Source organism: Pelobates fuscus, chromosome 2 (genome assembly GCF_036172605.1).
Source record: "Pelobates fuscus isolate aPelFus1 chromosome 2, aPelFus1.pri, whole genome shotgun sequence".
Classification (NCBI taxonomy): Eukaryota; Metazoa; Chordata; class Amphibia; order Anura; family Pelobatidae; genus Pelobates; species Pelobates fuscus.
Window position 1 is genome coordinate 443,728,125 of NC_086318.1, and position 72,089 is coordinate 443,800,213.

Genomic DNA, 72,089 nt, shown 5'->3' on the forward strand with positions numbered 1-72,089 from the left:
GAGGATAGGGTTATAATGTTGGGGTACTGGGGAGGATAGGGTTATAATGTTGGGGTACTGGGGAGGATAGGGTTATAATGTTGGGGTACTGGGGAGGTTAGGGTTAATGTTGGGGTACAACGTTGGGGTACTGGGGAGGATAGGGTTATATTGTTGGGGTACTGGGGAGGTTAGGGTTATTGTTGGGGTACTGGGGAGGGTAGGGTTATAATGTTGGGGTACTGGGGAGGTTAGGGTTATAATGTTGGGGTACTGGGGAGGTTAGGGTTATAATGTTGGGGTACTGGGCAGGTTAGGGTTATAATGTTGGGGTACTGGTGAGGATAGGGTTATAATGTTGGGGTACTGGGGAGGTTAGGGTTATAATGTTGGGGTGCTGGGCAGGGTAGGGTTATAATGTTGGGGTGCTGGGCAGGGTAGGGTTATAATGTTGGGGTGCTGGGCAGGTTAGGGTTATAATGTTGGGGTACTGGGCAGGGTAGGGTTATAATGTTGGGGTGCTGGGCAGGGTAGGGTTATAATGTTGGGGTGCTGGGCAGGGTAGGGTTATAATGTTGGGGTGCTGGGCAGGTTAGGGTTATAATGTTGGGGTACTGGGCAGGGTAGGGTTATAATGTTGGGGTGCTGGGCAGGGTAGGGTTATAATGTTGGGCAGGGTAGGGTTATAATGTTGGGGTGCTGGGCAGGGTAGGGTTATAATGTTGGGGTGCTGGGCAGGGTAGGGTTATAATGTTGGGGTGCTGGGCAGGGTAGGGTTATAATGTTGGGGTAACAGATTTGGTCAGAGTGTTACACACTAGAGATAGCCCCGCCCATTGCTGAATGCTGTGTGTAACTCTCTGTCAGACAGCGTGGGCCCCGCCCCTTGTTTTTCTGTCGCCAAGGAGACACAGAATTCTTGGCCCTGCCCGGCTGCCGTAGGTCTTGTTGCAATGGAGACAAAAAGCACTTGGTTCCATTCGGCCGCCGTAGTGGTGGTTGCCATGGAGCCGGCTGTGACGCGTTGCTAGGCACTCGGTGTTCGGCTCAGGAAGTTTGCTGTCAGCAGGGAATCCGCTCACACCGCGGGGTATCCGGTTATCTCGGTACCAGCCCGGTAATCTCAGTCCCGGTCCGGTTATCTCGGTACCAGCCCGGTAATCTCAGTCCCGGTCCGGTTATCTCGGTACCAGCCCGGTAATCTCAGTCCCGGTCCGGTTATCTCGGTACCAGCCCGGTAATCTCAGTCCCGGTCCGGTTATCTCGGTACCAGCCCGGTATCGCTGCAATGGAGGCGGACAAGCTGCCGGTTTCCCTGGATCTGGTGTCCGGCTCCGGGCAGGGTCTGAGCCCCGAGCAGAGTGCGGCCCTGCACACCTCCCTCCTCCTCCTGCGGAGAGACATGCAGCTAGCCCGGGTCTACCTGTGGGGCAAGATCCAGGGGGTCCGGGGAGACTATTACATAGCCCAGGGCACGGAGCCCGGAGAGGAACTGCGAGCAAGGAGGACCTTCTACAGGTAATCATCATATATAATAATAATAATAATATAATAATAATAATAATAATTAATAATATGACATAGCCCAGGGCCCGGAGCCCGGAAAGGAACTGCGAGCAAGGAGGACCTTCTACAGGTAATCATCATATATAATAATAATAATAAAATAATAATAATAATAATTAATAATATGACATAGCCCAGGGCACGGAGCCCGGAGAGGAACTGCGAGCAAGGAGGACCTTCTACAGGTAATCATCATATATAATAATAATAATATAATATAATAATAATAATAATAAGACATAGCCCAGGGCCCGGAGCCCGGAGAGGAACTGCGAGCAAGGAGGACCTTCTACAGGTAATCATCATATATAATAATAATAATAATAATATAATAATAATAATATGACATAGCCCAGGGCCCGGAGCCCGGAGAGGAACTGCGAGCAAGGAGGACCTTCTACAAATAATAATCACATATAATAATAATAATACATAGCCCAGGGCACGGAGCCCGGAGAGGAACTGCGAGCAAGGAGGACCTTCTACAGGTAATCATCATATATAATAATAATAATAATACGGAGCCCGGAGAGGAACTGCGAGCCAGGAGGACCTTCTACAGGTAATAATAATCATCATATATAATAATAATAATAATAATAATAATAACATAGCCCAGGGCCCGGAGAGCAACTGCGAGCAAGGAGGACCTTCTACAGGTAATAATAATCATCATATATAATAATAATAATAATAACATAGCCCAGGGCCCGGAGCCCGGAGAGCAACTGCGAGCAAGGAGGACCTTCTACAGGTAATAATAATCATCATATATAATAATAATATAATATGACATGGCCCAGGGCACGGAGCCAGGAGAGGAACTGCGAGCCCAGAGGACCTTCTACAGGTAATAATAATCATAATATATAATATTAAATATTATAATATAATATAATATGACATAGCCCAGGGCATGGAGTTAGGAGGACCTTCTACAGGTAGTAGTAATAATAATAATAATAAAAAAAAAAAAAAAATGACATAGCCCAGGGCACCGAGCCAGGAGAGGAACTGCGAGCCAGGAGGACTTTGTACAGGTAATAATCATAATATATAATAATAATATTGTCACGGCTTTCCTTAGTTGGGAGTCCGGTAGGCAGAGATTTGTGCTCACCCTTGCAGATATACACAGTCCAAGGTGATAAGGTTAGAAACCACCAGAAATATGAATCTGTGCACGGGGGCTTTGCATGAAAGGTGTTTCCAATACACGGTACAGACAAGGGCAAATCCAGAAGAGTAGTCAGACACGGTTCCAAAAGTCAGGGCATGCAGCGAACAGGCAATAACGGATAATCCAAGAAGAAAGGGTCACAAGCCAAGTCAGTCTTAGGAAACAGGATACAATGAACTGACACTGCCCTCAGGGAGAGGCAGTGTTTAATACCTGGAGTAATGATCAATCTGATAGACAGGTAGGATCCACTGGTGAAGTCCGGCCCCCTAGTGCTGCAGACAATTCTAGAATAAACAAGTTCTGAAGTGTCTCAGAGGCAAGAAAGCCGGAACAGGACATATGAGGACCACAGTTCAAATCCCCTGTTGGGCGCTTCTGGAGCGACCATGTCTGGATGTCACGGTGAGAAATATAATAAGACATAGCACAGAAGCCAGGAGAGGAACTGCAGGCCAGGAAAACCTTCTACAGGTTATAATCATAATATATAATAATACATAGCGAACCAGGAGAGGAACTGCAGGCCAGGAGGAGCTTCTACAGGTTATAATCATAATATATAATAATACATAGCGAACCAGGAGAGGAACTGCAGGCCAGGAGGAGCTTCTACAGGTTATAATCATAATATATAATAATACATAGCGAACCAGGAGAGGAACTGCAGGCCAGGAGGAGCTTCTACAGGTTATAATCATAATATATAATAATACATAGCGAACCAGGAGAGGAACTGCAGGCCAGGAGGAGCTTCTACAGGTAATTATAGTAATATAATATGACATGGCTAGGAGGACCTTCTAAAGGTAATTTTAATAATAATATAATATGACATAGCACCAGGGGCAAGGAGAGGAACTACCTTCTACAGGTAATTATATAATAATAATGTTACATAGCCAGTAATTATATAATACCTACTAAGTTCCAATATCTTTCCATGGCAGCAATACAGATGGGTATAGCTTCTCTCACTTCAAAATTGGACCTCCTGATTAAATTATAAAAAGAGACTCCATCCCCTACCCCTCAGTCTTTTTTTCCCTGTCCTCTTCATTTGGATGCCGGATATTTTGCACCTCTTCCTTTTTTTTTTTTTTTTTTCGGCTTACTTGTTTCTATGGTACCCCTAGCCTAGGGGGAGTTCAGACACTCTCCCCATGGAAGCCTCAGGACAAGGCGCCTCACCAAAGCCAGATTCCATGGTTAAAGGGACACTATAGTCACCAGAACAACTACAGCTTATTCTATTTGTTCTTGTGAGTAGAATCATTCCCTTCAGGCTTTTTGCAGTAAACCATGTGTTATTCATAGAAGAGGCAGTTCTTACATTACAGCCTAGGAATACCTCCACTGGCCACTCATCAGATGGCTACTAGAGGTGCTTCCTGGGGCACTGCCATTCAGTATCTACACCCTCTGTATGGAGACACTGAACTTTCCTCGTACAGATGCATTGATTCAATGCATCTCTATGAGGAGATGCTGAGGGCTGTGTTTGGTTTGTGCTGGCTCTGCCCCTGATCTGCCTATTTGACGACCTTAGCCAATCCTATGCTTTCCTATGAGAAAGCATTGTGATTGGCTGAGAGAATCATTTCTGCTGATGTCAGCCAGGCAGATCAGGGGCAGAGCCAGCAACAGCAGCCTTAAAAACAAGTAAGACTTCATTATATTTAGAAGGGCAAGGGGGGCTAGATGGTGTTTTTGACACTAAAGGGTCAGGAATACTTTTTTGTTCCTGACCTTATAGTGTTCCTTTAACGTCGACAACGGATGCCTGTCAGACTGGTTGGGGAGCGCATCAGGGTTCACACCATATCCAAGATCTCTGGAGCCACAGATTAATTCACCAGTTCTTTAATGTTACGAAGCTTCAATCAGTTTTTTCAGGCCCTTCTCCACTTCCCATACCTGAAACATCTTTGGGTTAAATTGATAGTAGCCAACACTTTGGTGGTGTCCAATTTCAATCACCAAGGGGAAACAAAAAGCAGGAGTCTGAGGAAGATTATTTCCCTCTGATGTCTTGGAACAACCAGGTGGCAAGATTGTTTTTGCACTTCTTCGATCCTTTGGCAAAAGGCAGGGATGCTCTATAATGAGTGGAGATTCAATATGGGGTACATATTCCCTCCAGATCCTTTCATATTCCCTCTATAAAAAGGGATACTATCGTCACCAAATCAACTTTATCTTAATGAAGCAGTTTTGGTGTATAGATCATGCCCCTGCAGTCTCACTGCTCAATTCTCAGCCATGTAGGAGTTAAATCACTTTTATTCCATCCAAGCAGCACTAGTCCTAGCTTCATTAAACTAAAGTTGTTTTGGTGCCTATACTTTATGTAGCGGAGCTCCCTGTACCCCGGCTGGGTACCTCTGCCAAGGACTGCTTCCTAGCTGGAACAGGGGAGAACCTCAGCACTTCTGCCCCAGTCGATGTGGCTTGACCAAGTCAGGAACTGTACAAACTCTATTATCTCCCAGGTACAGAAAAGCATACAATTTAAAACACCCCAAAAGTACATTTTAATTACTTCAGAACCCCACGAAAGTAATATCACCGAATGGCTTGGATCTGAGCGCACACTTTGCCGAAATATCACTCAGATCCCTTCATTGGTTTCTTTCCCTCAAAGCTACTAAATGAGCGCAGTGAGTGGGACAGCAAAAGAAGAACAAGTGCCGATATGCAAGGTACTGCGTCTCTCATCTGGGGGAGGTGTCACGGCAAGGGTACACAATTCATTGTTACACTATAGTATATTGCCATTTAATGTAATTTGTGTTGTGCATATATGAACTTTCTGCCTGGTAGAGGTGATATTGTCAATTGCAAAAGGAGTTAATTTGATTGTGTATAGGAGGTCAGAGCTTACGACCTAAATTCCTCTTTGAAGCTGGGACCGCATAAGTGGCCTGGAAGTCTGGCTTCAGTATAAACTAACTCTCTCATTTGCCATATGTCTTGATTCCCTCTTAGATAAGGAGTCCTTTGATATGAACAAGCCTTGTGTTCCAATATCATATGCAGAAGAGACATTAATACCTACCCACAGATTAATACTCAAGCCTCATCTTTATCACATCTAGAATGGGCAAGCACAATCTTCCAATCAAGCCCAAACATGATTTGCAAATAAGGGGACCCCACAAACAATACATTACTAAACAGCCCTGACCTGAGCGCCCAAGTTCTCCAAATCGCGCTCATATCCATGCAGTGTAGTTAGGTCCTCTATCCGGCTACATATATAATAACTCCCAAACGGTGTCCATGGCATACGTACGTGGGAAGGAGCGTTTGTCACACTTTAATTCAGGAAGCAGATTGTGAATCATTAGGGAATGCATTCCCGAGTGATTCTTAAACTATTTGTTAATATTTTACAGCCTTTTGAGGCTGGTTTGAATGTACTTGAAGCTCGTTTGGATCTTTTCAAAGGCGTTTTACCTATTTACAAGGAAAATATGTGTGATGGTACCTATTTTTGTGTACTGACAAAGGACTGTCTGTGAAACTTATTGTCATTTGTAATTTTGATGGTAAATATTATTTTGACTCCAGTGGATATGTCTTTCGTGGCGCCTGGGTGACCGGGTGGTCTGTCACATCTGTAAAATAAGAACATTTGTCTTTGTGCCTTATCTTACAGTTTGAATTGCATGGACTGGTGCCTCCTACCTCCAGCCACTGAGGACCTCATTGCACAGACCCAGGTGGTGCGTGGCAGATTTATAGGAGATCCATCCCACGAGTATGAACATGTCACTCAGAGAAAGGTGGGGGAAGGCAATGCAGAGTACAGCGAGGAAGTAACGGTAAGTAACAGGAGTTATTTACTTTATATTGCATCATCTGGACTCAAGAACAGCAACTTTTACTCCAATAACCACTCAGACATATAATTATTCAGCAATAATGTTATTACAGGCCTATTTGATCATAGGAAATTTCAGATTTTACCCTAAACTTATGGTAAAACAATGGGGGCTTTGTGAAATGTGTAGATAGTATATTTATATATGTGCAATGTATTCTTAAGATGGTGATGCTCCCCCTTTTTTATTTTTATTATTATTATTATTGGTAGCACTTTGCAATATTATGAAAGGAGGGAAATTTTAACAATAAATGAGACAAGGTAGATGAGGGTCCTGCTCAAACGAGCTTACAGTCTAGAGGAGGTGGGGTATTAAAACACGATAGGAATGGCAGCAAGGGGATAGCAACAAAATAAGGTGGAAAAGTAGCAGAGCTGGAGGTAAGAGTGTAGTGTGGCTCTATAGGAGAGAGCAAGAGACAAATATGTGACATAGAAGTTACTCTGGGAGGCCATGAGCATTTCTGAACATATGCGTTTAAAGGGACTATTTAATTGATTGAAGACTAGGGGAGAGTCTGATGGGGTAAGCTTGAGCTAGCAGTAAGGGTGCGAGCAGCAGACAGGAGAAGGTCACCGGCAGAGCAGCGAGAAGGGGCGTACTTACAAATAAGTGAAGAAATGTAAGAGCTAAGGGTTAGTATTTCGAATTAACTCCTATAGATTACTGGAAGCTAGTGTAAGAATCGACAGAGGCGCCATGTTCTCTTTCCTATCTTTTTTCCTGTTTTGACTTCCTATTCATACACATTTCTGTATATATTGTAATAATCTGTCTCCTTGGTTATTGTTATCTCTTTCTAGAACACATTACAGTTTGGGTTCTTTGCATCCTCCACTGATAGCTCCACAATCTCCGTATTACTTCCTTCTCGCATGGCTCTATAACCCGCTGCCTCTATGTGTGCTCGGCCATGGCTGACATGACCTCTGATATGCCGCACTGTGATGTCATCCTACACTCTCATAGATCACCTGTGTCCTTTGTCTTGTGTACCTCCTCCACTTCCTAATGACCATCTATTCTCACAGTCCCAAGTATCTTTTTTTAATTAACTGCTTCCCTCCCACACTGAGCTCACTGTTAATTCTGCTGCGATCTCTAAAATAATTATTAATAATGTCTTCTCACTCTCCCATCCGTAAACCCCGTTTCTCCCTGTATCCTACGCTAGTTTTAGTTCCCAGTTAATGAAGATGAGGATTCTATCATCATCGACCTCCTGCCTCTCTATATACGCGCATCTATCCATGCAGGGGCCCCACTATAAGTGTCCTGAGAAGTATATAATTACTTTGCTTTAGTAGTGGGCAGGCATGATGTGGATATAAATAGGGTGAATGTTTCTCAGTATTTGTGTGTGCATCTGTGTCTTTCTTTAGACCCACATAAAGGAAGAGTCCCGTCTGGTTGCTACAATTGCATTGATAGACAAGGAGGCGGCTGTGGTGCCACGTGGAGCTTTCGTTAAGAACCCTCTTGGACAGGTCCAGATCAATTATTGCTTCAGAGGTGAGAAATCAGTTTGTTTTGGCATGAGGTTTCCCTCTCTGAGTAACTCTGGGTGGGCACTTTTTTATTTCACTGTATCCTGGGCTCTGGTGGTAATAGCTCTCCAGTCCACCCTGCCTAACCTAGGATTAATTGACCTACCTGTAAGCTTGTGTCTCAAAATGTTCAAAACGTTTTGCATCATCTGGCTTTTGCAATTGAAATACCGTATATACTCGAGTATAAGACGAGTTTTTCAGCACATTTTTTTGTGCTGAAAAAAACCCATTCGTCTTATACTCGAGTGAGTGTCTGTATTATGGCAACTTACATTACCATAATACAGACAAGGGCCTGTTGGGGGCTGGCAGCGAGCTGTAACTTACCTTTCCTGCAGCTCCTGTCAGCTCCCTTCTCTCACCTCCGGTAAGGTCAGCTCCCTCTGCAAGTCTCGCGACCCCGCAGCACTGACCTTGCGGCTCTCGCGAGACTTGCAGAGGGAGCTGACCGGAGGTGAGAGAAGGGAGTTGACAGGAGCTGCTGTGAAGGTAAGTTACAGCTCGCTGCCAGCCCCCCTCCACTGAACTGCCAATGCCACTGGACCACCAGGGAATGAGAGCCCCCCTCCCTGGCCAGCTAACAAGCAGGAAGGGGGGACAAAAAAATATAAATACAAATTTAAATAATAAAATAAAAATAATATAAAAATAAAATCTAATATATATATAAAAAAAAATATATATATATATATATATATATATAAAAAATGTTTAATATAATAATGTTATGGACAAAAAAATTATAAAAATGCCCACCCCCCACCAAGGCTCTGCATCACGCACACACACTGTGTGGAATTGAGTCATACGAGTAAAGACAAGTCTTTCTAGAAGCTTTGAGGAAAAATGAAGCAGGGATATGGGACCATAGTTGGAAGTGGAAGACGGATCTTGGAACGGCTTTTTTAGCCCATTAAGGACACATGACATGTGTGACAAGTCATGATTCCCTTGTATTCCAGAAGTTTGGTCCTTAAGGGGTTAAGGGGAGCAAGGACAACGCCAGATGAAAGAGCAGTTTAGGATGTGTGTTAAGGATATTACAAGACAAGGGGTGAGAGCTCTGATGAGGTGGGAAGGTACTGGATCAAGCGGACAGGTGGTGGGACGAAAGGAGAACCGCAGCCACCTCCTGTTCAGTAGTTGGAGGGTAGGGGTGATATGGTTCAAGTGAGGTTGAGACAGATAGGTGAGAAGGGGGGGGGGGGGGGGGGGAATTAATTCATTAACTGTTTAATCTTGTCAGTAATGTAACATGCAAAGCTATCAGCTTAAAGATTAGTTTGTGGGGTGCCCACAGCAGGGCGAAGAAGAGTGTTAAAAGTATTAAAGAGATGCCTAGAATTGTGGGTGCATGAACTAATGAGAAAAGAAAAGCTAGATTGTTTAGCAAGGGTGAGGGCTGTATGAGCCCAAGACAAATTTATAGTGTAGAAAGTCTGACAAAGCAGTGTTTAGCTGAACGGGAGCATCTCTGCAGGAAGCCGGTTGACTTAGTGTGCCTCGGTTGGATGCACGCCCTCCTTGAGGAGCATGCTTGGAGTGGGGCCGCAGCGTCTAGGGCAGAGGTGAGGGTAGCATTTTATGAGGAGATAGCCAGAGAGGGACAGTAGAAGGTATGGATGGATGAAAGTTTGCAATAGAGATCAGCTGACAGTTGATGATTGAGTAATATATAAGCACGCACAATATTTATTATGTGTTTATATATTACTCAATCACCCGGGGTGGCAAGACATAGCCTTACATATTATTGGTATATTTCTTTTTCCTATTCAAAATATTGGTCCTTTAGAGTGTGTGTGTGTGTCTCACTGGCTTGTAGAGCATCACCACCTAGCTCCAATCTCACTGGCTTGCAGAGCATCACCACCTAGCTCCAATCTCACTGGCTTGCAGAGCATCACCACCTAGCTCCAATCTCACTGGCTTGCAGAGCATCACCACCTAGCTCTAATCTCACTGGTTTGCAGAGCATCACCACTTAGCTCTAATCTCACTGGTTTGTAGAGCATCACCACTTAGCTCTAATCTCACTGGTTTGCAGAGCATCACCACTTAGCTTAAATCACATTGGCTTGCAGAGCATCACCACCAAGCTCCAGTGTTATTGGCTTGCAGATCATCACCACCTAGCTCCAGTCTTACTGGCTTGCAGATCATTACATCATTTGTTACTATCTATGAAAGAATTTGAGAATATTAATCTATGCCTCTATCCTGCTCCTTTTAATGCTTTTCTCTACTATAGACATTGACAATATTTGCCCACTGATGTTCAGTACCATCCCTATTTCTTTGCTTTGCATCCCTATTTCTTTGCTTTGTGCAAATTTAAAAATAACCTGGTGTTTACTTCTAATTCCCCCACTAGGCCTTACAGTGAGCGAAGCCAAAAAGCTCAGCTCTTTTTTCCACTTCACACCAACCCCGAATCCGAAGAAGAGATCTCTTCTGGAGAAGGCAGATCTGAACCCATCCTTAGATTTCTTAGACTCGCTGGAACACGATATCCCCAAAGGTGAGAAGTGTGAGATGTCCCGTACATTGCCTAAACGTTGACCATCCTAAGGGTCGTTATCCATATCGTACAATCATACGCTTCTATCCTTGTCACATCTATTGCTAGAGACAAAGGTAAACAACATGAAGAACCATCCTACGGATATGTCAATGAAGAGTACTTTCATAACGGGTTCTATTTATTCAGAGCAGCTCTGGCCTTATTCCTTCTACCCAATGGTTTGCAACTGCATGGGCGTCTGAAAACACTAAGTATATGAGCAGGAGAATAAAGAAATCTCACGGCAATAGGCAGAGGAAATGAGTGAGATAGCAACTGAGTACAACTCACTACACTATGCAGAGAAATTAGTAAGATAGCAACCGAGTGTGACTTACTACACTATGCAGGGAAATTAGTGAGATAGCTGTGCCTGCGTTTGACTTACTACACTATGCAGGGAAATTAGTGAGATAGCAACCGAGTGTGACTTACTACACTATGCAGGGAAATTAGTAAGATAGCAACAGAGTGTGACTTACTACACTATGCAGGGAAATTTGTGAGATAGCTGTGCCTGAGTGTGACTTATTGCACTATGCAGGGAAATTAGTGAGATAGCAACCGAGTGTGACTTACTACACTATGCAGGGAAATTAGTAAGATAGCAACAGAGTGTGACTTACTACACTATGCAGGGAAATTAGTGAGATAGCTGTGCCTGCGGTTGACTTACTGCACTATGCAGGGAAATTAGTGAGATAGCTGTGCCTGAGTGTGACTTACCACACTATGCAGGGAAATTAGTGAGATAGCAACCGAGTGTGACTTACTACACTATGCAGGGAAATTAGTGAGATAGCTGTGCCTGCGTTTGACTTACTGCACTATGCAGGGAAATTAGTGAGACAGCTGTGCCTGCGTTTGACTTACTGCACTATGAAGGAGAGAGAGGAGTGGACTAGCTGGGTCTGAGTTTGACTATGCACACCTAGGAGAGAGGCTGTGTGAGATGTAGAGGGGTCAAGGTGATATCGCATGGTGTTCAAGTCAAGAGCAGAATGAGAAACATTGAACAGTATCCACTGATCTGTCATTTTTTTCAATTTTGGTTATTTTTTTCTAGAGAAGATGGAATGTCCTGGTTAATCCCCAGAGTTCCCGATTTATGAGGGTAAAACTGTTAGCTTCCCCCATCCCAGAGTAGGGAGTGAGGCAAGAATTGAATGAAAGCCATTCTCAACCATCTCAGTGAGTAGCAATCAGTATGTTTTAGCATCAAACTGGAGCGTAAGAAGCACTATTTAACCCATAATGATTACAATCTTAAAGTTATATACAATTAAAATAAATAACTAGTTTGTTGTTTGTCCTGGAGTGATGTGTTGGCCTGGCTATTGAAACGGCTAGAACTAGCTATTTGAGATATTTTATCTATTTTACAACTTTAAAATGAACTGCTTTCTGCTGTTTTCTAAAACAATCTTCACAGCGATTGAATAAGGAGGCCATCTGATAATACTCTGTAAACGCTGCTCTGGAAATGATTTCTCAGAGTACGCGTTTAATGGGAATAAAGGACATACTGTCCTCATCTAAGGAGAGTCTGTTTTACGATGTGAAAATCTGTCTGAAAGCTGCCATGGTTGGATATGAAAGTTGACTGTACTAGTGGAGAGCAGGTTCTGAGTGAGACTTTCATGATATGCAAAGAGAGGAGTGATACGGCAGAGTTAGGGAGAGACTGCACCAAATATAGACATATTGGGGGAAATCCCAGCGTCATGTCTGGTATATATAGACAGGTTAATGAACTGAGACAGGAATAACGGCCACTATGGACAAAAGCTCCTATCATGTTGCTGCCAATAGACAGACGCTGGTCGACGCGTTTTGTGCTATCGCAGCACTTTCTCAAGACCCCCAAAAATTTGTATCCGGCTATGCATAGAGATCCCCGCTGTGGGTCAGTATAAAACTGCCAACTCGGACAGACCTGGAAGGTAACACTCAAAGCCCGGTGCCAAAACATTGGACAGCTGATCCTTACACCTAATCGGATCGGTGTACTTTGCATATAAGTAGAGGCGCAACTGCTAAATGTTTATATGAACAGAGAAAACCAAAGAAAATAAACATATGAACATATAACTCATACCGTACAGAAATTGCGGTTTCAGTTTATTACTATATCCGTGACTACATGGAACACAGGTGCTGAAAATTGCATTTAACCCCTTAAGGACCAAACTTCTGGAATAAAAGGGAATCACGACATGTCACACATGTCATGTGTCCTTAAGGGGTTAAGGCCGTTAAGCAGCGCATTAGTTTAAATGTGAGTAACTAAACTTGTCACAAGTCAGTGGATTTGACATGTTAATGGCTGAGGTTGGGCCAATCGTGACGTCTGATTGATCACAATCCCACCATCCTGACACTTTAACCATTATCTCATTGCTGAAAGAGGCTCGAGAATTTAAGTTGAAAACTAATTTAGGTAATTATAACTCTGCAAAAGAACCATCAATAAAGTCAACAATGCAAAAGAAAGAACTTGTAAACAATTAACCAGCACCCGGAGATATTTCTTAGCAGCTTATTTACTAAACTCAAAAAGTTATAACTCTGGCTGAATGGAAGAATTTTTACATCAAGTATTTTTGCCTCACTTTTCCCATTTGGATTAAATTTACAGAATTATATTGAATAATGTCCAGGACTAGGGATGGGTCCTGATCTTTCTCCTCGAAATTATTTTGTGTCAAGACAAATAGGCAAATAGGCTACTACTTTAATCTTTTGGACTAGTAGTTTTGTTGTTGTTTTTATTTCCACATCCTTTCTCTAGTTTCTCTTGAGATGGGGAGATAAAGGAGAGTACAGCTAGTGTTTCTTTGAATAGACAGAGAGTGTTGCGATCAGTTAGATTTTATTGGACAGAGAAATAAAGAGACAGAATGCAAAAGAAGTGATGGTGCGCAATAATGAATAAAAAAACCTCACTGTGGGTGTCTTTAAAGGATAATACCTCTATTCAATATATAATACAGTCAGCAATTTAGCATCCGTGTCACAAACCTAGGTATTATGAATACACCTAGTATGCACCTAGATTATATATTGAATAGAGGTTTTATCCTTAAAGACACCCACAGTGAGGTTTTTATTCATTATTGCGCACCATCACTTCTTTTGTATTACTGTATCCAAGTTTCATTACCAGGATTTGTTTGTTGGTTGCTGCATTTATTAGATCTACTGTATTCAGCGCCACCCTATTTATATATTTTTATAAAGAGACAGAATGGCTGATGAGGAGTCTCACTGCTGGAGGTCTCAGGATTACAGAAACATTTTTATCCCATCAGGAAAAATTCTAAAAGTGAAGCAATCATCATGAAGACAAATGATACATTCCTGACGGCTCCATCTTTAGATCGTCCAGAATGGCTCTTTATAAATCACCGTATATAACCTGTTCACAAGACATCAGATATCCCTAATGTAACGGAACCGCTGGCACCCTGACCGTGTACCTTCCGTTGATGGATGCTCCTAGTGCTTCCCGAGGACTCCAAGCACTCTGCCTGACACCATAACCACTGCAGACCCCACGAACCGCCGCAGCTTGGTTGGGGTCTCGCCGTCTCCTCCCACTCTGGACCCAAGACCAGGGTCCAGCTTCCAGTAGGTGGACCTCTCCGAATTCCATAGAGCAGGAACAGGAACAGGAACACGCTCTTAGCAGAGCTTAGTGATTATACCCTGGGGAGTATAGTGATTATAGCAATCCCCAGAGTGTAGTTCTCCAATCCCCCAAACATGAGCCGAAACTTCATGAAGGTCCAAGATGATCTGAACTTTTAATGACCACACACTGTCTTTTATGCAAGTCCCCATGCAAGGGGACATCCCACAGGGTGGGACACGGTACAACCAATCCTTTACAGGCAAACCGTAAAACACACCCAAACATACAATCCCTCCCCTCTGCCTGTGATATAATTACTGAACACAATGGGTTAATGTAATTTATCACAGGCAGGGAAAATACACTTTTTATACATGTAACTTTAAAAATATGCATCATATTCACACAAAACATATATATTCAGAATCAGCATACTTTAAATATAAACATAACCAAAAATCACACAAATCCCTCCAGTGGATAAAAAGTTAGGTTGAAGTCCTTTATGACCGACTGCAAGCACATTTTCCTGCCCAAAACAGTTCCATAGATTTGGGCTGTGCGGACGGTCAATTTTATGCAGAAAAATGACTAAGTCCCATTCGAACGTGCGTTCGAATTGCCGAACGGGACTTAGTCTCTGCAGGTGAAAATGCAGTGTAGGAGAAGGTAAGGGTCAGCGGTGTTCGGTGAAATGTTTAACCGATTTCAGTTCCATGAATTTGGCTTCACACACCGCTGACCTCGTTCGAATGAACAAAGATGGCCGCCACCACGTGTTCGTTTGTCAAACGGCGACCCCCCAGTGGTCGGCAATTTACCTACAGCAGGCTCCCAGCCTGGGAGGTAAATTGCCTGCACACTTCCACTTCTGGGTGGTCCATCTGTGTGGAACTTGGTTCAGTAAGCCCCATTTACTGAACCAAGTGGCAAATAGCAATTTAACAAAATATTTTAACTAAGTCTGGGGACACTGGGGACAGTCTTAAAGGGGCATTGTCACACAAAGTCTCAATATGTCCCCAGACGGTTCTTAAAGGGCCAGCATGGTCCAATACAAGTCCATAAGCCACAATGCAGTTCTTAAAGGGCCAGCAGCAGCACAATATAAATCCATAGTCCAAATAATGTTTGTAAAGGGCCATACAACCCAGGGCCATAGTCATGAGGCAGGAGGCTGGCAATCAGGCTCCTCCAACAGCCAGGGGCAAAGGGCAGCTTGTCACCTAAAAATCCGGTGACAAAAGGCATTTCGTCACACCTAATTCTATTCCTATTTTAAAGATCTTCTGCTATCAAGTTGGTGAAATGTTGATGAAACTTGGAATAATAGTTCTGGTCAAAGTGCCTGTAAACTCAACGCAGCCGTTAGTGTTAAAACATCGCCAACCACTCCCGTCTGACGGGAAGGTTCCCACGAACTAGACATAGTTCCCAGGTTTCCCTGCACCGCACCCTCATCCTCTCCCCCAAGTACTTTAAAATCCACAGAGCTAGCCTTTGGCAGGTGGCATAGAAAATAAAATATGTTTCTGATTGCAAAATAAATAAAGTACAGGGGAAAGTATTGCACGTTTGCCCTACCCTATAGTCTCTGTGAATCTCAGAGCATACAAATAGGCCATTCTACTTTCTAAAAAGCCAAACTATTCACTAAGCCCTTACAGCTGCTAATGTTTAGGTGGAAGATGATTTACCTGTTTGGCTCACTCTGATCACTCAGAAAGGCAGTGGAGGCTATATTTACCCCCTGCTGTGTCCTTCACACTCAAGCAAATTCTCACCAATTCTTACATCCTAAAATTATTAATGTATCCACTCTATTGTGCCGAGTCCTCATTCTGCGGACAACTTGTGTTATGAAACTTTTCGAATAATCAGTGGTTCCCAAACTTTAGGTTCAAGGCGCCCTTAATATTTCAATATTTTTCCAAGGCGCCCCAAGTTAAAAGAATTTCCTAGGTTGTATACATGTACAGCTCAGTGGTATATACTGGGCCCCTGTTTGGCAGAATTGTTTGCCATTCAAGTGCAGATCCAGAACCTTGGGAGGGACACTGGCAGATTATTTAAAGAAACAATCCAGGCACAATAACCACTACAGCACTTTGTAGTGGTTTTGTTGCCAGTAGTGCTGTAGTTCCCTCCAAGAGTAAGTAGTCAAACTGTTTAAGAACTGTTTGCCAACTTACCTGGGATCTGCTGGGATAGGGGCTGTAGTAGGAGATAGGGGCAGTAGTGTGTCTGAGGAGTGCAATATGAGTGTGTGTATGTGAGGCAGCTTGTGTGGAAGGGGTACAGTGTATGGGAGGGCAGTGTGAGGGGTACAGTTTGTGTGTATTGGGGGAGTAATTGTGGGTCTGTGTGGGTAGGAAGGCAGATAAATATATACATATATATATTTATATTTCTTTTGATATCCCCCCCCCCTCCCTGCTTACCTTTGCCTGGGAGGGGGGACATTACCTGCAGTCCCTGGTGGTCCGGTGGGGAAGCCCTGATGGTCCCAGTGGTGTGAGTGAACTCTAGCAGCTTCAGTAGCTGCTAGATTTCACTCACGCGATATTCGGAGCATTGCCATGGCAACACTCCGAGCTCCCGAGAGGAGAACCCAGCGGAGCTGCAGGTTAGAGCAGCTGGATGAAGAGTGGGCTCCTGGAGGACCCAGGTAAGTTTACACATTACTCTTGGTGGATGCTAGTGTGCTACTGGCACTGTAACCACTACAGTGAGCTGTAATTGTTACAGTGCTTGGGAGTAATCCTTTAAGGTTTATAGTAATTTGTCCAATTACATTTGGCCCACTAAAATGGAGACACTTAATAAAAGGTGCTCAAAATTATACACCATCCAAGTTTATAGAAGTAAATACTCTGGATATAATGTGTTAACAGTCAATTTCCTTTATTGACAGGTTCATGGAGTCTGCAGTTTGAACAGGGAGGCAGCGTCCTGATCCTGCGCAGCCTCCTTTGGCTCGGAATGACTTTCTATCACATCCCTCTGACTTCTCAACATGGCTACATCTACATCGGGAACGGAGAGAGGAACATTGACCTGCCGTTCATGATTTCAACCGCTTAGTATCTAATGTTCCATTTACCGAGCACAGAGCAGCCATAGGAACTACAGGAAACAGACAGTATCGACAGTGAACTTTGCTCCAGAACTGTTATTTATGAATACAACAATTGCTGTTCTTTGTTTTCCAAACATTAATAAAGCAATTTCTGGTCACATTTAAACAGATACAGCTGTACTGAATTTGGTCTGGTATTAGGAGGACAAAAAAAAATTCTAGTGATTCTTAGCATGACAAAGTAATTTATGAGATTGAGATTCTCCAATGGGATTGACAACACCAACACAATTGTATCAGAAAAAGAACAGTTTTATTATAGACTAAGATTTAATCAGATGCCATGTTTATGGCAAATTGGTTTAGATTTTGGGTCTGAACCATCATTGGGCACAAATCTACGGAATATATTACCTTCCCATATACTGACGAAGAACAAATTGGTGTAGATCTTTGGTCTGGACCTTCTTCGGGCACAAAGTTACAGATTGTTAACGTCACATATGCTGACAAAGAACAAATTCATGCCCTGCCCACCCATCAAACTTTGAAAAGGAACGGTTAGCTAATCTGTTCCCATCTCAGTGCCTGCTGTACATCTGTTTCTTCCCATAACGAACATTGTCCTTCAAGACCGGATGACCAACTGGCATACGAACTTTACACCATTTCAATCCCTTCTTCAAGATAGGCTTTGTAGAGGACACGGACCATCGGGTGAGATATCTGGAAGTAAGAAAAGCCAATAAACTAAACAGGCTAGATAAACAGCTATAACGGTGGTCTGTAATCATTGGTAACTTCCAGTAGGACAGCATAGGAATTCTAACATGTGACCTAATACGTAAAATTGAAACTAAAGTCAACTAGTATTATCTTACACTCCAGTTATGGGTTTTGGGGATTATTACAGATATAATCTTTATAAACATATAGAGTCTGTGGTTATTCACTAGAAGCAAATTTTACCAAGATGTAATCTATTCTAACCCGCATGTCTTGGGCTCACCTGTTCAGTTGGAATTTGGGTTTTGGGATGACTCCCTCTGGAAGTTTAGGCCTGTGATTTGGCAAGAGACCTGGAAATAAAGTAAAGTGTTAGACACTGTGCTCGTGGAGGTTTTGGCCATTCCAGGAGTGTTACGGCACCTTTTGGTAAGGAAATACTAATCTACAAATAAAATATCTACCTCAGTAACATCATAAACTCCACACATACATAAAATATAGGTGATCTGAAGGCTCTCAGACAGAACACATGCTGTTGGGACAGGAATTACAGCTTTGCGTCCACAAAAACTACAAATGAATAAAGCAGAAATCTTCTATAAACACAGCTTTTCTACTAACTAAGGGCTTTTGGCTTATTTACGTTAAAGATGGTTTTATGGCCTGGGATCAAATACAAAATAACAAACGTAAGGTCTGGAGAGTTCTACCTGAACATTATTGGCAAGATCACTTCTCTGTACTGGTCACTCTGACAATCTGGATTTAGTGAGGAAATGGGTACATTCAAAGTATTTTTAGAAAGCGATAATTGGAGTCTGAGGCGCCACAGCAGGATCTTACATGTGCACACTTGACATCTGAGAAATATCATTACCAAAGCCTTTTCGTTTGCAAATGTGCTTTTCTCAGCATAATTCGTGCAACTGAACATCTGAGTAAAGGTTAAAAATCCAAACAGATACTGGCAGCACAGATATTACAAGACAGGAAAATGGAGCTTCCCTTAAATGGGTTCACTTATCTACATAACAATGTCCGAGAACTGTGTAAAGATTTCACACAATATTAAATACTGAGAAAATATGGCAAGCAGGATGAAAAAAAGTGTTTCCACAGGTAAAAGTGTCTGTAGGTAAAAACTGATTACGGTCAGTAAAAGGAACCGATTATGTGCTCCATGTTTAGATCATTTTATTGTATTTACATTTTCTGACATCCTGTACTATATGAAAGTCACACTGAGATTAGTATGGCTCCAAAAGACAAAAATCATAGCACATGGAACAAGCTTGGTGTTCGATATAGTGTCACCTTCAGTTTGTGGTAGAAATCTCTCCCTCAGTCACTGGTGACAAACATTAAACACTGAAGACAGACATAGAAAGGTTAGCTATGAATAATACAGCTTAGTGCTAATTTGGCCTTTGTTGAAATGACTAGTCTGTGCTCGATAAAATTCTTCATGAAAACTGGAGTACAGTGCGGTACCTGTGTGTACACAGTTTATAGAGACATAAGACGCCCAAACACACCAGGACTAGAGGGAATGAGGATTCAGACAATGAAATGTGAAATGTTTGTGTTGTTGTGTTGCCATCCAGGCTCTTACTGGAGAAAAGCAACATGGAAAGTCCAAGCTATCTGAAGGACTATAAGAAGATTAATGAATGAATACTGTCTTATGATTCCACTATGGAACCATTACGATCCTTTTAGTTATGACAGATATATAAGCTACTAGGTGTGATTTAATTCACTACAGTTAATGTCATCATAAGTGAATATCTGAAGACATGGGATCCCCTGCAGGAACAGGGAACTAAACAGACAGTGTACAGACACACCTGCAAACTCCTCACTTGGCTCAGCTTCCTAATATACACAGTAGTAATCTCTTGATTCAGCTTCTTAGTATACACAGTAATAATCACTTGATTCTTGACTCAGCTTCCTAATTTACACAGTAGTAATCAGTAATGTGACTTTAGCCACAAGATATTACTCACAGTTTAGATTGATTTCTTGGGGTAGCAGAGGAGTAATTTCGCTTTAAGGTTTGAAAAGAAAAAAAAAATGTAATTCTGGGGTACCTATGTATGTAATTGGGATTTGTTTAAGCAAGGAAGTGTGAGATGAAAATATTAACGATGAGGACCTCTTACCTGCCCTGTGAGCCATCTTCACACATTCTTCCACCTTTCTGTGCTCTTCTGTACAAAGACCGGTCAGCCTGCGCGGTAACATCCCTCCGTCTGAGCGGATAAACTGGCTAAGCAGAAGGACATCCTGCCAGGAGTGTGATATATACATATACATAATGATAGAGCTACAGGTACAGCACAATCTATTAGTATTACAACTCCGTTCTCCAGTGGATTAGAGGGACAATTCTCAATAGTTCTTAACGAAATAGAAAGTCTAACGGGACTATGTGTAAGTACTGCATTCACCCTACCAATCCCAGACAAGGGTGTAAATGACAAGCCCTGCAAGTGTTGGAAAATGCAACAATAGAAAATTTGCTCCATTCAAGTTTAAGGCTATTTCAATTGGCCCATACACCAACCAGAATTGCCCCCTAAATCCTGTACTAATAAAACTCACTTAGATTTAACAGTCACATTATTACTGAATAGATCATTGGGCTGCAGAATATAATCAATGTATCTCGCACTATGAACTCACGAACATCCATTGCTTATTTGCAGATGGAGAGGGCCATTCACGTGTATAGAAGTAAAGACAAGACTGAGCTGGAGAGTCATTAACATTTTACCTTACTACTTACAAATACCAAACCCCGTGTACCTTCTCAATCCTCTGAACCACCTATTAAACATAATACCAGCTGACGTGGTCCGGTACAGAGAGAGGAAATAAGTGCCTTATTTAAATAAATGAAAACTGTGAACTTTGCTTTTAACATTTTCTTAGTTTATTAATGTAGCATTGATGGATGTAAAGAGGATTTCCTAGATTAATGGACAGGACATAGCTAGACCACAGACTCATTAATAATCCACAAATATTATTGCAGATATTAACCAAAGGAAAGCTGCTGAATTACATTCTTTATTAACCTAACTCTCCTCTTAACAAAGCTAAAATCCAGAAACCAATCCTAAAAACTACACAGAAAGACAGGTTACAGAAACGTAGGCCATTCTTTACAGTATGTTTAAATGTCACAGGTTTTCACTTCTCGAAATGTAATTTATTTTTTTTATCTGGCTGAGCTGCCATGTTGGATCAGATTCTATTGTTATCAGAGCAACTACCGCTCAACCGCTGCTGCAGGTTCCCACAGAGCAAGTTAGGTTGAGCCGCAGTTGGTCAGATAACAGCAGAAATGCTCATTCTCTAAATACGAGTCAAGAAAACAGATGTTCCTGAACCATCCCTGGCGCAGATCACATATCTGTCAATCTCTGGCAAGAAGCGTACGATGACTGAGTTACAGCTAGTAATTACAGACAGTGAAAGCAATTCCTTTCTGCTGCATGGGGAGCACAGAGAATTCATCAGATCCTCTGCCAAAGCTGCGGGAACAATATTTACATTAATCCAACATACAATATATAGCGCGTCTTTGGATTTCACGAAGATTACCACAAAAACAGGAGAAAGCCACCAGCACATGAGCAGAGAAAGTTTATATAGGTAAATGCCCCATGTTAGGCTTCACGTGGCACGAGGTGCATAATCTGTCTATAATGGAGGGTGAGTATAGGAGGAGAAATGGCCAAAGGGCAGTGGGTCCTATAGGACAGACCAGGGGTTAACCCTAAATAGTAAAGGAATTGGAAGAAAAGAACACAGTCTGTCCACACGTGTATGCGTACATACATCAATATCAAAGCAACAGTCTAGAAAAAATAATAACTTTATTAAGTAACACAAAAACTGAACTATGTACAGAAAAAGTGGGGGAATGGGAGAGAGACAGAAATATGTCTGATGCAAAAGCACCTGGGTGGTTAAAATTATATATAGATATAGAGCTATATATAAGTACAACAGGTTTCTTAAATAATAGAAACCGCTAGCTGGGGCGCTCCAATAGAGACAAGGGCTACTATTGTGAGGGGTACCCACACTCCACGCAGAGGAGCTACGTGCACACTCTAGTGGCCGAGCACACGAGGGTGTTGAGACAAGTAGTGCACAAACAATGCCTAACCTTATGTCACAACTTATGATCTGCTTAATACCGTGAGAGGTTTGCCGAGTAATGCAGAATTAATATTGTGTGACTAGGTAGGGTAAGCAGCTATATGCAGGCCCCCTATAATAAAACGTATATAGCCATAATGAGCTTACTGTTCGGTGCCCTTACTTCTGACCGAGAGAGAGAGGGTTAATGGACTTGGTAATAAGTCTAAGTCAACTAAAGAGGATGTATGACTCCTCGGTACAATAAATTCTTGCCGAGAGAGAGAAAGTGAGTCTCCTCTGTCAGGGTGATGCGTACATCAATAAGTAGAGTCTGACTGCAAAAACCCTTCTTAGTCTCCTAGGTTGTCAGTGATTTAAATGGAGTGAGACAGTGGTAGTAGCACAGGATTACTTGTAACGATAATCGATTTCTGCAATATACGTTGGGGCAATATAGCTCAAGTTTTCCCCAAAATCCTCCTCGGAGCAATAAAATTCTTGCCGGGAGAGAAAGGAGAAAAAATACTTTCTAGATACACTGAGCGGTCCACATAATGTCTGTGAGCTCAGTAGCTACAAAGTAGGTTAAGCAGGTAACAAAGTAATAAGACTGTGAACTGCAGGGAATACAATGTCCCCGTCCTCCAGAATGTGAACACTCCGTGCAGTGGGCCTAGTCAGTTTAAAATATCGGTCTTTAAACTCTTTCCTGATAGTAGCCAACCTGACGGGGATTACTCAATAGGGAAGAGTGTGTTCGTTAGTACACCTCCACTTGACACCATACTGCTTTGTTCATATCCTAAGCCCGGAATAGTGTAGAGAAATGACTAGGGTATCGTATGTAACCGTATGGTAGTGAATGGTGTGGTAAGAGGCCAAAATCACTCCTCGTCATGTAATGAGGTGTAAAATACAGTAGTGGAGGAAAAAGAAAAGGAAAAGTACCTTCTTGGGTACCCGGTATAGTAGAGAGGAGACAATAGAGGACATAGAAAGAAGTGTGTGTCCTGAAGTTTTTTGCAATCGTGCCCATGTAGTGCTCAAAACAGTACTGTATGGTTATGCCTTGGTCGGCAACAGAATCCTGTGAGTCAGTGCTAGCTTGTATAGAATCGGGTAATGGGCTATCCGATCAAGATAAATGTTTAAATAACACGAGCCCAACTAACGTATTAGTAGGGCGAAAGGTCTGGACACCCAAGGGCCGGTGTCAGACGGTAACGTATGGGTAGGGTCACTCCAGCGTCTTGCCCAGGGTCTGAACAGCCAGAAGCAGGTGTCAGACGGTAACGTTTAGATAGGATCTCTCCAGCGTCTTGCCCGACACGCGTTTTGCCTGGGAGAATGCCAGGCTCGTCAAGGTGCAAACATATTGGGCTTTTATTAACCAAACCAGGAAAACAGTAATTAAGGAGAATTGACAGATTACAAATGTTAAATTAAAACCAAGGAACGCTAACATTAACCCGAGTTAAAGAATTCTTCAAATTTGGTCACTTTGGCAATTTGTCCTTTCTATACAATTTCCAGCTTTAGCAATTTATTTTTGTCTATTAAAAGGAAGGCATTGAACAATTATTGTTTTAGGATGGGATCTGTGCGTCTGCGAGATGGGGGTGAGGAGAAGAAAACGTAGCTCAGCGAGGGGTATGGCTGAATGGAGGCTATGGATATAACAGTATGATACGGCTATACAGGTCCTCTGCATGGAGGAAAGTCGGCAAGAATATACATTTAAAGCCAGAGACTGGCTGGTCTAATGTACGAGAGATAGGATCCTCTGTATGGATTAGGGTAGAGATGGCACAAACAGGCAGCAGGTTCTGTCAATCAATTCCCATCACCTATATCCCAAGCTGACGAGCTCAGTAGAAATACAATGTGTTTGGGTCACGTCACCATATTTACCGAAATAATTCTTACCGTGTAACCATACTTGTGTTTGAGACTCCAGCGGCAGATGGGACAGCCCCCTGTAGGGTTTGGAGGTGTCTGTCCCTCCTTATCCTCAATGATACGACCTTCGAGCTGGGAAAAAAGAGGTAAAGGTGAGCAATTCCAATTAAACAGAGCAATGGATCAATCAGAAGACTAATCAATAAATGCACATCAAAACAGACACCTTGAATTAAATTCACAAAACAAATGAAAACATGAAACACAACACCTCAAAGTCAGCGGCAGCTAGTTTGTGTTTATTTCCCATGATGCCTATATTTGGATCTTTATTGCATAGCACTAAAGTAAAGGGACTTTCTATCCTGAATGCAAGCTTACTGCAATGAAGTTGTCTTGAGGGCTGGGGTCCCTGGGCGAAGTCTTGTCTTAAGGACCAAGCTTCTGGAATAAAAGGGAATCATGACATGTCACACATGTCATGTGTCCTTAAGGGGTAAAAGGACCACTATAGGCACCCAGACCACTTCAGCTTAGTGAAGTGGTCTGGGTGCCAGGTCCATCTAGAATTAACCCTTTCTGCTGTAAACATAGCAGTTTCAGAGAAACTGCAATGTTTACCTATGGGTTAATCCAGCTTCTAGTGACTGTTTCATTGACAGCCGCAAGAGGCGCTTCTCACTGTGATTTTCACAGTGAGAAGACGCCAGCGTCCATAGGAAAGCATTGAGAATGCTTTCCTTTGGACTGGCTGAATGCTTATGCGCGGCTCATGCCGCGCATGCGCAATCAGCCGATGACGGGGAAAGAAGGAGAAGAGTCCCCACTGCCGAGGGAGCCCGGCGGGGGAAAAAAAGGTAAGATTTAACCCCTTCCACCCCCTAGAGCCCGGCGGGAGGGGGGCCCTGAGGGTGGGGGGACCTAGAGACCCTATAGTGCCAGGATAACTAGTATGTTTTCCTGGCACTATAGTGGTCCTTTAAGGCAGGAGTGGGCAAACTGTAGATCCCCAGATTTTGTAGTAATGCAGTACCCATGATGCTTTACCATTCTAAAGACTTGCAAGGCATCATATTAGTTGTAGTTCTGCAACAGATGGGACTCTACCCTTTTCCCAGTCCAGCCTGAAGGTGTAAACAGAGAAGGGAATCATTGGGCTCTGGTGATGGACAGAGTGTCAGCTACTGTGTCAACAAGCACTGCGTTTCACACAGAGCTAGCAGTGGCATTCTGTGTAGGAAGGAGTACAATGCAGGCAAGTATTGCAGGTCTGTTAAAATACAGCCACAAGGTTTCACGAAGAAGGTTCTACGTACACTAATCAGGCCACAAGGCATTTTCCAAACCTCAGCCAGCAAGGCCACAGAGAGAACAGGCAAACAGTGACCCACTTTCTACCAAAGGCGTGAAAGATGTATTTACCCTGGGAATGTAATAACTAATATGGGATGTTTTATCAAGGATACACCAACTTTATGCTTTTTCCCACTTTACTGCCTAATTCTTGCACACTAAGAGTTAAACGAATGTTACATAATGGCTGGTCAGTGAGAGAGCAGCAGATATTACCATATAGCAATACCAGCAGGGTTCTGGAAATACTCCAGGATATACACGGAAAGGAATTCCTTCATAATCTCCAAGATGAACATTTACTTTAAATACAAATATAGTTATTGGCTCTGCAGAACTCGTCCAAGCTTTCTGACATAACACACTAAAACCCTAAGCTTGTCAATCATTCTATCATTTATTACAAGTTCACAACAAAGACTTGGTATGTGTAGTGTTTCCAAGCGAAACACACACAGACTACAGGCACCACGAAAGGACTGGAGGTGGACGTTACATGTAGAGTAACAACCACAAAGCTCTGTAGATGGTGGACGGGGAGTATATGTCAATATTTGATATTGAATACATCATGTGTCTTTGTGATATATGATGTATTCCAGGGCTTGACAAATTTACTTGGAATCTAGGAGCCACTTAGGCTACGGGGCCTTTTTTGCAATATCAAAAATACAACTCTTAAAGGGACACAATAGTCACCAGAACCACTACAGATTAATGTAGTTGTTCTGAAGTTTAGAGTCTGTCCTTGCACACTTTGCAATCTAAACACTGACACTAGTGACAGTCACTCAGGCGGCCTCCAGAGGTGCTTCCTAGTTCAGTGTTGCACAGTGTGCAGCACCTATGTTAATGCTCTTGTTTCGCTGTGCATGTGCAATAGTCTCCCATTGCTTTCCTATGGGGAAGCATTGGATTGGCGGAGATCATCAAGACTGATAATCTCAGCCATGGAGGTGGGGCCTGCTGTGGCGTCACCAGCATGGTGTGGGGAAAAAATGCACCTTTCCCATGTGATTGGAGGGGGGCAGGTCTCATACACACTCACTGACAGACACAACACTGACTGACAAATACACACACTGACAACACAGACACTCACATAATCACTGATTTGACACACACACATACTCACAAATTACTATTTATTACTTTTTTATTTTAATGTGTCCACATTTTGGGAGAGCTGGTAGTGGATCAGCTTTCCATGAGGTCCAGAGGGGATGCGGTCATCTCCCTGCTCCCAGCTTCCTCGCCTTCCTCGGTGCTTGCACGGGCTCACAAATCACAGATTTGTTGAGCCATGACGTATTCAACGTATTCCGGAGTAAGACAAGATATTTTTGGTGTTGACTTCACGTCACTAACTCATGTGTGAGTGTGGTTTAGAACTACAGTAATCTGTCCAAATCACAGTTATAGCCCAGCCCCTAGTAGCTGTCAATCAGGCAGCCAGAACTCCACTTTCCTGTATGCTGCACCCATCCCTGTTCACAGAACTATGACTCCAAAGAATGAGAGGCTCCAGATTGGTGATGGAGCCGTCTGTCTGAAGCTGAATTCAGCTTATCTAAACTGTGCTATTTCAGGCAAGTTTTTTTCTTGTTATGCATTATCGGTGTAATCAATTAAAAATTGTGGATTATTTAAGCCCTTATTTTTATTTCCCTTTAAAATGACATCAATGCACTGATCCCCAGCCCTGACTGCAACTTAAGTCACACATCACTGATGCACCCAATCGCTAAATATGTAAACACAACAGAGGAAATATGTCATTTACAGTACGGCTAAGCCCAAGGAATTCAAAGTCTGGCAAAGAATAAGCTACAAAGGAATTGAAATCATTTCTGGCATGTTAAGAGACAAAATAAAAGATAACATGTTTATTAGCATAAATCACAAGGTTTGGTAACGATTACATCTGAACTTATCAGCTGCTGCATTCTGTCTTTAGAATGGTCTGCAGTTGTATAAGAGGTAAATAATTTTCCATTAATCGGTGAGGTCTTTCAATAGACAGCACAGATGGGTATATGGAGCCCGGGACAGCCTGAAACACAAAGCAAGACAGGCCCCCTCTCCCCCACCAGGAATCAACACAATCAAAAAAAAAAAAAAGCACCCTTCCTGGCTCCCCAATAAAAATAATGAGATCCAACAAAGCGATTGAAAGAAATTTTTTCAGATCATGGTGACCGAGTGTCCGGCGGTGTCCCGGGGATGTTGGTTCCACGAGTTTAGATGTTTTTAGAAAGTATTCAATAAAAGTACGGCCAAGCCGAGAAGACATCATGCAATTACAATAACCTGCACCCCTTAGTCTGACACTGTTTGTTCTTACTATGACAGGGCCTGGATCTGGTACAATAAGATCACTATCTCGCCATCGCCCTTGTTAACCCGGCCAGTGACGCACGCAGGCCTCACGGGTAATTTGACTAGCTGCTGGCAATGGGGGGGAGGCTGTGCAGCATTGCATAATATGTGGAAAAAAACTAAACAAAAACATACAGAGATTGATTCATATTGACTTATTAACCCTTCAACCCGGTGTGCTGTCAGGACACAAATTGAAATGAGGAGAAACAGGTACATGGTGTTTCGATTTGCTTCCTTATATTCTATGCTTTGTGTGCACGTGCTATTTTTTGTACATTCTCTATAGTGCACCAAAATTTGTCTTTCCACCAGTTTTTATTCCTTCTTCAGGTATCTTACTTTATTATAAACCTAATCATTTCATTTCACATTTCAGCCAACGACACTTGCGGAAATGCTGTGTGTGTGAAGAGTGTGTCCTCTTTATAATTTTGCAAAAAGTGCAGATTTCAACAGAAATTTTCACTTTTATAAATTAACGTTGTTACCCGTTGTTACACCCACCGCTACCCATACCACACGCGGGCCCACACCGCTACCCATACCACACGCGGGCCCACACCGCTACCCATACCACACGCGGGCCCACACCGCTACCCATACCACACGCGGGCCCACACCGCTACCCATACCACACGCGGGCCCACACCGCTACCCATACCACACGCGGGCCCACACCGCTACCCATACCACACGCGGGCCCACACCGCTACCCATACCACACGCGGGCCCACACCGCTACACATACCACACGTAGGCACACACCGCTAACCATACTACACGCAGGCACACACACCGCTATCCATACTACATGCATGCGCACACTACTATACATACACGAAGGCACACACCGCCATCCATACTACACGCAGGCCACCCAGAAGAGTTACCAAATGACCACAAAACACTGATAATTTAAGTTCGTATTAAAAAACGCACATACAGCTGTGCTGGCTCGCAACACCTCAACAATCTCATGAATAAATATTTAGCCGTCGTGACTTTATTGTAATGAAAGCAGGAAGAACAGCTGGCTTCTGAGTCACCATGCAGTAACTGGTCACCCTGAACATCTGGCAGCAGCTAGCCTTATATTGACTGCTTTAATGCCATGATTGTTATTCAGTATGGAAGTGACCAGCTGCCAAAGAGTTCACGGCCAGGCTACATTAAGAGAGCGTGTCCAACTTCCAAAGTGTCTGCGGCAGACAGGAGAAGCAGGCTCTTCATGTTCTTCAATGGAAACCGGTTTATAAAGCGCTGAACATCCAACACAATACTGAGACAATCCCATCACTCTAATCCAGTGCATTCTCTCAGTACTGATAGCTGTGTGGGACAGAGAATCCCATCACTCTAATCCAGTGCCTTCTCTCAGTACTGATGGCTGTGCGGGACAGGGAATCCAATCACTCTAATCCAGTGCCTTCTCTCAGTACTGATGTCTGTGCGGGACAGGGAATCCAATCACTCTAATCCAGTGCCTCCTCTCAGTACTGATGGCTGTGTGGGACAGGGAGTCCAATCACTCTAATCCAGTGCCTCCTCTCAGTACTGATGGCTGTGTGGGACAGGGAGTCCAATCACTCTAATCCAGTGCCTTCTCTCAGTACTGATGGCTGTGCGGGACAGGGAATCCAATCACTCTAATCCAGTGCCTTCTCTCAGTACTGATGGCTGTGCGGGACAGAGAATCCCATCCCTCTAATCCGGTGCCTTCTCTCAGTACTGATGGCTGTGCGGGACAGGGAATCCAATCACTCTAATCCGGTGCCTTCTCTCAGTACTGATGGCTGTGCGGGACAGGGAATCCAATCACTCTAATCCAGTGCCTTCTCTCAGTACTGATGGCTGTGCGGGACAGGGAATCCCATCACTCTAATCCAGTGCCTTCTCTCAGTACTGATGGCTGTGCGGGACAGGGAATCCCATCACTCTAATCCAGTGCCTTCTCTCAGTACTGATGGCTGTGCGGGACAGGGAATCCCATCACTCTAATCCAGTGCCTCCTCTCAGTACGGATGGCTGTGCGGGACAGGGAATCCAATCACTCTAATCCAGTGCCTCCTCTCAGTACTGATGTACTTGTCCATCTAGGGACAAATGACTTGGCTTGCAATGAGGTTTCAGAGGTTAAGGAAGTTTTTAGTGTTTTTGCCAATGATATACGGAAGGTTGCTTCCACGCTGCCAGTCTCTGAAGTTCTGCCTGTGCATAACACTCAGAACGACAGGCGGATGCGTATTAGGGACTTTGTGGCTTGGTGAATGGTGTCGGGAGCAAGGATTTGGCTTTATTTCTCATGGTAGCTCTGTTTGAAATGGAAATAAACTGTACAAAAAAGATGGTTTGCATCTTTCTCAAAAGGGAACAAATGTTCTCAGTGAGCAGTTCAGAGGTTTTGCTAGGATGTGATTAAACTGGGGGGGGGGGGGGGGGGGGGCAAAAGGGTGATAAAACATCAATCCAATTGTCCCCCAAAACAAGGACAGAATGTGCCTGTAGCCATGTCTACAAATGCTCGCAGTTTAGGGAATAAAATAACTGGGACATAGCAATACTAGGGTACTTTTTATATAGAAAAGACAAGTTGAGAAACTACAAGCTTGAAAAGCCGCTCACTGGCGAAACGGGCGTCGGGGCTTTTGCACGTGGAGATTTCTCGCTCTGATAGTCTGCAAGTTTAGCTTGTATTTTAGCTAGTTAGAAATCTTGGACAATAGCCAAGTTTAGTGGGAATCTGTGGGTCTGCTAAGTCTTTACCTAATAGCCGAATCTTGGACGAAATTGCCAGCTTTAGACTTGGCGTTAAACTGCAGTTAGACGCCACTACACAGCTATTGTGTGTATCATATAAAGTTCTAGGGTTACTAGCCTTAGCTACTTGCTCTCTTAGCGAATCCTCTTTTCTGGCTATAGCAGGGATTGTTCGCTTAGCCAGTCACACGTTTTTTATTATCATTTCTATACCCAGGTTAACCCTGTTTTTTCGTCCTGGGTTTTTCCTTTCACTATTTCTGTCTTAGGATTTATATCCCTGTCCTACCTTCTGCTATATGTAACTACCCTCTGTTACTCTGTAATAGTATTATTAACATTTGCAACATTATTACAAGGGCATTCTCCCTCTGATTACATAGTTACAGAGTAACATTGATTCAAGGTTCTTTTCATTATAGCCTAACCACATTTTGGAGATAGACTATATTCAGTATATAGTGACTTCTATCACTTCTCTATTGTGGAACTTGTTTCCACTGTATGTCTGTTCGTGTTTAGAGCCAGATATATCTCTAGCTCTTTTTTATGTTTTTTTGCAGTTATTAAAAGTTATATTTTAATTAATACTCAGTGGTCACTGGACAGTCCAGTCTCTCCTTTCCAGTTTCTTCAGTTTTCTATGGGTTAACCCCAGCTACACTGTCCATGTTTCTTTTGCTTCATTGTTTTTTTCATTTCTAAATCTAGTATGGCCTCTTTACGAGTTGGCTCCTCAACGACTTGTTTTAGAGACAATCCCAGTAGGGAGTTTAGAATATGTGTGCTCCTGGCACAAGCAGCTATTTCGGTTTTCCAATTCACATCAGGAAGATTAAAGTCACCCATGATGATAACTTCCCCCTTCATTGTCATTGTAGCTATTTCCTCAACTAGTAGATTATCTAACTCTTCAATTTGTCCTGCGGGCCTATAAATCACACCTACACGAGTTACTGTGTGATTACCAAATTCTAACCCAACGTAACCCAAACGGACTCTATGTTCGCCTCACTAACCTTTATTAGGCTAGATTTTATGCTATTCTTCACATACAGGGCCCCCCCTTACCTTCCTTGCCTTCTCTGTCTTTTCTATATAAAAAGTACCCTAGTATTGCTATGTCCCAGTTATTTTATTCCCTAAACTGCGAGCATTTGTAGACATGGCTACAGGCACATTCTGTCCTTGTTTTGGGGGGCAATTGGATTGATGTTTTATCACACTTTTGCCTCCCCCCCCCTTCTAGTTTAATCACATCCTAGCAAAACCTCTGAACTGCTCACTGAGAACATTTGTTCCCTTTTGAGAAAGATGCAAACCATCTTTTTTGTACAGTTTATTTCTATTTCAAACAGAGCTACCATGAGAAATAAAGCCAAATCCTTGCTCCCGACACCATTCACCAAGCCACAAAGTCCCTAATACGCATCCGCCTGTCGTTCTGAGTGTTATGCACAGGCAGAACTTCAGAGACTGGCAGCGTGGAAGCAACCTTCCATATATCATTTAGTGTTAACAAATGGAGATTTGGTATCCGATATTGCTGTAGGTGAAAGTTTAAGATCCAGTGATCATCAGTCAGTGTGGTTTAATATAAGAGCAGTGACTGAGTTACACCACACAAAAACACAAAAGAAAAACATTTTTTTCTAAAATAAGAATATGTGTAAAGGAGTCATTATCAGACTGGAGCAATTTAAATGGAGTCCAAGAGAAATGGGACTATTTAAAAGTTGCACTGCTGAAGGCAACAGAAAATTGCATTAGGATTGTCAGAAAAAGCAAAAAATTCAAGAAATCACAGTGGTACTCCGCAGATGTGGTCAAAATAGTAAAAAAACGAAAAGTTAGCATTTAGTAATTATACAGTCAGTAAAAAAAAAAAAAAAAAAAAAAAGGGACAACACTTTTTTTTAGATACATAAATGAGAAAAGGAAAGTAAAACAAGGATTAGTTAGATTAGAAATAAAAGAAGGAAGGTATGTAGAAGATGATAAAGGTCTAGCTGACTGCCTCAATGAATATTTTTGTTCAGAGTTTACAGATGAAAATGAAGGAAAGGGACCTCAGTTAAGAAAAAGGACAAATTAGTCATTTGTTACATGTGAGTTTACAGAAGAAGAGGTTCTATTTCAACTGTCAAAAGTAAAGACAAATAAGTCAATGGGACCTGATAGAATACACCCAAAGTTATTAAAAGAGCTTAGTCGTGTACTAGCAAAACCATTTATTTAACCAATCATTGTTAACAGGAGTAGTCCCAGAAGATTGGAAGTTAGCGAATGTTGTGCCCATTCACAAGAAAGGTAATAGGGAGAAGTCGGGCAACTATAGGCCAGTAAGCCTTACTTCAGTAGTGGGAAAAGTAATGGAAACCATGTTAAAGGATAGGATTGTTGAACATCTAAAAACACATGGATTTCAAGATCAGAGACAACATGAGTTTAATTAAGGGAGATCATGCCAAACTAATCTTGTTGATTTTTTTGATTGGGTAACTAAAATAACAGATCAGGGTGGTGCAAGAGGTGCAAGAGACATTGCTTACCTAGATTTCAGTAAGGCTTTTGACACTGTTGCACATAGAAGGCTTATCAATAAACTGCAATCTTTGAGTTTGGATTCCAATATTGTTGAATGGGTAAGGCAGTGGCTGAGTGACAGGCAACAGAGGGTTGTAGTCAATGGAGTATATTCGAAGCAAGGTCAAGTTACCAGTGGGGTAACCTCAGGGATCTGTACTTGGACCCATTCTCTTTAAAGGGACACTAGTCACTATAACCATTTCATCTCTTTGAATTAGTTATAGTGCCTGGAGTGCCCTGGCACTGTCCCTCCATTCAGTGTTGTACCATGTTCGTGCAGTATGCCACAAAATAAGAGTCCCTGGACACCTACAGTCCAGCCCCTTCTGTATGTGCAGCTAAGGCAGAGATTACACACTTCCTTGTTGTCATACCCATTCATAACCGTCAGTTGGAGCTCTGGCAGGCTAAGAGCAGTCAGCTGACACTCTCAGCTAATCACAGCTGCCTATTGCTGCTCAGGCTAATACTTAATTATTAGCCAAAGCAGCACAGAGGGGATGGACTGCCGGGGACTCTTGTTTAGCATTAAAACATAAAAACATTAAAAACTGTTGATTGCTGAAAGAAATGATGGTACCAGGGGACTCCAGACACTATAACCAGTTTAATGAGATGAAGTAGATACAGTGCCTACGGTGTCCCTTTAATGTTTTTATAAGGGATATTGCAGACCGTCTTAATGGTAAGGTATGTCTTTTTGCTGATGATACTAAGATATGTAACAGGGTTTATGTTCCAGGAGGGATAAGCCAAATGGCAAATGATTTAGGTTAACTAGAAAAATCGTCAGAGTTGTGGCAACTGACATTCAATGTGGATAAGTGCAAGATAATGCATCTTGGACGTAAAAACCCAAGGGCAGAGTACAGAATATTTGATAGAGTCCTAACCTCAACATCTGAGGAAAGGGATTTAGGGGTGATTATTTCTGATGACTTAAAGGTAGGCAGACAATGTAATAGAACAGCAGGAAATGCTAGCAGAATGCTTGGTTGTATAGGTATTAGCAGTAGAAAGAGGGAGGTGCTCATGCCATTATACAGAACACTGGTGAGACCTCACTTGAAGTATTGTACGCAGTACAGGAGACCGTATCTTCAGAAGGATATTGATACTTTAGAGAGAGTTCAGAGAAGGGCTACTAAACTGGTTCATGGATTGCAGGATAAAACTTACCAGGAAAGGTTAAAGGATCTTAATATGTATAGCTTGGAGGAAAGACGAGACAGGGGGGATATGATAGAAACATTTAAATACATAAAGGGAATTAACATAGTAAAGGAGGAGACTATATTTAAAAGAAGAAAAACTACCACAACAAGAGGACATAGTCTTAAATTAGAGGGACAAAGGTTTAAAAATAATATCAGGAAGTATTACTTTACTGAGAGGGTAGTGGATGCATGGAATAGCCTTCCAGCTGAAGTGGTAGAGGTTAACACAGTGAGGGAGTTTAAGCATGCGTGGGATAGGCATAAGGCTATCCTAACTATAAGATAAGGCCAGGGACTAATGAAAGTATTTAGAAAATTGGGCAGACTATATGGGCCGAATGGTTCTTATCTGCCGTCACATTCTATGTTTCTATCACTCTAATCCAAGTGCTTTCTCTCAGTACTGATAGCTGTGAGGGACAGAGAATCCCATCACTCTAATCCAGTGCCTTCTCTGAGTACTGATGGCTGTGTGGGACAGAGACTCCTATCACTTACAGTTATGTGGATTCAGTGGGTTAATATTGTTAAAGGGACACTCAAGGCTTTCACAAATTGTCAGACACAATGTGCAGGTTCAGACACAAACTGGATGTTTTTACATTTCTTAGTGTCTAGCTGTTTTTTGTTTCCTCCCCCCCATAAGCCTACACTTTGAGCACTGTCTTGTAATCTGCAGTATTTTTTGCTCAGAGAATGATGCTGTACATGACCCATGACTAAGGTTTATGCGAGTTTATGCGAGTAATCTGTTGGCATTCAGCAGTAAAAAAAAAAAAAAGCTGGAATATAAATGACAACTCCCAGAAAGCTTTGCTGTACTAGAATGCACTGTATATGGGATTAGCTCAGCAGTGCTCCACCTCCAGGACAGAACAAGTCTTTAACCCCTTAAGGACCAAACTTCTGGAATAAAATGGAATTATGACGTGTCAGACATGTCATGTGTCCTTAAGGGGTTAATGGGTAAAAGGGGAATGCTTGTAGGAGCTGCATATACTAGATCTGCACTTATTGCAAGTTGTATCCACTATGAGAATATGCAAAAAGACTTACACACAAGATTTCTTTAGGGACACTTTACTAAGGTTTACTTTAATTTCATTGGGGTCCGGTTTGAAGAACACTTTATGACATTTGCCATGAGTTAATGGTAGGAGAGATTAAAGGATCACTATCGGGTCAGGAACACAAACATGTATTCCTGACCCTATAGTGCTAAACCCACCATTTAGGTTGCTTGCGATGCTTACATCACAGAGGTAAAGAGGCGGCTAGTCGAGTATGTCCCAGACCCTTCGGAAGAGGTGATTGTCCGTATCATGCAAGAGTTGGATGAGGAGAACCGAGCAGCACGGGAATGTGAGTTCAGATTGTGGAGACTGGGGCTGGGGACAACCGGTCTCCCTCCCCAGCAGCAGTGCAGCGTGCAGAGGGAAGAGACAACCAGTCTCCTTCCCCAGCAGCAACCAGAGGTACCCGAGGTAGCGGACCTCATAAACTGATCCTGGGAGGACCCCCAACAGGCAAGTGGAGATGGGACCGAGGTCTCTCTACCGGACCTACAGGGATGCTGGGCAGCCGGCCCAGATCCCCAGCTGCAGCCAGAGCTACAGAGAGAGGAGGCTGGTCTCAGACTGGTCCTGGGAGGAACCCCAACTGGCAGGTGGAGATGGGACCGAGGTCTCTCCACCGGCCCTTCAGGGATGCTGGGCAGTTGGTGACTATAGTGTCCCTTTAAGGAAACAGGCACTCCAAGTCTTCCTCGGGTATTTTATGGAGGATGCAGTTATACAAGGACCACAAATAAAAAATAAACACATATCAAAAAAAGGGCTGCATATTAATAAGAAACACTGGATTTAACCCTGATACTGCACACAATATACCAGAGATTTCACTAATAGTACTCACCACAGTCACCTTTCCGGATTTCTCCTCCACCACTGCGGGAAAAACAGGACAATTGCACATAAATTTACATAATGTAAAAAGAAAATAAATCAAAATGTGAAACCATCTATACATATTTGTGTAATTACATTTTAGATTATTCTTGTATTATTGCTTTCTATATTCAAAAAAGAGCAACTAAGTTCCGATTTAGAAATTCCCAAAGGCAAATCAGACAGGCGGCACCACCATAGGAGGGCGCTGTGTGAGATCCATGATCCTATCTAAAGACTGAGAAAGGGAACGTTAAACTAGCTCTGTCACTAAATATATCATCTCTATGAAACCCTTATACTGACAACACTGGGATTTCACTAAAATATATCATAAGACAAATATGAAGTTGAACAAATTTGACATGAAGTGGCGCTTCCACCAATAATTTTAGTCTATTCCAACAGCTATTGTTAGAAATGACTGTGGGGGGGAAGGTTTCTTCTCTCGGATCACGATATAAGTTGTAATAATCATGTGCGACAGGTACGACAGTGTCCACTGGGATCTTAAAATGGGTGTCAGGAGCAATACAGGCAGCTGGAAGGGAGAGCTTAAGTATTTATCTCCTGCTCTGTAAATTGAACGTTAATCACACACAGGTAGCTCCTGAAGGTCTAGAAGGCTATACAGGGAGAAGGGGATTCAATATTCTAAATTAAACATAATGTGTAATAAAGGAAGTGTAAACATTAGATGATTTATAGGAAGTATTTAGGAAGGCTGTGCAAGTCACATGCAAGGAGGTGTGACTAAAGCTGTATGAACAAAGTGATTTAACTCCTAAATGGCAGAGAATTGAGCAGTGACACTGCAGAGCTATGATCTGTACGCCATAACTGCTTTATTAAGCTAACGTTTTTTGGTGACTGTAGCTTGCTGAATATTTAAAGGGACACTATGGTCACCAACACAACTTTAGCTTAATGAAGCAGTTTTGGTGTATAGAACATGCCCCTGCAGCCTCACTGCTCAATCTTCTGCCATTTAGGAGTTAAATCACATCTCCCTGCATGTGACTTGCACAGCCTTCCTAATTTTTGCCTAGATTAGGTGTTTTTAATAAAACTAGTCAAATCTGTCAGCATCAACATAGCTGTTTAGTAGATAAGTGAGTGCGCTGGATTTCTATTTTTACTGTACTTATTGGCCCCCAGCAGCACCCCATTTAAGCATGTTTAGGTGAGTGCAGCCAGCCCCTTGCTTTTGCACAGCCTTCCTAAACACTTCCTGTAAAGAGTCATCTAAAGTTTATCCTTTCTTTATTGCAAGTTCTGTTAAATTTTCCTATCTCCTGCTATGTTAATAGCTTGCTAGACCATGCAAGAGCCTCCTGGATGTGATTAAAGTTAAATTTACAGAGCAGGAGATAAAATTGTTTAGGGTAAATTATATCTGATTGAAAGTGAAACCAGTTTTTTTTTTTTCATGCAGGTTGTGCCAGTCACAGCCAGGGGAGGTGTGACAAGGGCTGCATAAACAGAAACAAAGTGATTTTACTCATAAATGGCAGAGAATTGAGCAGTGAAACCTGAGAGGCATGATCTATACACCAAAATGGCTTCATTAAAGGGAAACTCCAGTGCCAGAAAAACGATCAATTTTTCTGGCACTGGAGGGTCCCTCTCCCTCCCACCCCCCAATCCCCGGTTACTGAAGGGGTAAAAACCCCTTCAGTCACTTACCCGGGACAGCGGCGATGTCCCTCGCCGCTGTTTCCGCCTCCGCGACGCTCCTCCTAGTGCTTACGTCGGCCGGTGGGCGAGACTAATCTCGCTCACCGGCCGAGGAGACCTAATGCGCATGCGCGGAAATGCCGCGCATGCGCATTACGTCTCCCCATAGGAAAGCATTGAAAAATCATTTCAATGCTTTCCTATGGGGTTTTGAGCGACGCTGGAGGTCCTCACACAGCGTGAGGACGTCCAGCGACGCTCTAGCACAGGAAACCTGTGCTAGAACCCAGGAAGTGACCTCTAGTGGCTGTCTAATAGACAGCCACTAGAGGTGGAGTTAACCCTGCAATGTAAATATTGCAGTTTATGAAAAACTGCAATAATTACAGTTGCAGGGTTAAGGGTAGTGGGAGTTGGCACCCAGACCACTCCAATGAGCAGAAGTGGTCTGGGTGCCTGGAGTGTCCCTTTAAGCTAAAGTTGTTTAGGTGACTATAGTGTTCCTTTAACCCCTTAAGGACCGAACTTCTGGAATAAAAGGGAATCATGACATGTCACACATGTCATGTGTCCTTAAGGGGTTAATGAAGCTGGTCACCAGTGCTATACTTCACATCCTATAAACAGCCCTGCCGAGAACAACAGCAAAACAAATGTGAGGAAAGCTGAACTTGATGGATGCAAGTCTCTTTTCAGAGAAAATGCAGTGTTTACATTACAGCCCAGTGATACCTTCACTGGCAAAACAAAGAATCTGTGATTGGAAATATCCCAGTATGTAACTATGTTTATATATCCCGCCACAGAATCTGCACATCAGTGAGACACTCCAGGGGTGTCTGGGGAATTAACCCCAATACTATATATATATATAAAACAAGAGAAAGGGCAAAATAATCTCACAAATGGCTAAAATAAGTAAAAATCAAGTGTAACAGAACATAAAAAAGGGGGAGGGTGAAGGGAAAGAAACAAAAAATAGTAATAATGAATTACAATGAAATCCTAAACCTAATAAGGCTATTCTTCCTCATACTACTACATAGTGTAGATTGGATTAGCCGTATTGGTAATAAAATATATATATTTATTGTAATTATAATGAAGAGAGGGTGAAGATATAATTGAAAGGGGTTGTATTATTTTGAGGGGTTGGTGTAATAAGATGAAGGTATAATAAGATTGAGAGGTGTATAATAAGATTGAGGGGTGTATAATGAGATTGAGGGGTGTATAATAGGTTGGTGCAATGATGAAAGTATAATAGTGAGGATTGTGTAATATTAATAAGGTGCATAATGTTGAGAGGTTAGTGTACTTATGAGGGTATAATGGAGAGTGTGGCAGAACCAACCTCGCCACTGGAGGAGCCTGGTCACCCGCCTCCTGCCACTGGACTATGGCCCCATGTTTAACACTGTTCTTTTTCCCTGCTGAAAGGCTGGTTTGTGCCTTTCTGCGGACTGTTAAAGCCATGCTACCCCAGATAGCTATGCCATGGAGCCCAGCCGTATACTGAAAGACTGTATGAAATACTTTGGCTCCATGGCGATTGAACTGTATGTATGATCTGAGCGCCATCCGGTAATAATGTGCGCTCAGATCTAAGCTCAGATTCATGTGTTTGCAGTTCGGGAGATTGCTGAATTCATGTGTTTCCAGTTCGAGAGATTGGTGATTGGAGTAGCTGCCTGTGCATCTGAAAAGGGGAATATCGCCTAAACGGTTTTTAACCTCTTGTGTGCAAAACGATCCGTTACAGAGAGGAAGGTGGTGGAATAGTGAGTTTGGTATAATGGAGAGGAAGGTGGTGGTGGTACAGTGAGTTTGGTATAATGGAGAGGAAGGTGGTGGTACAGTGAGTTTGGTATAATGGAGAGGAAGGTGGTGGTGGTGGTGGTACAGTGTGTTTGGTATAATGGAGAGGATGGGATCATGGATGTTGGTATAAGGGTATTATAATAATGATTAATGTTACAGTGAGGTGAGGGGTGGTGGTATAGTGAGGTTGGTATAATGGTGGTGGTATAATATTAATGATGATAATGCCGTTATAGCGCGAGTGAGATGATAATGCCGTTATAGCGCGAGTGAGATGATAATGCCGTTATAGCGCGAGTGAGATGATAATGCCGTTATAGCGCGAGTGAGATGATAATGCCGTTATAGCGCGAGTGAGATGATAATGCCGTTATAGCGCGAGTGAGATGATAATGCCGTTATAGCGCGAGTGAGATGATAATGCCGTTATAGCGCGAGTGAGATGATAATGCCGTTATAGCGCGAGTGAGATGATAATGCCGTTATAGCGCGAGTGAGATGATAATGCCGTTATAGCGCGAGTGAGATGATAATGCCGTTATAGCGCGAGTGAGATGATAATGTCGATAAAGTGAGGGTGAGATGATGATGATGATAATGTCGTTGAAGTGAGGGTGAGATGATGATGATGATAATGTCGTTGAAGTGAGGGTGAGATGATGATGATGATAATGTCGTTGAAGTGAGATGATGATGATGATAATGTCGTTATAGTGAGGGTGAGATGATGTTGATAATGTCGTTATAGTGAGGGTGAGATGATGATGATGATAATGTCGTTAAAGTGAGGGTGAGAAGATGATGATGATGATGATAATGTCGTTAAAGTGAGGGTGAGATGATGATGATGATAATGTCGTTGAAGTGAGGGTGAGATGATGATGATGATAATGTCGTTATAGTGAGGGTATGATGATGATGACAATGTCGTTATAGTGAGGGTGAGATGATGATGATGACAATGTTGTTATAGTGAGGGTGAGATGATGATGATGACAATGTTGTTATAGTGAGGGTGAGATGATGATGATGATAAGGTTGTTATAGTGAGATGATGATGATGATGATAATGTTATAGTGAGGGTGAGATGATGATAATGTTGTTATAGTGAGATGATGATAATGTTATAGTGAGGGTCAGATGATGATGATAAGGTTGTTATAGTGAGATGATGATGATGATGATGATAATGTTGTTATAGTGAGGGTGAGATGATGATGATAATGTGTGAGGTATAGTGAGGTCGATTGTTATAGTGAGGGCGAGGGCGGTATAGTGAGGGCGAGGGCGGTATAGTGAGGTTGATGTTATAGTGAGGGCGAGGGCGGTATAGTGAGGTTGATGTTATAGTGAGGGCGGTATAGTGAGGTTGATGTTATAGTGAGGGCGGTATAGTGAGGTTGATGTTATAGTGAGGTTGATGTTATAGTGAGGTTGATGTTATAGTGAGGTTGATGTTATAGTGAGGTTGATGTTATAGTGAGGTTGATGTTATAGTGAGGTTGATGTTATAGTGAGGTTGATGTTATAGTGAGGTTGATGTTATAGTGAGGTTGATGTTATAGTGAGGTTGATGTTATAGTGAGGTTGATGTTATAGTGAGGTTGATGTTATAGTGAGGTTGATGTTATAGTGAGGTTGATGTTATAGTGAGGGCGAGGGCGGTATAGTGAGGTTGATGTTATAGTGAGGGCGAGGGCGGTATAGTGAGGTTGATGTTATAGTGAGGGCGAGGGCGGTATAGTGAGGTTGATGTTATAGTGAGGGCGGTATAGTGAGGTTGATGTTATAGTGAGGGCGAGGGCGGTATAGTGAGGTTGATGTTATAGTGAGGGCGAGGGCGGTATAGTGAGGGCGAGGGCGGTATAGTGAGGTTGATGTTATAGTGAGGGCGAGGGCGGTATAGTGAGGTTGATGTTATAGTCAGGGCGGTATAGTCAGGGCGGTATAGTCAGGGCGGTATAGTCAGGGCGGTATAGTCAGGGCGGTATAGTCAGGGCGGTATAGTCAGGGCGGTATAGTCAGGGCGGTATAGTCAGGGCGGTATAGTCAGGGTGATGGCGGTATAGTCAGGGTGATGTTGTTATGGTGAGGGCGGGATAGTGAGGGTGAGGGTGGTATAGTAAGGGTGATATAGTGAGAGTGAGGGCGGTATAGTGAGAGTGAGGGCGGTATAGTGAGAGTGAGGGCGGTATAGTGAGGTTGATGTTATAGTCAGGGCGGTATAGTCAGGGCGGTATAGTCAGGGCGGTATAGTCAGGGCGGTATAGTCAGGGCGGTATAGTCAGGGCGGTATAGTCAGGGCGGTATAGTCAGGGCGGTATAGTCAGGGCGGTATAGTCAGGGCGGTATAGTCAGGGTGATGGCGGTATAGTCAGGGTGATGGCGGTATAGTCAGGGTGATGTTGTTATGGTGAGGGCGGGATAGTGAGGGTGAGGGTGGTATAGTAAGGGTGATATAGTGAGAGTGAGGGCGGTATAGTGAGAGTGAGGGCGGTATAGTGAGAGTGAGGGCGGTATAGTGAGAGTGAGGGCGGTATAGTGAGAGTGAGGGCGGTATAGTGAGAGTGAGGGCGGTATAGTGAGAGTGAGGGCGGTATAGTGAGAGTGAGGGCGGTATAGTGAGGGTGAGGGCGGTATAGTGAGGGTGAGGGCGGTATAGTGAGGGTGAGGGCGGTATAGTGAGGGTGAGGGCGGTATAGTGAGGGTGGTATAGTGAGGGTGGTATAGTGAGGGTGGTATAGTGAGGGTGGTATAGTGAGGGTGGTATAGTGAGGGTGGTATAGTGAGGGTGAGGGCGGTATAGTGAGGGTGAGGGCGGTATAGTGAGGGTGAGGGCGGTATAGTGAGGGTGAGGGCGGTATAGTGAGGGTGAGGGCGGTATAGTGAGGGTGAGGGCGGTATAGTGAGGGTGAGGGCGGTATAGTGAGGGTGAGGGCGGTATAGTGAGGGTGAGGGCGGTATAGTGAGGGTGAGGGCGGCATAGTGAGGGTGAGGGCGGCATAGTGAGGGTGAGGGCGGCATAGTGAGGGTGAGGGCGGCATAGTGAGGGTGAGGGCGGCATAGTGAGGGTGAGGGCGGCATAGTGAGGGTGAGGGCGGCATAGTGAGGGTGAGGGCGGCATAGTGAGGGTGAGGGCGGCATAGTGAGGGTGAGGGCGGCATAGTGAGGGTGAGGGCGGCATAGTGAGGGTGAGGGCGGCATAGTGAGGGTGAGGGCGGCATAGTGAGGGTGAGGGCGGTATAGTGAGGGTGAGGGCGGTATAGTGAGGGTGGTATAGTGAGAGTGAGGGTGGTATAGTGAGGGCGGTATAGTGAGGGTGAGGGCGGTATAGTGAGGGTGAGGGCGGCATAGTGAGGGTGAGGGCGGCATAGTGAGGGTGAGGGCGGCATAGTGAGGGTGAGGGCGGCATAGTGAGGGTGAGGGCGGTATAGTGAGGGTGAGGGCGGTATAGTGAGGGTGAGGGCGGTATAGTGAGGGTGAGGGCGGTATAGTGAGGGTGGTATAGTGAGAGTGAGGGTGGTATAGTGAGGGCGGTATAGTGAGGGTGAGGGCGGTATAGTGAGGGTGAGGGCGGCATAGTGAGGGTGAGGGCGGCATAGTGAGGGTGAGGGCGGCATAGTGAGGGTGAGGGCGGTATAGTGAGGGTGAGGGCGGTATAGTGAGGGTGGTATAGTGAGAGTGAGGGTGGTATAGTGAGGGCGGTATAGTGAGGTCACACTCAGTTAGTTAGTTTCCCTCCCCCGCCGGGCCGCCGCACCCTGTACTCACACTCCCGCAGGCCCCGGCTGTGGAGCAGAGTTGGGCCCCAGACCCCCCGGGTGAGCACCCGGTACCCGGCCCGGACCAGCTGGAACACGGGGGACAGAAGAGCACTGGAGGCCGCCATCTTCCCTCAGTGACAGGAACTTCCGCTTCCGGTCTGTGTGAGGCCGTGGCGGCCATGTTTGTGAAGGGCAGATTGCCCTGTGAGGATGATGATTATTATTATTATTATATTATTATAGATATATATTATGTATAAAGATCATTCTCTGGGTGTTCAATAACAAGGCAGGGATAGTACCTCACCACTACTCCCAGCAGGCTCAGCCAGTCTAGCCTGTAATGTAATCTCCTTTAATGGAGGCAGAACTCATTGTTCAGCTGGTAGGAGGCAGCTATTAAGGCCTTATGATTCTCACCTGACCTGTCAGCCAATCCTGGTGCCCCACACAGGGGGCAGTAAGAACCAGCGTGGGGGTCCGGCCAATGACACCATTCATGGGACGTGTCATCGAGGGCTGGAAATGGGCACAAAAGGGGCGATTGCCCCCCACGCCATTAGTGAATAGAGTTTGTGGGTTAAAGCTTCATAGCAGTGTTCTTCTCCTGATTCAAATAGCAGCAGGTACATTGGAGTGCGCATTACGTCAGAGTACGCTGTACGCAGGAATTGTAACAGGTCGTCGTCAGATCATTGCCTGCTGACTTGGTGTTGCGAGCGTTGCTTGCTGACTTGGTGTTGCGAGCGTTGCTTGCTGACTTGGTGTTGCGAGCGTTGCTTGCTGACTTGGTGTTGCGAGCGTTGCTTGCTGACTTGGTGTTGTGAGCTTTGCTTGCTGACTTGGTGTTGCGAGCGTTGCTTGCTGACTTGGTGTTGCGAGCGGTGCTTGCTGACTTGGTGTTGCGAGCGTTGCTTGCTGACTTGGTGTTGCGCGCGTTGCTTGCTGACTTGGTGTTGCGAGCGTTGCTTGCTGACTTGGGGTTGCGAGCGTTGCCTGCTGACTTGGGGTTGCGAGCGTTGCCTGCTGACTTGGTGTTGCGAGCGTTGCTTGCTGACTTGGTGTTGCGAGCGTTGCTTGCTTGATACCGGAGAAACTGACGGAAGCCAAGCACAGAGAGATGGACACAGGTTTCTTCAGGAATTAAGAGATTCTTTATTGGATCACCGATCGGGACTCAGAGGGACTAGCGTCACCAAAATACCACAAGTTCTGAGCCCCGGACAATAGTGTAGGCTCCTTATATAGGCACATAACTCCTCCCATATTAAGCTCCACCCGCACATTCTCTTGACCAATCAATACAAATAAGAATTAACTTCCTGCTTGACCGCATGGCTTGTCCAGCACAATGGAGGAGGGGAATACTACATCCTGTATTCTTGCACATGCTCCGTACACTACTGATCGTATCTTGCCTCGTGCAACCAACTGATCGATACGTCAGCATATGCACGTACACATGCCACGTGGTAATCTCGGCCTACTAAATTTATTTTTACCGAGATTCCACCACATTCCCCCCTTTGATGCCTCTTGATATTTCACAATTACTTGAGGCATCACTTAACCTTAGTTTGCATACACCGCAAGTTACCTTGAACCAGACCAGATTTAACTTATGATGTGAATCTTCAACACTCATCTTCCTGCATTGGTTCTCCCTGATCTAGAGCCTCATATTTATAAATTGCCATTATCTGTGCAGCAGCCTTCCTCTCTGCTATATTTTCTATCAGGCTTTGCACAGACCTAACTACTAAGGGTATAAGACACGGCAGGAGTAGACACAACATTAAAATCAGTAGGACTCCACCTACCACTGCCTTAAGCCCTCCAAACCACTCATACCAGCTACCAAACCAACTACTTGGATTGTACCCTTTCCATACCTGAGTAGGCACATGCGCTAGTTTAACCATATGGCTAGTAAGCTCAGCTATTGCTTGCCCTTCGTCATCTATTTGAAGACAGCAATTGCTCAGGTTAAACTTCCCACATACACCTCCCTCTACTGCCAAAAGGTAATCCAAGGCTAATCTATTTTGGTAGACTGCTGTCCTCATCCTGGTATTATGCTTCGCTAGAAGATTGAGCGCTTGTGATGTTTCGTTAGTAATAATCTCAACCACCGCCTGTAATCTTATAATACGGTTGAGCATATAAATAGGGGTTCTATAACCAAAGGTACCATCTTCTGCCCACGTGGCTGGCCCATAATAATCTATGATACGCTGGGGAGGCAATTCATTATCTTCCCAGGCGCCTATCTCTATGGGTCCCCTTTTCTTCCTATGATTCACATCATACACTTTAACACCTAAAGTCTCACCTGTTTCAATCGGTAACAAGAAGAAGGATGGTTTGAGCATACCCAACACACATGCCCCTTCCCAGTCCTGTGGCAACTCCGAATAGGCTTTCTTACCACAGATCCAGTACAAATTTGCTGGGGCTCTCCAGGTAGATGTGATGGATAAATCAAACCACACATCCTTTAAATTGGCGTATCTAGCAAACGGGTTAGATGGTTCTGAGACATTTGAAGCCGACCACCAAGTTGTATTCTTTGTATCATCATCATAAGCTTTTTGCCCTAGACAAGTTAATTCTCCTACAGAAGTATTATACATTATTCCTTTCCTTGCTATGCAAACATAACCTATGATGGAGGTCTTTAATCTCCACTCAGATTTACCTCTAACACTCATATGATAATCGGCTTGTGTAGATATTAGTTGGTCAACTGCCTCAGAACCAGACATTACCTCCTTTGCTTCCCAAGGCCATTGGTCTCCCATGTTAGTACCTCCACACACATAGCAGTTGGTAACATTAAGACTACCGGCAATACTTTCAGCTAAATCAATGAACAGGTTTTTAGCATTATGGGGGATCTTATTATCTATGCTCATCTCTTCATAAAAGGAATGGTATACTTGATGAGTTTGGGAGGATACCGTATCAGTCTCTATCCCTATAAACAATACTGTCCCAGGATCTAAACCCGTCCCGTATATTTGAAACCCAAATAAATTGCCATACTTGTCTAAGAACTTATCGGGGTTATTTATAAGTATATGGACTGGATTACATTCCATAGACTTACAATATGGGCTGGTAGGCAACTTAGTCAATATCATGTCTTTGTCTACTGTCTGTCCCCAAGTTGCCCACCCCACACAAGACCAATATGGGCAAAAGTTATAGTCTCTATTTGGGCATCTAGGACTCACATATTTATTTTTACTACTGGGACAAATATATTTATCATTAGACCCATACGTCCTCTCCCATCTAAGATCCCCACATACATTCCACGGCTTTCTACCACTTGATATCGCCTTACACGCATCAAATAGCAGAACACCCGAAGAATGTACGGATTCTAACACCGTCTTATTAATTAGGGTCCCCTGAGGATCTCCATTCCTGAGAGTCAACCAAATTGTACGAGGTTGATACTCCGGACTGAAGCACTTAGGTTCTCCTACTCCTAAATGGCACACACTATAGTCTATATTTAGGTATCTACATCTCGATACATCTCCTTTACACTCGTATTGTGAATGCCAAATTAGGGTTTGGGAAATATGGTTACCTGTTCTTGTAGTCTTAATGCATACCTCACAGCTAGGAGTGTCGGTACCTCTACCTTCCTGAATATAAAAATACACATAAATAAACATTATCATCAACACATCTTTCGCCGTCATCCTCAGTCTTCGTCCGTGCGAAGGCACCTCAGCTTCCAGGATGTAAGGGCTGCAGGGAATGGAGTTCTGCTCGTCTTCACAGGAGTCCCTTCGAGACTTTCCCTGGCTTATATACTATACGTCGGTGGGCGGACAGGCTTTATTATGGCCTTCTCACTCACGCACCAAATCCCAAAAATAATAAAATTTGTAATCCACAATAATTCCTCGTTACTCCGACTGAGTCGTGCGTTTTAACCGGATCTTGCAGGGATTCTCTGGATCTGCTGTAACTTGCCAAGAATCGACTGCTGCTGGTTTAACCCTGGAGTGATGTATCCACGGAGTCACTTCGGCTACTTTTATCGCTGTAGGGGTAGACAAAAGAACAACATAAGGACCTCTCCACTTGGGCCCTAACGGTACTTTATTCCACTCTTTAATCCACACTTGATCTCCTGGATGATAACTATGAACTGGGGGATAAATATTCACAGGTAATCTATCTTGTACCCATTTCTGTACCTCCTCCATAGTCTTACCCAACTCTACAACCTGCTGCCGGGTAATTCCTTCTCCCAACTGACTCAAGTCCCCCCTTAAGTTACCAAGTACGGGAGGTGGTCGCCCATACATGATTTCAAAAGGAGAGAGGCCAATCCTTCTGGTAGGGGTACTGCGGATTCGCAATAGAGCTATGGGTAAGAGAACGTTCCACTTAAGTTGGGTTTCCTGACACATTTTAGCCAACTGATTCTTAATAGTTCTATTCATTCTCTCTACCTTACCAGAACTCTGGGGTCTATATGCCGTATGAAGCCTCCACTTTATACCAAGCATATGAGTCAGTTGTTGTAGGCACTGATGAACAAAAGCTGGACCATTGTCCGATCCTATAGAACAGGGTAGTCCATATCGGGGTATTATTTCTCGTAGCAGGAATCTCACAACTTCTCCTGCTTTCTCTGTACGAGTAGGACATGCTTCTACCCAGCCTGAATAGGTGCACACAATTACCAGCAGGTAACGATGTCCACCCGATTTAGGCATCACTGTAAAGTCAATTTGTAAATCGGACATGGGGAGTCCCCCATAAACTGGACTCCTGGTGGCTTTACTGGTCCTTGTCTTGCATTATTTTTAGCACACGTTACACATCTTCGTACAATGGCCTGAGTCAAGTTGGACAATCTTGGTATGTAGAAATGTTTTCTGAGAGATTCTTCTGTGCTGTCTCTCCCAGAATGTGTCCCGTTGTGATAATTTTGGACAATTTCTACCGCTAGTGATGCTGGTATGACTATTCTTCCATCTTCTAGCTGATACCACTTGTTCTCCAAATACTTTCCTGGTTCAGTCTTTAACCACTCCTCTTCTTGAGCTGTATAAACTGGAGTCCATTGGGACAGTGGAGTTGGTATAAGAGCAGCTATATGCCCCACATATTCCTGTCTTCCTGATTCAGCAGCACGCTTAGCTGCACTATCTGCCATCCGATTTCCTTTGGTTACATCACCATCTCCTCTTAGATGCGCTCGACAATGTATGATACCGACTTCTTTCGGCTCCCACACTGCTTCCAATAGTTGTAGGATTTCAGCTGCGTATTTGATTTCTTTGCCTTCTGAATTCAGTAGTCCTCTTTCTTTATACAAAGCTCCGTGGGCATGAGTGGTTAAAAACGCATATTTGGAGTCCGTGTAGATGTTCACTCTTAAACCTTCAGCCAATTGTAACGCTCGTGTCAGTGCTATCAATTCTGCCTTTTGTGCTGATGTTCCTTTCGCCAGTGGCCGAGCTTCTATCACCTTGTCTATTGTTGTTACTGCATATCCTGCATAGCGGATCCCTTCTTTCACATAACTACTGCCGTCGGTATAATATTGAACATCGGGGTTCTGGATGGGAAAATCACGAAGATCTGGTCTACTTGAGAATACTTCATCCATTACTTCCAAACAATCATGTTGACTTTCAGTAGGTTGTGGCAAAAGGGTAGCTGGATTTAAGGTGTTTACAGTCTCTAAATGCACTCTTGGGTTTTCACACAACATTGCTTGATACTTGGTCATACGGCTGTTACTAAACCAATGATTTCCTTTGTAATCCAACAACGTCTGTACTGCATGTGGGACTCGTACATAAAGTTCTTGACCCAGAGTGAGTTTATCGGCTTCAGCTACTAGCAGGGTGGCTGCAGCTACGGCTCTTAGACAAGGTGGAAGTCCGCTGGCCACTGCATCCAATTGCTTAGACATGTAGGCAACAGGTCTTTGCCATGATCCCAAGTACTGTGTCAATACTCCCACAGCCATTCTTCTTTGCTCATGTACATACAGGTAGAATGGTCGTGTATGATCAGGTAGACCTAATGCTGGGGCACTCATCAAAGCCTTCTTCACATCTTCAAATGCCGTTTGCTGTTCTTGAGTCCATAAGAAGGGGTCGTGCTCTGTACCTTTGATAGCTGCATACAGAGGTTTTGCCAGTATCGCGTAGCTGGGAATCCATATCCTACAGAAGCCTGCTGCCCCCAAGAACTCTCGCACTTGTCTTCTATTCTTGGGTATCGGTATTTGGCACACAGCTTCTTTTCTCTCTGGCCCCATAATTCTTTGACCTTCAGAGATATGGAATCCCAGATATTTGACAGTTGGCAAACACAACTGAGCCTTCTTTCTAGACACCTTGTATCCTGCCTTCCAGAGAATGTGTAGTAGATCGTGCGTTGCTTGCTGACAGATTTCTTTTGTAACTGCTGCTATCAACAAGTCATCTACATACTGTAACAATACACACTCTCCTGGGATGGACTCGAAATCCAGTAGATCTTGACTTAGAGCTGAACCAAATAGGGTAGGTGAATTTTTAAACCCTTGGGGCAGTCTTGTCCAGGTCATTTGGCGTTTCGAGCCCGTTACAGCGTTCTCCCATTGGAAAGCGAAAATACATTGACTTTCTGCGGCAATTCGGAGGCAAAAGAAGGCATCTTTGAGGTCTAAGACTGTAAAGTAAGTAGCCCCGCCCGGAATTAAAGCAAGCAGGTTATATGGATTGGGTACAACTGGATGTATACTAACAACCGCATCATTGACTGCTCTCAAGTCCTGCACAGGTCGATACTCATCTGTACCGGGCTTTTGAACAGGCAGCAATGGGGTGTTCCAGGGGGAAGTACAGAATTTTAGGATACCATACCGTATGAACTTATCCAGATAAGATTGGATGTTCTTCTTAGCCTTCTGCGGGATGTGGTATTGTCTTAGGCTTACTGGATAAACCCCAAGTTTTAATTCAATTTTAATAGGTGGAATATTGCGGGCCAGTCCTGGTGGGTTGTTCTCTGCCCAAACTCCTGGTATGTTGAATAATGACTCATCACTCCTAGGGTTTTGGCTAGTCAACGCTGTATAAAGTCGCCACTCTTCTTCCTTTGGTACGGATAATGTCATAATACCTGAAGGTCCATTAAACTTTAAGGATGTTGTTCCATTTGGTAGGAACGTAATCTGCGCTTGTAATTTAGATAGCATATCACGTCCCAGCAATTGGACTGGACATTCAGGCATATAAAGGAATTTATGTTTTACTACGTGGCCTCCCAATGTACAGAGTCGACTTTTAAGAACCGGTTTTTCAGCACTTCTTCCAGTTGCTCCTATTACAGTAATAGTCCTTCCAGATGGAGGAGCAACTAGATTAGTCACCACTGAATGTTCAGCACCAGTGTCGATCATGAACGCACTCCTTTTTCCCCCTATTGATACATCGACCATAGGCTCCGCTCGACCAAGGGGGATGGAGCCCGGTCGGTATCAATAGTCCTCCATGACCGTGTCAGCCAATCCTACAAAGTCCCTGCCTTCTCTATCGCGGGACCTTTGCGCTGCTGGGAAATACCTATCTTCCCTAACACTTCCTCTGTTCCCATTGCTCCCTCTATTACCATTACTCCCTCCGGGGCCTCCTCTACCTCTCGCTCTGCCTCTAAAGTTTCCGTAACCTGCCCTGGGTTGGTCTCTCTCGTACTGCTCTCTTTGTGGACATTCATTCCTCCAATGCCCTTCTTCCTTGCAATACGCGCACTGATTCCTACTCAAAGGCTCCCTACTCCATCTACTATCGCCTCTATCTGGGCCCCGTCTATCTACGCCTGCGATCGCTTCCGCTAACATATCTGCCTTTCTACGCGTCTTGCGCTCTTCCTCTTTCTTACTTTCTGTTTCCCTATTCATATATACTTTATTCGCTACCTCCATTAGTTGGGTGATGGACATACCTGCAAACCCTTCTAACTTCTGTAGCTTGCGCTTAATATCTCCGTAAGCTTGGCTGACAAAGGCGGAGTTCACCATTCGGGAATTATCGGCGTCTTCCGGATTAAACGGGGTATACAAGCGGTATGCCTCCAATAATCGGTCATAAAAGACACTGGGCGCTTCATCACTTTTCTGAATCACCTCAACTGTCTTCGACATATTAATGGCTTTCTTTCCTCCGGCTTTCATGCCAGCAATTATAGCGTCTCTATAGGCTTTGAGTTGAACCATATCAGCACCATTTACATTCCAATCGGGATCGGTGTTGGGATAATGTGTTGCGGCCCATGCTGATGGATTGGCTTGGTTTAAAGTACGGGCTTTATCCTCTAGCGCTTTAATGGCCGCTTGATTAATTCTTGTCCTTTCCTCATTGTTAAACAAAGTCATTAATAACTGCTGGCAATCAGCCCATGTCGGGTTATGTGTCTGTACTATTGAGGTGAACAGATCAGTCATAGCTTGTGGTTTCTCAGTATACGAGGAGTTGTGGGTCTTCCAATTTAAGAGATCGGTTGTCGTGAACGGGACATATACGAAGACTGGGTCAGCATGTGCCATTTGGCCTGCGGCATCGATATAGGCTGGCCCAGGATTCAGACGAAGAGGCATCTGATAATGTTTTAATTGTTGGGTACCGGTCAGTTGTCGGGTTTGTATGGGGCTACGTGGAGGGGCGTCAGTTATGGGTTCCAGTCGGAGAGAAATAGGGCATAAGGATGTAGGAGCTTGGTTTTGGGAAAAGGTTGTAAATAAAACACTTCGAGCCGAGCTAGAAGAAGCTTGACCGGAAGTCTGAAGTGGCGCCAAATCAGGATATTCGGATCTAATGGGGGTTGGCTCTGATTCCGGAAGGGGAGATTTAGTACGAGAGGGGGTGGATTCTGTACTGCAGGAGGAAGCGGAAGTGGATGAGGGCAATGAGGGAAGGGTTGCAGGACTTCCTGCATTTGCGTCACTTCCTCTTAACGGAAAGTAAGGGGGCGGCAAAGGGATCTCGGACTCAGGGGGCGTGTCCAAAATGGGCCTAACACCAGTCCTAGTGGACAAACAAGTCCTAGCTACCATGAGGCGACATTGCTCCTCGTGGCATGTCTGAAGCCATTTTGGCGAGTCATTTACGGCCTGTCTCCAACAATCAATATAAGGAAACTGGCCGTAAAGTTCAGGCCTACCCGATACAGCCACGTGTAAGCGCTGTACCAGAGTTGGATCCAAACTGCCACGTGGCAGCCATGCCGCAACCAAAGTAGGCCACTCCCTAGTACACAAAGTGACCAAACGTACAGGAGACATTTTAACCCCAAAATCACATGTTTTGAATCCCTTTTTAAAATTCTTTACCATACAACCTAAGGGATCCGGAATCGTTGACTCCGACGCGCCCATACTTATCAATGGAACGTCGTTGACAACGAATACTATGCACGCGTACTATTCAACAGTCACACCCGTTTCCTCTGGCAACAGCACCACGTGGTACAGTTACCAAGTGAAACGTACACAATAACACAATAAACACTCAGGGAATTCCCGTACACACACAGCTGTTACACCAGTCACTAGATAATCAATATTATGCCCTTTGGCGAAACTATACAGTCACCCACGCTATAATTCTCTATATACGAATTACCCGTCTATAACACACCCCAGTAACATCGTCTTTTACAAACAGCGGTCACAGTACGGTTAGCATAGGTCAAAGCACAAGTTAAGGTCACAATACAATTATTAGTGGTTATGGTGTTTGTAACGGATCACCTGGCACCCCGACTGAGTACCTCCGTTAATGGATGCTCCTAGTGCTTCCTGAGGACTCCAAGCACTCTGGCAGACACCATAATCACCGAATCCAAGAAACCTTTAAATTCTCCCAAGCGTATGAATGCTGTAGACCATTGAATAGGAACCATACGAATAGGCTTGTACCCCTAGCAGTCAACTGGAACAGCATACAATAAATCCTTCCCCCAATAATGAGACGACACATCACTTTGAGGTTAAAACAGGAACTCTGGACTGGCTCATCCAGCCTGGCTTTTATTTCCAACTCACACATACAGGCCACACCCAGGGGGAGGCATAAAAGAACCAATGACATAGATGTTACCTCCCACACATCCCCTCCCCTTAGTGTGACACATAATCCCATTATGCATACAGTGTAAAATATACTTTTACACAACTTTCATAACTTTAAAACCATACATCACATTCACATAAAAATACATATCCACAATCAATCCATTCAGGGGAACAACATATTAAAAAATGGCATGAATCCGACCAGGGGTTCAAAAGTTACTAAAAGTATCTTTTGTTCCTTTCTGGCTGGCAGAAAAACATCCCCACAATGCACCCTGGTTTCCTCCCTTCTGCCCTGGAGTTAATTGGAGAAGTAATCCAATTACCCAGGACTAAAGGCAGACTCCATTAACCACATGGTTGCAAAACAACATAAAACACTTTAAAATACATAAAGTCACATTTACACATAACACACAGACATTTCACCTATCCCCAGATAGCTGGGATCTGCACGCACAAAACTACCAAATAGCGCGCAGATCCTACTCACACAGTACAATTGCCATGGAGCTAAAGTCTTTCCCATAGTCTTTCATTATATGAATAGGCTCCATGGTATGGCTATCTGGGGTATCACATTCCCATAAAGTCTGGTCCATAGTCCAAAGGCAAGAGGCGGGCAATCAGCCCCCTCCAAGGACACGTGGCGAGGTCGGTTTCGCCACACTTCTCCCCTTTACCCCCCAGACTAACAGGGTACTTGACCTCCTGCCGGTCAGTGCCCTTGTTAGTCCAGCAGCCCACCCACAAGACAGAAACAGCAGAGCAGCCCACCCACAATAAACAGTTACTACACCTGGGTGAGGGAGAATCTTGTCCAGGTTCAGGTGCCTCACCACGGCTGTGTGGGGGACTGGTAGGCTGCCTTGGTAGGTTGCTGAGGGGGCAGAGACCAGCGGTACTCTGTCCTGTTGCCAGCACTACCACGGGAGTAGTCTGGTTGGAGCCTGGTTGCTGGAGACCGACTGTCTCCCCTTTAAATACACCGCTCTGCTGCTGGAGACCGACTGTCTCCCCTTGAGTTACACCGCTCTGCTGCTGGAGACCGACTGTCTCCCCTTGAGTTACACAGCTCTGCTGCTGGAGACCGACTGTCTCCCCTTTAGTTACACAGCTCTGCTGCTGGAGACCGACTGTCTCCCCTTGAGTTACACAACTCTGCTGCTGGAGACCGACTGTCTCCCCTTGAGTTACACAACTCTGCTGCTGGAGACCGACTGTCTCCCCTTTAGTTACACAGCTCTGCTGCTGGAGACAGACTGTCTCCCCTTTGGCTAAACAGCCCTGTTGTGGGGGGGCGGGACCGACCGTCCCTACCCCCTGTGCTGGAAGTGCAGAGACCACGGTCCCATCTGCACAGGAGTGGGGCTTACAGTCTCCCCCTGGTACATTAAGCTGCCGCTGGGGAGAGGTGGTAACCAGCTCCTCTCCCATTAGAACACTCTGCCGCTGGGGAATGGAGACTGGGCTCTCTATTCCCTGCTGGATACTCTGCCGCTGGGGAATGGAGACCGGGCTCCCAATTCCCAACAAATCACACTGCCGCTGGGGAGGGAGGACGGCTCCTTCAGCTCCCTGTAACTTGGGCGCAGAGACCACGGTCCCATCTGCGCTGGTGTGGGGCTTACGGTCTCCCCTTGGTGGGTTAGGCTGCCGCTGGAGAGAGGGTGTAACAAGCTCCTCTCTCTGAACTGTAACCTGCTGCTGGGGATCTGGGCCGACTGCCCAGCATCCCTGTAGGGCCGGTAGAGAGACCGCAGTCCCATCTCCACCTGCCATCTGTGGGTCTTCCCAGGACCAATCCGTGAGGCCCCTCAAAATTTGTGAGTAAGGGCCACCTGCTTCCCCACCTGACAACTCTGGCTGCTTCTGGGGATCTGGGCCGGCTGCCCAGCATCCCAGTGGGCCCGGTGGAGAGACCTTGGTCCCATCTCTACCTGCCTGTTGTGGTTCCTCACAGGACAAGTCTATGAGGACCCCCACTTCGGGTTCCTCCCGCCGCCTCAGGGAAAGACGGCTAACCTCCTTGGATGCAGCCTCTACTCGGCTGCTGTAACGCTCCTGCTGCTGAGCATACTTCCTCTCTTTCGCCAGCCGGAACTCTCGGTCCAGCCTTGTGTTTCGCTCGGCCATGACCTGGTTCCAGATCACCCGGCGTGTCTCCATGGGTATATCATCCCCATACTCGGCCACTCGCTGCCTCACCTCGGCCAGCCAATCATCTCCAGAGCCAGAACCTTCCATACTTGTCTGCTCCCAGGGGCGCTGCACGACTGCTAGCGTTGCCCTCAATTTGTAATCCAAACGAACTGTGTCTCCGAGCTGCTTTACCTCGCACTAGGACGCCATCCCACCGCTTGCCACCAATGTAACGGATCACCTGGCACCCCGACTGAGTACCTCCGTTAATGGATGCTCCTAGTGCTTCCTGAGGACTCCAAGCACTCTGGCAGACACCATAATCACCGAATCCAAGAAACCTTTAAATTCTCCCAAGCGTATGAATGCTGTAGACCATTGAATAGGAACCATACGAATAGGCTTGTACCCCTAGCAGTCAACTGGAACAGCATACAATAAATCCTTCCCCCAATAATGAGACGACACATCACTTTGAGGTTAAAACAGGAACTCTGGACTGGCTCATCCAGCCTGGCTTTTATTTCCAACTCACACATACAGGCCACACCCAGGGGGAGGCATAAAAGAACCAATGACATAGATGTTACCTCCCACACATCCCCTCCCCTTAGTGTGACACATAATCCCATTATGCATACAGTGTAAAATATACTTTTACACAACTTTCATAACTTTAAAACCATACATCACATTCACATAAAAATACATATCCACAATCAATCCATTCAGGGGAACAACATATTAAAAAATGGCATGAATCCGACCAGGGGTTCAAAAGTTACTAAAAGTATCTTTTGTTCCTTTCTGGCTGGCAGAAAAACATCCCCACAATGCACCCTGGTTTCCTCCCTTCTGCCCTGGAGTTAATTGGAGAAGTAATCCAATTACCCAGGACTAAAGGCAGACTCCATTAACCACATGGTTGCAAAACAACATAAAACACTTTAAAATACATAAAGTCACATTTACACATAACACACAGACATTTCACCTATCCCCAGATAGCTGGGATCTGCACGCACAAAACTACCAAATAGCGCGCAGATCCTACTCACACAGTACAATTGCCATGGAGCTAAAGTCTTTCCCATAGTCTTTCATTATATGAATAGGCTCCATGGTATGGCTATCTGGGGTATCACATTCCCATAAAGTCTGGTCCATAGTCCAAAGGCAAGAGGCGGGCAATCAGCCCCCTCCAAGGACACGTGGCGAGGTCGGTTTCGCCACAGTGTTAAACATGCAATGGACGACAATGATTAGTACTTATATACAGTGTCAGTAAATATACAGGGTTATGGTACCGTGCACTATAATACAGCAACACACTATTAACACTCTCGCTAGACGGCTGAGCTCGCGATATCTAACAAGATATACACTTTACTAAACAATCTTTATCACATTTACAATTCCCAACTAAACTATTGGCCAGTACCTTGATGGACTACCTAAAACTATATACACCCGTTTTGGTTAGCCACACTGCCCAATCACCACATATAGCGAGCTAGAGGACCGAATTTACACAGGCGCCTCTTAGTCGATTACTATCAAAAATCTAGTGGGTTCCAAATTTACACGCCTTCCCACTTAGCCAAGATAGGTTGAGAGCTAGCGAACCGAATTTACACAGGCGCCGCTTAGTCTCCCGGTCCCTCCGACCTAGCGAACGTAATATACACCCTAGAACGCTAGTCTAGACAAGACACCGGTGTCCGGCTAGGGCTATTTACACAGGACCCCGCCTGACTAACCAAATCAAACGGTCTGACTAAAGAGCGTTCGATTGAGCGGTGCGCCTTCGCTCCTTCCCTCCGACAGAGGGGGCAGATTCCATACACAAATAACCCCTTATGGGCCTACCGCACAATCGGTATACCCCTAGTGGGTCTGCCGTCTAAAACAGCAGTTGTCTTACCTCCTCGTTCCTGAACCTGAGTTCACACTCATCGACGGGGACACCCCAGCACTTCTCACGTAGAGGCCGATGATCTCCTGGACAACAGACCAGTGGCGCCGAGACGAAGGGAGGTCCACGCAGAAGTTCAGGGGTGCAGCCGTAGAGAACGTGGGCAAAGATAGACCGTCTCACGCCTCTGCCTCTCAGCTACCGTTGAACGATGAGCTTCCCGGCCAATGCACCAAATGATACCGGAGAAACTGACGGAAGCCAAGCACAGAGAGATGGACACAGGTTTCTTCAGGAAGGAAGAGATTCTTTATTGGATCACCGATCGGGACTCAGAGGGACTAGCGTCACCAAAATACCACAAGTTCTGAGCCCCGGACAATAGTGTAGGCTCCTTATATAGGCACATAACTCCTCCCATATTAAGCTCCACCCGCACATTCTCTTGACCAATCAATACAAGTAAGAATTAACTTCCTGCTTGACCGCATGGCTTGTCCAGCACAATGGAGGAGGGGAATACTACATCCTGTATTCTTGCACATGCTCCGTACACTACTGATCGTATCTTGCCTCGTGCAACCAACTGATCGATACGTCAGCATATGCACGTACACATGCCACGTGGTAATCTCGGCCTACTAAATTTATTTTTACCGAGATTCCACCACATGCTGACTTGGTGTTGCGAGCGGTGCTTGCTGACTTGGTGTTGCGAGCGGTGCTTGCTGACTTGGTGTTGCGAGCGGTGCTTGCTGACTTGGTGTTGCGAGCGTTGCTTGCTGACTTGGTGTTGCGAGCGTTGCTTGCTGACTTGGTGTTGCGAGCGTTGCTTGCTGACTTGGTGTTGCGAGCGTTGCCTGCTGACTTGGTGTTGCGAGCGTTGCTTGCTGACTTGGTGTTGCGAGCGTTGCTTGCTGACTTGGTGTTGCGAGCGTTGCTTGCTGACTTGGTGTTGCGAGCGTTGCTTGCTGACTTGGGGTTGCGAGCGTTGCTTGCTGACTTGGTGTTGTGAGCTTTGCTTGCTGACTTGGTGTTGCGAGCGTTGCTTGCTGACTTGGTGTTGCGAGCGTTGCTTGCTGACTTGGTGTTGTGAGCGTTGCTTGCTGACTTGGTGTTGCGAGCGTTGCTTGCTGACTTGGTGTTGCGAGCGTTGCTTGCTGACTTGGTGTTGCGAGCGTTGCTTGCTGACTTGGTGTTGCGAGCGTTGCTTGCTGACTTGGGGTTGCGAGCGTTGCTTGCTGACTTGGTGTTGCGAGCGTTGCTTGCTGACTTGGTGTTGCGAGCGTTGCTTGCTGACTTGGTGTTGCGAGCGTTGCTTGCTGACTTGGTGTTGCGAGCGTTGCCTGCTGACTTGGGGTTGCGAGCGTTGCTTCCTGACTTGGTGTTGCGAGCGTTACTTGCTGACTTGGTGTTGCGAGCGTTGCCTGCTGACTTGGTGTTGCGAGCGTTGCTTGCTGACTTGGTGTTGCGTGCGTTGCTTGCTGACTTGGTGTTGCGAGCGTTGCTTGCTGACTTGGTGTTGCGAGCGTTGCTTGCTGACTTGGTGTTGCGAGCGTTGCTTGCTGACTTGGTGTTGCGAGCGTTGCTTGCTGACTTGGGGTTGCGAGCGTTGCTTGCTGACTTGGGGTTGCGAGCGTTGCCTGCTGACTTGGTGTTGCGAGCGTTGCTTGCTGACTTGGTGTTGCGAGCGTTGCTTGCTGACTTGGTGTTGTGAGCGTTGCTTGCTGACTTGGGGTTGCGAGCGTTGCTTGCTGACTTGGTGTTGCGAGCATTGCTTGCTGGCTTGGGGTTGCGAGCGTTGCATGCTGACTTGGTGTTGCGAGCGTTGCTTGCTGACTTGGTGTTGCGAGCGTTGCTTGCTGACTTGGGGTTGCGAGCGTTGCTTGCTGACTTGGTGTTGCGAGCGTTGTTTGCTGACTTGGTGTTGTGAGCGTTGCTTGCTGACTTGGTGTTGCGAGCGTTGCTTGCTGACTTGGTGTTGCGAGCGTTGCTTGCTGACTTGGTGTTGCGAGCGTTGCTTGCTGACTTGGCGTTGCGAGCGTTGCTTGCTGACTTGGCGTTGCGAGCGTTGCTTGCTGACTTGGTGTTGCGAGCGTTGTTTGCTGACTTGGTGTTGCGAGCTGTTAAGACACCTTTTGTCTTAATAAGTAAATCACCGTTTAGTCCACCTTCCCCTCTCACCGTCTCAAGTCCTTGTTCGTATACTGTATAATCCACGAACCATAACCAGGGGAAGCAGTAATCTCTCGAATAACGATATCCACCAAACGGCATAAGTTCCCAATAATAGTCCTTAAGCGTAAATAAGAATCCCCCCAATAACGAGACTGAAGCTCCGTGTTGAGGGTCAAAACAAGATCTGAGGACTGGAACATCCAGCCTGCTTTTTATTAGGAAAAGGCACACACAGGGCACTCCCAGGGGGAGGATGAAAATAACCAATTATACACAGGGTAACACCCCCACCTCTCCTCCCCTCAGATAACCACATAATACAATTATACTGTACAATAATTTACCCCAGTTCTGGATGTACCCCAAAACCAGGGGGTACACCTTTAAGTCCAGCACCGCTTGAAAGGTCTTGGTTAGGGGAACACTCTGTCCAAATCCCAGCCCATTCGGTTAAGGTGTTCGGGAGTTATGGATGATTGAAGTTTTGACCGACTGCACGGATCTTCTAGCCGAAAAGAGTTCCACAAGTTTTGGCCCTGCAGTCGGTCTCCGTTCGCCGGTTAGAATCATACGAAATCCTCATCATCCACAACTATCTCCGAGTTCGCTGGATTCCCCATAGCCGATTACAAGTAACTACCGAATGGCTCGTCGTTCGGTAGTTCCAACACGAATTTCTGGGTGTATGGAGGTCTCAGCGGTGTTCGCCTGTTTGGGTATCCGTTTTTAGTTCCACGCGTTCACAGGCAAACACCGCTGTTCGCACGCAAGATGGCCGCGAACACGTGCAAAAGTCCCAAAATGGCGGCCACCCACATGTTAGACATGGAGTTCGTGCGAAATGAGGTGAACGGCTGGAAAACAGGCTGGAACGGTAAAACATGCTTCATAACATAACGAATCAGTCATTTAGACGGATGGCCCAAAATAGTCGAATCCACTAAAGTACTAGACAGACGGATGGTTCCGTCACACGGCTCCCCCCTTGTGGAACACTCCGGCAGACCCGGCTTGACCCTGTGGCGGGTCAACTTGGGGATGCCCGGACTAAGAGGTGGTGGATATGTCGGTTTGCCGTGATAAGCCATCCGCATTTCCGTTCAGCTTACCGGGTCTGTAGCTAATAGTAAAGTTGTAAGGTTGCAATGCCAAGCTCCATCTCAGCAGTCTCCCATTGTCGCCTGAGACCCGGTTAAGCCAAACGAGGGGGTTATGATCTGTTACAAGGGAACATTCTTGCCCATACAAGTAGGGACTTAACTTTTTCAATGCCCAGACTAGGGCTAGACATTCTTTCTCAACTGCCGCATAACTCACTTCTCGGGGTAGTAATTTTCGGCTGAGGTATGCGACAGGATGCTCTCCTCTATCTTCCCCAACTTGGCTTAACACAGCCCCCAGTCCATACATGGAAGCATCTGTGTGAACGAGAAAGCGTTTGTTAGGGACTGGGGCAGCCAAGATAGGGGCATTCACGAGAGCTTGTTTCAGTGCCTGGAACGCAGCTTCACAAGCCGGGGACCACAGGACCTGCTTAGGCAAATTCTTTTTCGTCAGGTCTGTCAGGGGCTTAGCAATAGAGCTGTAGTCAGGAACGAAACGTCGGTAGTACCCTGCTGTCCCTAAGAAGGCCAATACCTGGGTCTTAGTAGTGGGTGTGGGCCAGTTAGCCACCGCTTCTACTTTGGCGGGCTCTGGTCTCTGGTTCCCACATCCCACTCGGTGACCCAGGTACTGTACTTCTGCCATACCTACATGGCACTTTTCTGGCTTCAATGTCAGGCCGGCGGCCCGAATCTTATCCAGTACTACCCCTATGTGTACCAGGTGTTCCTCCCAGGACCCACTATAGATCGCTATGTCGTCCAAGTATGCACAGGCAAATTCTTGGAAGCCATCCAGGAGTCTATCCACCATCCGTTGGAAGGTAGCCGGGGCATTCTTCATCCCAAAAGGCATGGTACAGGCCAAATGGGGTGACGAAGGCCGACTTGGGGATAGCATCCTCGGCCAGGGGAATCTGCCAGTAGCCCTTACATAGGTCTATGGTGGTCAGATAACGTCCCCTGGCAATACGATCCAGTAATTCGTCTACCCGGGGCATTGGGTAGGCGTCAGTGGTAGTCCGCTCGTTGAGTCGCCTGTAGTCCACACAGAACCAGGTGGTCCCATCTTTCTTAGGTACTAGGACTACAGGCGAAGCCCAAGGGCTGTCAGAGGGTTCGATGACCCCAAGCTGGGTCATCTCCTGTATCTCCTTCCGCATTCCATCTCGGACTGCTTCAGGGATACGGTAAGGCGGCTGTCGTAAGGGGGTCTGTCCAGGGGTCTCTACCTTGTGTATAGCGAGGTGGGTGTAACCTGGCTCCTGGGAGAAAGTTGCTTGCTTCTCCCATAACAACTGTTTCGCTTGGATCCTTTCTGTGGGGTTTAACCTGTCTCCTAACTGTACGAGGGAGGTGAGGTCAGTCTGGGGGTCCCTTTCTAATAGATCAGGGAGAGGCAAACTCTCAGGGTCATCTGTAGCTGGGGCACATACGGCTGCAATGTTCTCAGGTCGTTCTTGATACTCTTTCAGCATGTTTACATGAAAGGATCTCTGGACCCTTTCGTCTGAACAGCTGGCTATCAAATAGGTAGTATCGCAGATCTGCGCCACTATTCTGTACGGGCCTTGCCAAGAGGCTTGCATCTTGTTGGCCGTCACAGGTTTGAGCACTAATACTTTTTGCCCCACCTGGAAGGCTCGCTGTCGGGCACCCTGATCGTACCATCTTTTCTGTTTCCCCTGGGCCGCCTGGAGATTCTCCCTTACCATCAGGGACAGTTTCTCCATGCGGTCCCGAAGTTCCAGAACATATGGCACTATGGGGGTCCCTTCTTGCTCCGTCTCCCCTTCCCAGTGTCCCCGGATGAGATCTAGGGGTCCGCGGACCCGTCTCCCATACAGTAACTCAAAAGGGGAGAACCCAGTAGATTCCTGGGGCACCTCCCGGTAGGAAAACAGGAGGTGCGGCAGGAATCTCTCCCAGTCCCTGCAAGTGTCTGTAAAGGTCCTCAGCATCTGTTTGAGGGTACCATTAAAACGCTCGCAGAGACCGTTAGTCTGTGGATGGTAAGGCGAGCTAAGCAAGGGTTTAATGCCACATACTTTCCACAGCTGCTGGGTGAGCACCGCAGTAAATTGGGTTCCCTGGTCGGAGAGGATCTCCTTAGGGAACCCAACCCTGGTAAAAATCCTAACCAGGGCATCAGCAATCGTCTCTGCCTCTATGTTAGACAGCGCTACTGCCTCTGGATAGCGAGTGGCATAGTCCACTACAGTAAGAATATACTTCTTGCCTGATGGACTAGCCCTGGCCAGTGGACCCACAATGTCAACAGCTATGCGGGAAAAGGGCTCCCCTATAATAGGCATCGATGATAGTTTAGCCTTAGGGTGGTCCCCCCGCTTTCCCACCCGTTGACATGTGTCACAAGTACTGCAATATATCCGCACAGCCTGGTTGAAGTTGGGCCAAAAGAAATTCTGGGAGATCCTATAGGCCGTGCGACGAGACCCTAGATGTCCTGCTAAAGGGACATCGTGCCCTATCCGCAGAAGCTCCTGCCGGTATTTCGCGGGCACCACCAGCTGGTGATTCTGCGGAGGGGCTATCTTCTTCTGGGAAGGTTTCGGGATTCTGTATAGCCTGTCCCCCACCCACTTATACCGCTCCCCGTCTATCCCTTCCTCTCTAGCATCTGCTCTGTCCCTGTACTTTTGAAGGGTAGGATCTGCCCGGGTTTCCCTCCCAAACTCCTCTGGGGAATCCCAACGTAAGGGGGTCTGAGCTAAGGTGTCAGTCGGGGAAAAGGGTCTTACCTGGGTCTCCTCGGCAGGTGGGCTGGTTCCAGAGGCACGGGTCTGAGAGCGAGTAGTCACTGGGTTAACGTCCAAGGGGCCCATTGGAGCATAGGCCGAAACCAAAGGGGCCAAATCATTCCCAAGAAGCACATCAGCGGGCAAGTCTTTCATAACTCCAACATCCACGTGTCTAGCGCCCACTCCCCAGTCCAGGTGAACACGGGCAACAGGTAACCGGAATACGGCTCCCCCTGCTACCCTCACGGCCACTGTGTCTCCTGTGTGCTGGTGTTCTGAGACCAAGTTCTTTTGGAGCAGTGTCATGGTGGCTCCTGTGTCTCTAAGTCCATTTACCACTCGGCCATTTAGTTTCACAGTCTGCCGGTGTTGCTGGCGATTGTCCTGATGGGCGGCTTGCACCGGGTCGGCTTCGTGCAAGATGCCCCAGAATTCCTCCTGCTCTACACAGTGAGCAGCAGGCTGTGGTGGTCGCTGATTCGTGTTGGCTGATCTCCTCCAGGACTGAGCTTGGTTGGCGTGGTTCAGTGGACACTCCGGGCGCTTGTGTCCCAACTGTTTGCACAGAAAGCACCGGATGGGTTGGGAATAATCCCTGGCATTAAATTTGGATGGCTGCACATAAGTATTGGTCGGTGGTACTACTGGGCTGCGATGCACTGGGGGTTGGTATGTTGTTGGAATCGGAGGGGCTGCTGGTCGGTATTCCACTCTGGTCGGAACTTTAACAATGGTATTGTCCAGTTTGCGAGCATCAGTATATTCGTCTGCCAACCGGGCCGCCTCGGGTAGGGTAGAGGGTTTTCTATCTCTGACCCACTCCCGGACCCCGGTAGGCAATTTCTCGAAGCAGTGTTCCAGTAAAAATACCTGCAGCACCTCCTCTCCCGATACTGCTTGGCATCCCGCCATCCAGTGGGCTGCAGTACGGTGAACTCTGCAAGCCCATTCCACATAAGAATCGCCACTTTGTTTGTTGGTTTCCCTGAAGCGCCGTCTGTAAACTTCTGGGGTCACCGCATACCTGGCTAGGAGCGCATCCTTCACTGCCCGGTAGCTGGTGATCTCCTCCTCTGGGATGGCCCGAAATGCGTCACTAGCCCGGCCGGATAATTTCCCAGAGAGGATGGTGACCCATTGGTCTGTGGGTACCTGGTGGAGGGCACACTGCCTCTCAAAATCGGCCAGGAACCCATCGATCTCTCCTTCATTTTCAATAAAATTTTTAAATGCAGCAAATGGTACCTTTTTCCTTCCGGAATCGTTATTGGGTACCTCTGCTGCTGCAGCTCCTCTTCCTTGGAGCGCTTGGTGTGCTGCTACTGCGGCTTGCACACGTTCCACAATGTCTGCTGAGGGGTTGGGGCCAAAGTGTGCCAGCCTTATTTGCACTGCCCGGTTAAATTGTATTTCCTCGGGTGTTAAATCCAAACTGCTGGGCACATTAGCGCTCTCCGTTCCCTGTGTTGCATCCATTTCCCTTAGCAAAGCAATAATTTCCCGTTTCTTTAAATTGCTTGCTGATCGACCTCGGCGTTCTATTATGTCCTTAAGAGTAGCACGTCTTAACTGTTCATACTGCATTTCTTTCCTTCTGTGTTGTGGGATTCATCCCGTCGCTTGCCACCAATTGTTAAGACACCTTTTGTCTTAATAAGTAAATCACCGTTTAGTCCACCTTCCCCTCTCACTGTCTCAAGTCCTTGTTCGTATACTGTATAATCCACAAACCATAACCAGGGGAAGCAGTAATCTCTCGAATAACGATATCCACCAAACGGCATAAGTTCCCAATAATAGTCCTTAAGCGTAAATAAGAATCCCCCCAATAACGAGACTGAAGCTCCGTGTTGAGGGTCAAAACAAGATCTGAGGACTGGAACCAGGGGGTACACCTTTAAGTCCAGCACCGCTTGAAAGGTCTTGGTTAGGGGAACACTCTGTCCAAATCCCAGCCCATTCGGTTAAGGGGTTCGGGAGTTATGGATGATTGAAGTTTTGACCGACTGCACGGATCTTCTAGCCGAAAAGAGTTCCACAAGTTTTGGCCCTGCAGTCGGTCTCCGTTCGCCGGTTAGAATCATACGAAATCCTCATCATCCACAACTATCTCCGAGTTCGCTGGATTCCCCATAGCCGATTACAAGTAACTACCGAATGGCTCGTCGTTCGGTAGTTCCAACACGAATTTCTGGGTGTATGGAGGTCTCAGCGGTGTTCGCCTGTTTGGGTATCCGTTTTTAGTTCCACGCGTTCACAGGCAAACACCGCTGTTCGCACGCAAGATGGCCGCGAACACGTGCAAAAGTCCCAAAATGGCGGCCACCCATATGTTAGACATGGAGTTCGTGCGAAATGAGGTGAACGGCTGGAAAACAGGCTGGAACGGTAAAACATGCTTCATAACATAACGAATCAGTCATTTAGACGGATGGCCCAAAATAGTCGAATCCACTAAAGTACTAGACAGACGGATGGTTCCGTCACACGAGCGTTGCTTGCTGACTTGGTGTTGCGAGCGTTGCTTGCTGACTTGGTGTTTTGAGCATGCCCCCCACAACACGCGACCAGGTGCACCTGGTGCGACTTGGCTCTCACTGGATGAGCCCAATTGAGTTTGTTACCCCCAAGTTTTCCTCACCCTAATGTTCTCTACCCTCACCCTTCAGCCCTCCACTACACTCCTCCCCTCCAGCAGAATATCTGTCGCCCCTCGGCTTTACCAGCTTCAGGGAATGACCCTAACCACTTCTATCTCGCTCCCTAAGTGTAATAAAGTAGCTGCTTCCAGGTTCAACTCCGTTACCTACCGGTACTGGTATTGGGGCACATACTATGGGTTAAGTGATTCAATCCCAGAGAGTATTATTTAACAAATTGTTATAAGTATGAAACTTGTTACATATAATGTCAAAGGGTTGAATACCCCCGGGAAAAGGAAACTTTTACTTAGAGATCTTACGAAAAATAAAATTGATATTTGATTTGATAGCCTGTATTCAGGATACCCACTTTAAAAAGGGACATACACCTGCATTGGTTACTAAGCAATTTCCAACTCAATATCATGCTCTGTCCGACAGTAAGACCAAAGGAGTCTCCATTTTCATACATAAAGACGTAGCCTTTACACCCCAGAGGCAATATATTGACCCGCAAGCAAGGTTTATTATTCTACTTGGCCTATTTAATAATACCCAGTACACGCTAGCTACGACCTACTTCCCTAACGACAACTCTAGGAATTACCTTCAATCACTTCTCACCAAAATTGACAAATATAAGCAGGGAGGCCTTCTACTTGGCAGAGATTTTCATTTTACCCAAATCCCTCCTGGACACAACTACGACTAAAACCACCCACAGCCACCGAACCAGAGAAAAAGTGTGTAAAACGATAACCAAACTCATCTCGTTACATGACCTGTATGATGCCTGGAGGGCTCTCCACCCTACAGAGCGAGATTATATGTTCTATTCGCGGGTACATAACACCTAAACCCGAATAGGCGCATTACTCTTGGATAGAGCGATTCTGCCTCAGGTCTCTAGTGTGATATAGGTGAGATCACATGGTCGGACCATAATGATTACTTGCTATCAGAGCCCGAATTTGCCTCCACTATCCGCATGTAGATACAAGCATATTTCAAAGCCAATGTTAACCACGACGTGTCAGAAATAACAGTATGGTCTGCTCACAAGGCTGTCGTTAGGGGTCTGTTTATACACCAATCTACCTTCCTTAAAAAACTTCAAAACACTAGCCTATTAGAATGTCATAAGCAAATAGCCTTAACGACCGCTCTAAATAAGTCACAACCTGCGAAAGAGAGGGCAACTAAGCTGACTCGGCTGTACACCCAACTCACGGAATTGAACGCTGAAAAAACTAAATATATTCTCCAGAAGTTAAGGGCTAACACATATCATAGCAGTGGCAAGGCAACTATAAAAATCTAGCTTCTAGGCTACGCGCCAAATATTCTGCCACCAAAATAGCTCATATTATTGATGATGAGGATCGGAAAATTATTTATCCTGAAGACATAAGCCATTAGTTTGCAATAGTGATGTACCGAACTGTCCGCCGGCGAACAGTTCCCGGCGAACTTAGCGTGTTCGGACACATGCGCAGTTCGATCCGCCCCCTATTCGTCATCATTGGGCAAACTTTGACCCTGTGCCTCTCGGTCAGCAGACACATTCCAGCCAATCAGCAGCACTCCCTCCCTTCCACACCCTCCAACCTCCCTCCCAGCATTTTCGATTCATTCTGAAGCTGCATGCTTAGTGAGAGGAGGGAAAGTTTAGCTGCTGCTGATTAGATAGGGAAATTGATAGCTAGGCTAGGGTATTCAGTGTCCACTACAATCCTGAAGGACTCATCTGATCTCTGCTGTAAGGACAGCACCCCAAAAAGCCCTTTTTAGGGCTATAACATCAGGCTGCTTTTTTTTTTTTTTTTTTTTCCTGTGTAATGTAATTGCAGGTGCCTGCCTGCCAGCTTCTGTGTGAGGTTCACATTGGATACTGTGCCTACTTGCCCAGTGCCACCACTCATATCTGTTTATACAATAGGTTAAGCTTTACATTTAAAAGAAATAATTTTTTTTCACTGTAATAGAAGAGCAGTTGCCTGCCTGCCAGCTTCTGTGTCAGGTTGGATGCCTTGCCCATTTGCACAGTCAGTGCCACCACTCATATCTGTTTTAACAATAGGTTAAGCTTTACATTTAAAAGAAATAATTTTTTTTCACTGTAATAGAAGAGCAGTTGCCTGCCTGCCAGCTTCTGTGTCAGGTTGGATGCCTTGCCCATTTGCACAGTCAGTGCCACCACTCATATCTGTTTTAACAATAGGTTAAGCTTTACATTTAAAAGAAATAATTTTTTTTCACTGTAATAGAAGAGCAGTTGCCTGCCTGCCAGCTTCTGTGTCAGGTTGGATGCCTTGCCCATTTGCACAGTCAGTGCCACCACTCATATCTGTTTTTTACAATAGGTTAAGCTTTAGATTTAAAAGAAATATTTTTTTTCCACTGTAATAGAAGAGCAGTTAGTTGTCTGCAAGCGTCTGGGTGTCAGGCCTACTTCAGCGTGTGCTCTGCAGACCTGTGCCAGCGTGCTTTGACAGTTGCCAATCATATCTGGTGTCTCTGTAGCGTGCTTTTACAAAGAAAAAAGGTTTCCAGTGTAAGCTAATAGCAGCCAGTCAGTGTCCTTCAAGCGGCTCTGTCAGGCCTTCCTTCAGCGTGTGCCCTGCACAACCCTGCCAGCGTACTTTGACAGTTGCCACTCATATCTGGTGTCTCTATAGCGTGCTTTTACAAAGAAAAAAAGTTTCCAGTGTAAGCTAATAGCAGCCAGTCAGTGTCCTTCAAGCGGCTCTGTCAGGCCTTCCTTCAGCGTGTGCTCTGCAGACCTGTGCCAGCGTGCTTTGACAGTTGCCAATCATATCTGGTGTCTCTATAGCGTGCTTTTACAAAGAAAAAAGGTTTCTAGTGTAAGCTAATAGCAGCCAGTCAGTGTCCTTCAAGCGGCTCTGTCAGTCCTTCCTTCAGCGTGTGCTCTGCAGACCTGTGCCAGCGTGCTTTGACAGTTGCCAATCATATCTGGTGTCTCTATAGCGTGCTTTTACAAAGAAAAAAGGTTTCTAGTGTAAGCTAATAGCAGCCAGTCAGTGTCATTCAAGCGGCTCTGTCAGTCCTTCCTTCAGCGTGTGCTCTGCAGACCTGTGCCAGTGCACATTGCGAATCATATCTGGTGTCTCTATAGCGTGCTTTTAAAACCCAAATTTTTTTTTCACTGTTATAGATTGAATAGCAGTTACTTGTCTTCAAGCGGGTGTGTCAGGCCTACAGTGTGTGCTCTGCAGAACTGTTCAAGTGCACATTGCCAATCATATCTGGTGTCTCTATAGCGTGCTTTTACAAAGAAAAAAGGTTTCTAGTGTAAGCTAATAGCAGCCAGTCAGTGTCCTTCAAGCGGCTCTGTCAGTCCTTCCTTCAGCGTGTGCTCTGCAGACCTGTGCCAGCGTGCTTTGACCGTTGCCAATCATATCTGGTGTCTATAGCGTGCATTTACAAAGAAAAAAGGTTTCTAGTGTAAGCTAATAGCAGCCAGTCAGTGTCCTTCAAGCGGCTCTGTCAGTCCTTCCTTCAGCGTGTGCTCTCCAGAACTGTTCCAGTGCACATTGCCAATCATATCTGGTGTCTCTATAGCGTGCTTTTAAAACCAAAATTTTTTTTTCACTGTTATAGATTGAATAGCAGTTACTTGTCTTCAAGCGGGTGTGTCAGGCCTACAGTGTGTGCTCTGCAGAACTGTTCAAGTGCACATTGCCAATCATATCTGGTGTCTCTATAGCGTGCTTTTACAAAGAAAAAAGGTTTCTAGTGTAAGCTAATAGCAGCCAGTCCGTGTCCTTCAAGCGGCTCTGTCAGTCTTTCCTTCAGCGTGTGCTCTGCAGACCTGTGCCAGCGTGCTTTGACAGTTGCCAATCATATCTGGTGTCTCTATAGCGTGCTTTTACAAAGAAAAAAGGTTTCTAGTGTAAGCTAATAGCAGCCAGTCAGTGTCCTTCAAGCGGCTGTGTCAGGCCTTCCTTCAGCGTGTGCCCTGCACAACCCTGCCAGCGTACTTTGACAGTTGGCACTCATATCTGGTGTCTCTATAGCGTGCTTTTAAAACCAAAATTTTTTTTCACTGTTATAGATTGAATAGCAGTTACTTGTCTTCAAGCGGGTGTGTCAGGCCTACAGTGTGTGCTCTGCAGAACTGTTCAAGTGCACATTGCCAATCATATCTGGTGTCTCTATAGCGTGCATTTTCAAAGAAAATTTGTTTTTCACTGTTATAGATTGAATAGCAGTTACTTGTCTTCAAGCAGGTGTGTCAGGCCTACAGTGTGTGCTCTGCAGAACTGTTACAGTTCACATTGCCAATCATATCTGGTCTCACAGTAGCTTGCACGCATAGTACCACTAATCCCAAAAAAAATGACAGGCAGAGGCAGGCCACCCCGCAGGGGCCGTCGTGGTCGTGGTGCTGTGATTCCCTTTTGCCCTAGAATAATGCCCAGTATTCAGAAGCCACGTACCCTGAACTTGAAAAGTTCTGAGGACATAGTTGACTGGCTAACACAGGACACCCAATCTTGTACAGCCTCCGCTCGGAACCTTGACGCACCATCCTCCTCCAGCTTAGCTTCAGGCACCTCTCAAGATACCACTCACCCGCCTGCCGCCACCACCAAAACTAGCACCACAGCCGCTTTACTTGGTATGTCAGAGGAGTTATTCACACACCCGTTTGAAGAAATTAGTGATGCGCAACCATTATTGCTAGAGGATGTAGATAACAGGGATATGTCTCAGGCAGGCAGCATTAAACACATGGAGGTACGGTGTGATGATGATGATGTTGTACCCGCTGCTGCTTCCTTTTCTGAGTTGTCAGATACAAGCGAAGCGGTTGATGATGACGATGCGTCCATGGATGTCACGTGTGTGCCCGCTCGGCAAGAAGAAGAACAGGGCGAAAGTTCAGATGGGGAGACAGAGAGGAGGAGGAGACGAGTTGGAAGCAGGGGGGGGGTCGTCGCAAGGAGCTAGTGGCACAGTCAGACAGCATGCATTGGCCCCCGGGGTCAGCCCGACAGCACGCCAATCAACGCATGCTGTGTCCACCACCAGAATGCCATCATTGCAGAGCTCAGCAGTGTGGCATTTTTTTTGTGTGTCTGCCTCGGACAACAGTGATGCCATTTGCAACCTGTGCCAAAGGAAACTGAGTCGTGGGAGGTCCAACACCCACCTAGGTACAACTGCTTTGCGTAGGCACATGATCTCACATCACAAACGCCTATGGGATCAACACATGAGTACAAGCAGCACGCCTACTCTAAGTTGCCATCCTCCTCCTGGTCTAGCATCTTCAGCCACGTCAACCACTGCTGTCCTTCTTGCCCCCTCTCAACCATCCGCCACTCCGTCTCCCGCCTTGAGCAGTTCCCGCTCATCTGCCCACAGTCATGTGTCTGTCAAGGACATGTTTGAGCGTAAGAAGCCAATGTCACCAAGTCACCCCCTTGCCCAGCGTCTGACAGCTGGATTGTCCGAACTATTAGCCCGCCAGCTTTTACCATACAA

At 45.4% G+C, this 72,089-nt stretch overlaps 2 protein-coding genes across 2 annotated transcripts; one reads left to right on the forward strand and one right to left on the reverse strand.

The window, feature by feature from the left end:
* The first annotated feature begins 1,198 nt into the window (after nt 1–1,198).
* RSPH9 (radial spoke head component 9) lies at nt 1,199–17,607 on the forward strand. Its single transcript, XM_063444133.1, has 5 exons — nt 1,199–1,497; nt 6,387–6,552; nt 7,998–8,127; nt 10,540–10,686; nt 17,277–17,607. Exons 1-5 carry the CDS (start codon nt 1,268–1,270, stop codon nt 17,444–17,446), a joined length of 843 nt encoding a protein of 280 aa, XP_063300203.1. The 5' UTR covers nt 1,199–1,267; the 3' UTR covers nt 17,447–17,607.
* Nucleotides 17,608–17,732: 125 nt separating this feature from the next.
* On the reverse strand, nt 17,733–43,880 carry MRPS18A (mitochondrial ribosomal protein S18A). Its single transcript, XM_063444134.1, has 6 exons — nt 43,742–43,880; nt 36,440–36,471; nt 24,255–24,359; nt 20,336–20,459; nt 18,451–18,520; nt 17,733–18,167 (listed from the first exon to the last, which is right to left on the reverse strand). The coding sequence occupies exons 1-6, from the start codon at nt 43,857–43,859 to the stop codon at nt 18,023–18,025; spliced, it is 594 nt and encodes a 197-aa protein (XP_063300204.1). The 5' UTR covers nt 43,860–43,880; the 3' UTR covers nt 17,733–18,022.
* Between the last annotated feature and the right edge of the window lie 28,209 nt (nt 43,881–72,089).

Coding starts and splice junctions, on each gene's coding strand:
- RSPH9 (XM_063444133.1), top strand. CDS start 1,268: ATGGAGGCGGACAAGCTGCCGGTTTCCCTGGATCTGGTGTCCGGCTCC. Junction 8,128..10,539: donor GATCAATTATTGCTTCAGAG/GTGAGAAATCAG, acceptor TTCCCCCACTAG/GCCTTACAGTGAGCGAAGCC. Junction 10,687..17,276: donor GGAACACGATATCCCCAAAG/GTGAGAAGTGTG, acceptor CTTTATTGACAG/GTTCATGGAGTCTGCAGTTT.
- MRPS18A (XM_063444134.1), bottom strand. CDS start 43,859: ATGGCGGCCTCCAGTGCTCTTCTGTCCCCCGTGTTCCAGCTGGTCCGG. Junction 36,472..43,741: donor CAGCCGGGGCCTGCGGGAGT/GTGAGTACAGGG, acceptor TTTTTCCCGCAG/TGGTGGAGGAGAAATCCGGA. Junction 18,168..18,450: donor CCCAAATTCCAACTGAACAG/GTGAGCCCAAGA, acceptor TCTTACTTCCAG/ATATCTCACCCGATGGTCCG.